Source organism: Ostrea edulis, chromosome 3 (assembly GCF_947568905.1).
Source record: "Ostrea edulis chromosome 3, xbOstEdul1.1, whole genome shotgun sequence".
In the NCBI taxonomy this organism is placed as follows: domain Eukaryota; kingdom Metazoa; phylum Mollusca; class Bivalvia; order Ostreida; family Ostreidae; genus Ostrea; species Ostrea edulis.
In genome coordinates this window covers 13,679,421-13,730,383 of record NC_079166.1, presented here as the reverse complement: position 1 = coordinate 13,730,383, position 50,963 = coordinate 13,679,421, and the positions used below count along the sequence as shown (strand labels likewise).

The window sequence follows — 50,963 nt, the reverse complement described above, 5'->3', positions numbered from 1 at the left end:
TAGGTCCTCAGTACCCCTTGCTTGTCGTAAGAGGCGACTAAATGGAGCGGTTCTTCGGATGAGACCGCAAAAACCGAGATCCCGTGTCACAGCAGGTGTGGCACGAAAAAGATCCCTCCCTGCTCAAAAGCCGTAAGTGCCGAGCATAAGTCTAAATTTTGCAGCCCTCCACCGGCAATGGTGACGTCTCCATGTGTGAATTTTTTTTTTCGAAAGGGATGTTAAACAATATACAATTAATCAATTAATTACATTGTGAAACAAATTTTGAAAATTCAAATTGCAAGATGCGCTGTATGGCAACATACAACTTTCAAATGAATTTGTATTTAACATGTTGAAAAGCACACTGTTGTACATGCAAACATATACCAGTATACAGTGAATAAAACCCTTCCAATTCTTGCCACTGCCGGTTGACTCGCTATCTTAATGCCTGTGAACTACCTGGCCCAGCCCGTGTTTATACGTTTATATAACACTTAATCGTAGCATCAGCTTCGTCAATCAACCTGGTGCTTCTGAGAGAGGAGGATACTGCAGGGAATACTCCGACACAATCCAGCGTGAAGAAGCCTCGCTCTTCTGTGGGGATACGAGAAGGTCAGTTTTCTATCTTGTTATGAAGGAAAATGGAAATAGTTTTGATCGTGTGTACTTGGTTCGAACATGCCATTCAGCCGTAATGAAAACCAAGAATTGTTGATGTAGTTTAATAAATCTCATTTTTGAAAAATATACGAAAGAATGAACGAGAACGCTTCACGTGTAGTTCGTGAAGCGTGAAGCACGTTCGGAAAGTATGCTGGATTGAAACGTCACAGTTCATACCCTTATGTATTGTCAAAACTGAAATTTATTTCTTAGCTCTACACTGTACTTTAGTTTTTGTCGAAATTCCCAGTCGTTGAAATAGACATATACTAATTCATCAAGATTCATACGCCCATTGTGCACGACTGCAGTGGTCATTACAATTTGTTCGTTATCAAAGACAAATCATTGGAAATGTTAATATGATATTATAAACTTTTTTTTGCTCAAATCAAGCAATCTGTTTAAAGTTGATGATACGTATGTACCACTCTTGATATGTCGGTAGAAATTGCATTCATGCGATCATTTCACATGGATAGTTGTTCTCCTCTTGTACTCGTATCTAGAAATCCATGTAAAGTACGTGATGAGAATTAATATCCCCAATAATTATCATTTGTTTTACGGAAAGTAAACCCTTTTAACCCTCTATATTGTAAATCTTGTTGGCATTTCATTCACCATGATTTTGATGTAAAAGAAAAAACTCCGTATACGTAAGCACACTCGTAGAACTAATAATCTGCATGTTTAAGAGAAAACTAATGATCAGGGGAAATAACTGGCGACTTTTATCATGTATCTGTCGTGTTTCGTCGGACTATACACGCTGCAGAATGCAATGCCCTGGGTTGTTGTCAGATCTTTTCACGTCTTGGACAAGAGCGAATCTCCACGAATACGCCCTGATAGATAAGAACAGACTGGGTGACTTTAGTCTTTAGAATATAAACATTTGATCATTGTTTTAATCATGAAGAGCATCAGACACCTTTTCTCTCCCCCCCCCCCCCCCCCTCGCTCTTTTCCCCCCTGGAATCCGAATTGTTTTAAATCTGATCACTTTCTTTTATTTCATTATTCCATCAACTACATTCCAGGTTTTTTTTTAGGAAGAGTAGAGATATTTATATTTGACAGCGAAATCGCACAAAATCTGCAAAAGTGTAGTTCTGGCAAATTAAGCATCATTATCATTCAGAGACTCGATTATCTTTTCGCGTGGACTGACCGCTGTGATTTTGGACGAGATTCTGGGATCTTGTTTTACGACTTGACATGTTCCCCTCAGAACGAGCAGGGTTCCGTGCCTAAACTACACAGACTGACACTGTTTGATATCTTTAGATGTTAGTGCTTTCACGAATTCTCTATTCAGAACAAAAACAAGCCACCGTACTATCGGAATAAAAACTGTAAAAACTGGTTGTCAATATTCACGCCAGTGTTTGTTGATCAGTTTATCGAATTTCAATAATGTACTTTAAAATTTTACCATATTTCTAATACTTTCGTGTCATATATATATATATATATATATATATAGAGAGAGAGAGAGAGAGAGAGAGAGAGAGAGAGAGAGAGAGAGATATGAAATAATAGATCTATAAACAAATTCGATATTCCATATCTAATGTAAGAAAAGCAAACATGAATGCCAAATTCTTAACATGCTTTTTAAGCCTACGCTTTCCTGTTTCCTTTTACCGATATCAAGACTATTTAATACATAGACATGAACGTTAAAAACCATTGCTAAGACATTTTAAGAACAAGGACTTGACAACGATTATTTTTCGCGTCATTGATGAATTCAGATAAAAATAACTTTGATATTTTATCTTCAAAGTTTGCAGATGTTTATCCCCTGTTTTAAAATAAACATCTGAGATATCATTGGTTCCCTGTAATCTGCATGAAATGTTTTGAAATATACATTTCCTAATGACGCAAGAGAAGAATTTTTATACGTGAAAGATGTATGCATGTTAAAAGTGTGGTACAATATTTAAATTAGTCATAATTAGAACCTTACAAAAGAAAAAGGACACTTTCTTTCGAAAATTTTATGGATTGTACATGCAGATGGCTTCTGAAAAAAACTTGCAAAGTATGGATATTGTGGGGTTTTCTCTGTAAATGGCCCTACTTCTTTCTGGGAGATTTAGGCAAACCAGAAAAAAATATAGAGCAATTGGCAGTCTGATCTGCACCATTTCATGTAAAAAATTGAAAATGAATCTTTGTTTTAAAAAATGTTTAAAAATTCAAAATCACTGATCACGTGACGATTCTATACTTGCATTTAGAATTTATTGCATTAGACTGATGTGCCTTGGATGCTATATGCATTCTTCTAGTAATGAAACAGACATTGTTTACTCTCAAAACACACACTGTTTACCTCAAATTTCTTGTTGTCAAAAGTCAATTTGTGTCTGTTCGCCGATCAAAACTTAAGTTAAAACAAGTCCAATCTGCACAGACAACAGCGATACTAGCAGAGGGGCACCTGTTTCTGAAACATGCGTTTTGATTAGTTTAATTTTTCACTGCATGTTCAAATGTGTGTGTTCTCATGTTAAAATAAAATAATGAGGCACCGTATCGTGATTACATCGCAGATATCAATGGATGAAATATCAGAGAAGAGGAAGTGGTATATTTCATGTAGAACAACACGGTGAACAGATGAATAAATATTGATATACCTCATCGGCTGGTCGTTATCAGATATATTTCATTGAAATGTTTGCAAATACATACACAAAGAAATTATAGACTTGTGTCTCCCTCTTATCGCTAGGTCTTGTCATGTTATGTACATTTCATACAGTGACTATATTTGACATGATAAAGGCTTCCTCTAATAAAAGTCATAAACATTTGCCAAACAAAATTCTTTTACATCTTTTAGTTTGATTAGTTTACCATGAATTTCCCAATTTTGTGAATGCCACTCGTTTTTCAAAGTGCCAAATGTGTACTTTAAAAGTGATGAATCTGAATATCATGTACTTTATTTTAGAAAAGAAAAAAAATTAACAGTATTTTTACTTATTAGATTTATTTCAATAGTAGTCAGTGTGAAGCGGAATCAGATTTAGATTTATTTTCAGAACTTGGCAACTTGTTTTTCCAATAGCAAATCTCTGCAATCATGCATTTTTCGTATCATGTTGAGCGTGCTCCGATAGCAAATTATTTCATAACTAAGGACGACTGTTTGTATACAATTTTGTTAACATTGAAAAAAAAGATGAAAAACTACAATTTCATTCATGTTCTAGCATAGCGAAGATGAATGATAAATTATACGATTTTTAAGATCCTTAAAGGCAATTTAATGTAAATATACTCTCAATAAAATTTTGACTCGCAGAAATAATCATTTTGTGATAATTTTCAAAATGTTTGAATTTATAAGTAGCTGCCCACGTAAGAATCATGTGCAGTATTGGAAATGAGTAAATTATCCTGAAATCGCCAATTACATATTTCAATGCATTGTTTGTGCATTATGATGTAATTTCGTTAATGTTTATTATATATTGACGAGGTACTAGTATGATGTCACTCTATTGCAAACCTGAGAAGTAATAACCAAGGTTAAAGTTACGGACAAAAGGACAGACAGACTAAAATAAACAATATTCCTCCCTGATCTTCGATCACGAGTCGTTCATCGGAATGATATTCGGAGTCTCTCTAATACCATCTTACCATCGCACTGTCGACCTCGTGCAGCGTTGCACCGGAGACTGTGATTCCGACAGATTGCCCGTTTCTTTTTGTAGGCGATACATGAGTAATGTTTACCAAGGTTCTCTATATATAACCTTGTGTCCTACCGTCAGTTAGTAACTCCCTCACCTTTCTGTTAATAAACACATTGAAGATAGCTCCCCCCGCCGTTCCCAGCTCGAGATTTAATTTAAGGTGGATTTATCATAATTCTGGCTTGTAATGAGTTGGATTTATCAGCTGATTCTCTCTTTGATATTGGGTGAGTAAGATTGTACAGTACAAGAACTGTGTTTGAAACAGCTGATCTGGCATGATAACTCGGGAGATATTGACTCCGAGGGTTTCATCTGACTGGCAGTCTCGATCACATAATCAGCGTGCAAAGTCTTTTTTCAATATTACGAAATGGAATTTTTTGTAAGTTTATGAAAATATTTGTCTATATTTTCCATCTGTCTTTGAGACCTATTGCCAACTATTTCGTTGGATTAGCGAAAGAAAACTTCACAAACACGTGTTAATAAAAGGTCACCGACATACTTTGGTAATCTATCTTTTTAACAGTAGAACTGATAACATAATTAATTTCCAAACCACCAAACCGATTCAATAGAAGGTTATGGGGAATCTGGAAGTTTTCTGGGACAGAAGATAAAAATCTTGAGATGCTCTTTTAATGCCTCATTGACATCTTACTGTGAGATAACGATTTGATTGGATTTCCTCTCTGTGGGTTGACGTTTTCTCCAATTTCTGAAAGCATCCGGTCACAAGATGTAACACAGCGGGCTTCTCCCTTTTTTTCTGGAGGGGATGTTTTTATAGAAAGTCAATATATGAAACAGTAGCAATTAAACTTTAAAGAATGTGTTCGAGCAAGTTCCTGCCCCACATTGCATGGTAGTGCAAGAACACAGTACTAAATCTATTTTGTAAAACGTTTTCCCATTGAGAAATATATTTGACAAAAAATGTGGATAGTTGCACGTGTAGGCGCCATTCATGATACGACAATATCTTTTTATTTATAAACAACATAAGAAACCGGAAGTCGTAAACTGGCTGGGTTCCATTCAGGTGTCTCTACGGTTTTGTCATCTAGCGAGTGACTCACCATCTGAAGGCATTCTTACCGTACGCCCTGTAATTGTAATTAGTACTGGCTTATTGGAAAGTTTTTGAGCTTCACAACATGATAGTCGTCCATACATCAGTCATCATGCTCCGTGACGACCCACACACTACCTTTGAAGACATGATGAATGAGAAATACAACCATACTGATATGATAATGATACAATAATGATATCATAATTATTGATAGTGAATAATCAATTAACTAATTGCTCGTACATTGTTCGTGAACCTTCGGTATTTATATAAATTGACAAATAACCTTTTTAGTATTTACCGTGTAATACTGATAAAATATGTATCCATATTGACGTCTTCTTCAATAATTATAATTTCTCTTGAGAAGAAAATCAAACAATACAGTTTTTTTATTCATCAGAGATAGGGATCAGCATCAAAGTATGTAATGGTATAATGTACTGATATGACGTAATTACCGTCATAGTTCAACCGGACTTGCGTAACATTCCAAGAAATGATTTTAAGTCGTAACGTTTTTATGATCAACTATAAAATAAAATAAATAGATAAATGTTTATTTGGTATATACGTACATACATAAGATACCAAGGATAACCCATTAAGCTCCAAATCTTATTTCCAATGGGGTACTTTCGATGCACGGATGTTTGCGCTAGGGGGTCATTTATGTGAGAGGAAACCGGAGTACCCGGAGGAAACCCACGTGACCGAGCGGGCGACCGCCATACCCTCTCACATACAACCACTGCCGATCACGGGGATCGAACTCAGGTCGCAGCGGTGAGAAGCGAGAGCGCTACTTCTGCGCTACCCGGACACCCTGTGCTACCTGGACACTACTTCAATGAATAGTAAACGAGTACTAATATATGGATTGACTAGTGGCAATCTCTTACATTTCTTCGATGGTTATTACATAAAGTATTATAAACATTTGTAGATAATAGTTTATTATCATTTGGTTAAATTTTGACTACGGATAACTCCGTTTACCTGATCAGGATAGAGGGCTCACGGCGGGTGTGACCGGTCGACAGGGGATGCTTACTCCTCTTCGGCACCTGATCCCACCTGTGGTGTGTCCAGGGGTCCGTGTTTTCCCAACTCTCTATTTTGTATTGTTTATAGGAGTTATGAGATTGATCACTGTTCGTTATCTTCACCTTTATAGGAGTTATGAGATTGATCACAGCTCGTTATCTTCACCTTTATAAGAGTTATGAGATTGATCACTGTTAGTTATCTTCACCTTTATAAGAGTTATGAGATTGATCACTGTTCGTTATCTTCACCTTTATAGGAGTTATGAGATTGATCACTGTTCGTTATCTTCACCTTTATAGGAGTTATGAGATTGATCAGTGTTCGTTATCTTCACCTTTATAGGAGTTATGAGATTGATCACTGTTCGTTATATTCACCTTTATAGGAGTAATGAGATTGATCACTGTTCGTTATCTTCACCTTTATAAGAGTTATGAGATTGATCACTGTTCGTTATCTTCACCTTTATAAGAGTTATGAGATTGATCACTGTTCGTTATCTTCACCTTTATAAGAGTTATGAGATTGATCACTGTTAGTTATTTTCACCTTTATAGGAGTTATGAGATTGATCACTGCTCGTTATCTTCACCTTTATAAGAGTTATGAGATTGATCACTGTTCGTTATCTTCACCTTTATAAGAGTTATGAGATTGATCACTGTTCGTTATCTTCACCTTTATAGGAGTTATGAGATTGATCACTGTTCGTTATCTTCACCTTTATAGGAGTTATGAGATTGATCACTGTTCGTTATCTTCACCTATCATGCTGCTACACAACACTTGACTTTTCTGGAACGACAGAATATTGCTAATGCTGATTATATGTACCAGTAGTTATGAAAATTCAATTTATTTCTCTTTTTCTCTCTATCTCTCTGAGAAAGAGATATATTAAATTTTATTAGAATGAATTTCCTAATGTCGCCTGTGTCACCAGCCTTAGTGACTTTGAATGATGAAAATCCATCTGGTCTTCTTGTTATCGTCGCTTTAGTCGTTCTCGTTATCGTCGCTTTAGTCGTTCTCGTTATCGTCGCTTTAGTCGTTCTCGTTATCGTCGTTATGATTGTCGTTACTTTGAACATTTCAATTTCTCCAGAAACACAATGCTGATTTCAACCAAACTCGACATAAAACAATTAACGTTTTATTCATATGAACGGTTATGTTCCTTTCCAGGGGATGTAACTTGGAAAAAGGGTGAGATGATTAAAACTAAATATCTCAAAACCCCTGAATGATATTCAGTGATTTTACATGGAGAACTCTTTGATAGTATCCCTGTGGGTATCTGGGTTAGAATAGATCCTCAGTACACCGTCCTTGTCGTAAGAGGTAATTAAATGAAGTGGTCTTTCGGATGACACCGTAAAAGCCGAGGTCCCGTTTCACACCAGGCGTGACACGATAAAGATCCATCCCTGCTCAAAGGCTGTTTAAGCGCCGAGCATAGGCCTAAATTTTGCAGCCCTTCACCAGCAATGGCGACGTCTCCATATGAGTGAAAAATTCTCGAGTGGGACATTAAGCAATATACAATCTACTAGCCTTTTATAGCATAGATTCAAGTTTGCTCAAAACCAAGACCCTCCATGCCCTGGACAGGGTCAAATTGGGCGGAGGGAACAAATTCAAAGACCATTGACAGAAGCACTACATGTATACCTCTTAACAGTTTTATGCTCTGATACCGCCTTGTACCTGCATTCTGTTTACCCTGTTATTCGTATAGATAAGCCATATGTTGATGAATACATTGCATCTCTCATCAAAACTTTCAGGTGAGGCTATAATGTGAGGATTTCCACGGCATAAACACTATCTCCGTGATCAATCTATCGACAGAGGGGAACACTTACCTCCTCTCTCAAACATGTGCTTGTCTTTCCCCTCCGAGACCTGGCACTCTCGCAATACCTGTGGTTACAGAAGGGGTTCTCATCAAAGTTACTGTAAATATACAAACAGCTCATAGACGATATTCTTTATATTGCTGTTTGTGTATTTTGTCACTGTCTGTTTTATCTGGTTACTGGAGGGTGGATCCAGAAATTTGAAATATACAGAAACTCTATAGGTAACAATATACATGGTTGTTAATGTGTTTGGTGTTCTCAGTAGGTACATACTGGGGTGGATCTAGAAGCTTTCAAATTAAGATGGAGACCAATACCAGTTCATACCAATTCGATTTTAGCGAGCTGAAAAACCGCTTCTTTCGCTAATATTGGGTGAAATTCATGAAATACAATGTATATGCATACTATTGATATTAAAAACATTTATCGAGCGAAATGAATCCGGGGGAAAAGAACACTATGCAGTTTCATGTGAATTTTTGAAAAGCTCAGAGCGGGCCTTCGATCCACCGCCTTTGGTTTAATTCATGTAGTTCTAAATGCAGTGCATTATATGTACACTGAGCGTATAACGTTATGCTGAAGTACATTATAGGATTGCCTACATTCATTTGAACTATTAGTAGATGTTGGATTTTTATATATACTTTTTGTCGTATCTCATTTTATATATTGTACCTCTAACTAGTTTTATTCATTAATGTTTATATGTTACTATTGTACCTCAAGTACTATTGAGTGGATTTTTTTTCTACTAGTAAACGAAAAGACAATATGAATAGTACTGAGAATACGAACCCGATGTAGAAAAGAAAATCAAGTAAAATGTATTATGATACTTTACTCTGTTCGTCTTGTTTAAAATTTGATAATCTACTGGGAATGACGAGTCTTTGTTTCTTGCCAAGATTAACGCAGAGTGATCGGAAAAAATACCTCGTCCATTTTATCAAACCATGCCATACGCCTGGGAGATTTCCTTTCCAGAAGTGTTCTCAAATTCTTTGTTACATGGCTAATTTACATCAAAAGTAAGCGGAGGGCGAGAGATCAAGTGATAGCTTAAGATGATTTGCAAGCACTGTTTTAACATAATGTGCTTTAAATATCTTGACACCCAAAATTTTATTGAGCAAGCATAAATCTTTGATGAGGGCAATTAACATCAGGTGCGTCTGTTAAGAGTGATGTAAGAAATTTGTTACGTTTATTAAAGCTTAACAATATTTTGCGGAGAACTGCAAGCTTTGATGAATGTGATTCCTTCTCTTATAATTCTGAAATACTTGTGGGTTGTGATGCTTTTTTCAATTGGTTATTAATTAAATATTTTGTTTGTGTTAGTCATGATTAAAACGGTTAATATAGATTTAATGTAAATTATAAGTTTTTGAACTTAATTATACTAAAGTTTAAAACGAACTCAACCTTTATTTTTCAGGTCACGGCAAACATGACAACTGGTGCCTCAGAGAATTCATCGTTCACTTAAAGCACAGAGGGCACACGTTATTGCAGGATTTGCCAAGTCATAAATTACAAAAAGCGCCCCCTACCGCAGCTACTGCACGACAACATCTGAATGCATTGCTACAAAGATACTGAGAACCTTTGATGCTGTCTTGATACGATGCACACCATTTAAAATCTGGAAATGACAAGGATCAAACTTTCAAAATAGCATCAATCACTATTTTTGAAAAAAAAAGAAGTTGTGCAGATAATATTTTCTGATAACAGTGAAACGAATGTAACAGAGCTGACGCATCGTTCATAGATTTCAAGCCTTATAGTGACCCTGCTGTTATGTTTATCAGAACTGCTTTGGGAACCCTTTTGACTTATTAATATGTTAGAGAGATGTAATGAGATAAAGGATCAACTCTGGTATCAATACTGTCAGAACCAAACCTGCACTCACCCCAAGAATCAGCTGGAGGCGGCACTCAAGTGACGTCAGTAAATGTAAAACTGCTATGTATAAACTCCAAAACGTTTTATCAGGATTCATAGTTATGTAAAGTTGACTGATACTGTCAAAGGAGCCAAACTGAAGTGTTTCCACAAGATGTGTAGATATTCTGTGAATATTCCACCTGTAACCCTGATTTGAGAGCAGAGATCGTTGCGCTTCGTAGTAAGTGAGAATATAGCAAGAAAACATGGCTACCAACAACAAATTGATGCAAGAAATCACTGACCAATTTTTGCACTGCAAAATATGTTTGGAACCTTACAAAAGTCCCAAAACGCTTACCTGCTTACATACATTCTGTTCCGAGTGTATTCAACAACATGTGGACTCCGAAAACACACGCTCTCGTTATTCTCTGTACAACCGTCATGTCACATGTCCACTTTGTCGCAAACGAACTGAAATACCGACAGGTGGAGTTAGACGTCTTCCAGACAATTTCTTATTGGCAAACTTGACAGAAGTGATTGACAGAAGACAACCGCTAAAAATTCCTCCATGTGAAATTTGTCACACAGTTAGACCAAGAAGCAATGACGCATGTTCAAAATGTCTCGACTGCTCAAAATTGCTGTGCAAAGTGTGCGTTGATTTACATTTAAGGACAAAAGTGACGCAAAATCATAGCCTTATTGATGTTGAAGGAGAAAAAGATATTGAATGTAAAGTTCATCCTGATGAACTCGTACGATTCTACTGTGAGCCCTGTGATGCCTGTATATGCGTTGTATGTACCTTCCAGGAACATCGAGACCATGAAATATGTTCGTTTAGCGAAGGATACTCAAAATACAAGTCCTCACTGGAGTCTCTGCTAAACAATTGCAAAAGTAGATATGAAGTCGTCCAGGACAGAATCAATGTTATGAATCAGTGCGAAACAACTCTGAAAGAGACACGAGAAAATATACGAGACCTAGCCATCAGTTATATCCAGCAGGTCCGATCCACAGAAAAAGAGCTGTTGAAAGAAGTCGATTCATATTTTGGTGAGAATATCATGAGCTTCTTAGAAAATAAAGACTGGCTGCAAGAAAATTTGGATGGACTTCAAAATGCATGCAACTTGACAGACATTATAATGAGGGACAAAGGTGTGGAAATGTTACTATTAAAGAAAGACATGCAGAACAAACTGATGTCCCTATTGGAGCCCACTCTTCCAGACCTCCCAGATGACGTAGCAGTTTTTACGACCAAGATCAAGTTCATTCCAGGTGGTGTAAAATTTGGCAAGCTTACCATCAACGACAATTCTGACGAGAACGAAAACTCCGAATTGTCAATGGACCTACAAAAGAATTCATTTGGTATCCAAACTGACAACACTTTAAACCAAGAATGGGCCAAACGTTCAAAAGAAAATAGCGTACCAACCTTCTCAGAATCTAGCTCCTTGACTTCTGATATGGAAATCAGTTATACGTCAGAAATTGCGAATTTCCATGGACACAGCATGGGCTCACAAGGTAGCCTGAGATCTATCACCCCGATACCGACTGTAGATGCGTGTATGCAGACCTACTCAGATGTTGGTTCAAAAGAATCTGGTATCTGCGTGAAGTGTTGTCAAAATCTACAATCTGAAGTCAATATTGCGTCATCAAACTATAATACTGCACCTTGTGTTCAGGATGTCATCGTACTCGACACCACGGATACAAATTCAAAGGAGTGGCGAAGGAGGAGACGGAGTTTGATTCGAAGTAGGCGAGTACAGACTGATGTTTCAATGTCAAATGAAAGTGTTGACCAGATGAGTCTCTCTGTTCCCAATTTGCGACATATTCCAGAAAGAAGCCTTTCATGTGGTGCTGTGACAGGGGTTAGTAAACCAGAAACCAGAACAATTGCACTCGACCCGATAATTCTAGAGGCTATTGAGGAAAGAAAACAAAAGAAATCTACGAGAGACACAACGACAATGACAACCTTAGAAATGAAACCTGTCGTACCGACCCGAAATGCAGTCACATGTACATATCCAACTCGCACTAGAGATTCGGAAATTCAGACCACAGTAGATTGCAAGACATCTGATACTCAAACACCCAAAATACTTCAAATCACAAAGAATGTGGGTACTGATTATGCAGGACAGACAGACAAAAGTATAGGCACGGTTAAAGTCACGTTTATGGACAGTGAAACAACCATGCCGACAATCCATCATTCTACTGTTGAAACTTGGACGGATCCACCATCAACCACGGACAGATCAACGTTTACCATCAGCTGTGAGACAGCAGATGCAGTGACAGAAATGACTCCAATTTCTGTAACAGATCAGGGTTTGCAGGTAAAACCCAATCAAAGAGACATGAACACTTTAACACTTCCAACTAATGTATCCAACTGTTGTATTCAAACTGATTACTTTGAAACAAGTCAAACACCAACAGGATCGTCAGAAAATAGGAAGTCTTGGCATGGTGGTTTGTTGAGGTTGTTTAAAGGAAAAGGATCAGTGGATAGTCGAGGCTCCAATGACAAACTCTCCAGCCAATCTAGTTTGACTGATATCCTTCCACCTCCGAGTCCTACCTTGGTAGACGCAAGTACGGAAACATGTTCAGTTGTGTTTTCTGATAAAGAAACCAGTACTACCAAGGTTAACAATACAGACCGATGGACTGAAACGTATAACCCTGTAATGATTAGTACAGGCATATCCCCACCTCGACCGGCGACAATAGACTCCAGCGTTGAAACAAACCCAGTAATTTTAATGGACCAAGCGACACATACGGAGACTGTAAAGCTTAAAGATTCTACAACAGAGACCACCATTGTTGTCCAAGATAACGAAACTTTAACAGAGAGATTAAAATTCCAGGATGCTCAAACATTTGTGGAGTTTATGACGGAATCAAAAGAAACTAACACTGATGTAAAACAGTTTTCTGATTGCAGTATAGGGACGTCTGATTCACTAATACAAAGTGGTTCTCTTACAGACATATACGTTGGAAAAAGCACATCTCTGGTGCACAAATCAACCAATGTCAGTTTGGAAGAATTTGTACAACGTGTGGACATGGCGACAAATCCCTCGCCACCTAACGTGCACGAACGCGGAACTATGGCAATGTCATTTGGTCAGTCCTCGCTACTGTTCACTGAAATTTCAACACAAACATCATCAATAAATCTCTTTGACAAATCCATCGGTACATCGCGAGAATTCGAACAAAGACCCATTGAATGTTGCGATATGGCCACCTCAACGGAATCACTCCCGTACATCGGTTTATTAAGCGAGCTAGAGGGGGACGAGCTTTTCCTTATACCCGAATCCGCCTTTGACATTGTATCATCGGAACCTTCTATAGACGAGTTTGGTGAGCCAGTTGAAATGGTGGATGATTACACATCAACGGATTTTGCTTCAGATGCTGAGACAACAACTCAAACGTTCGTGGTTCCTATTCCCCAGAAAAAAGAAGAAAATATCCATGAGCCTGAAGTATGGAAACACTCGAAAAGAAAAGACAAAGAAGGGAAAGAACTTGTGGATGTATGTACAAATACATTACCAAAACTGACATTTGAAAAGGAAACATCCACACCAATACGTCATCTTTTTTCAAAAGGAACAATGACATTTTACATCGCAAAATCAGACAAGTCAACTAGCACCTTTAGTAATTCTCGACAGATTGCAGAGAACGTTTTCGGGAACAAGGCTATACATGATACAGCCAATAAATTAACAATGACTCCCAAGATAGAGGTTACAGATGCTACTACCCTTACGGAATCGACCGCACCGCCGGAAGGAAAAATGGCCGCCTGTATTTCTAAATTACAAAAGGTGTCAGAGCGATTACAAAGTCCTACACAAAAGAATATGCCTGATGTACCTTGGAAAACCTCCTCAGACGATCAACTGTCAAGCAAAGATGATCTAACTGAACATGCCGATAACGCTGAACGAGAGCGGCAGAAAAATGTCCAACAGTTATTAGCAAAATCTAATAGTGTTGGAAAAACAAGGAAAGGTGACAGAAAACCACAACCTATAACAACGCTAAAGGGAAAGACATTGTCACCTCCAGAAGAATCCACGAAGAAAGCGAAAAGCCTTCCTCGAGATGGAGATGAAAATAATGTGATGTTACCACCTGGAAGTCCCAATACCGGTGATAAAATGCCAAGATATAATTCTGCTCCTGGAAAAATTGCGACCGTACCAAATCAGAAATATAAGAGCAAACATGCACAACAAAAGAAATCGCCAAGCCGAATACCTGTTCATACAGGCAGTAACTCTTCACTGGATAAAACACCTGTTGTTAGACCTAAATTCCCAAAAGGTAACCCCCCTTTGAGTTCTTCTAGACCTTCCTCTACGGAATCCGAATCTACAGCGTCATTTATTTCGTCACCGTCAGACAGTTCGTTTATTTCGAATGACGCCAAGATGGATTTCTCCTCATTGAAGATTGATCCGAATAAAACACCATCATCTCTTCCATTGGGAAAAGAGAAGGTAGATGATACTTCGGCAAAGAAATCTTCCTCTGATAAGAAGGTTGGCTCTAACGTCAGCTTTATGCAGAAACTATTTTCGAAGAAGAAGAAATATCCCGACCCTGTTAAAAACCTACCAAACACTAACGGTAAAGAACCAAAACAGTTTCCTAAAGAGGAACCTGTTCCAGCAAAGGAACCAACAGAACCGCAGAAGCCGAAACCTTTTGTTTATATTCGCCAAAGATACATGTCAATTCAACACGATAACGAGGAAAACCCTGAGGGCGAATCGTCAGAAGGAAATCCTGCTAAACCTGCAGCACCCACAAAGAAAGACCGTGATAAGAAGCAATCTGAAAAGTCTACTCCAAAACTGACCCCAAAACGGTCGCAATCAAGCAGGAAGTCGAGGCCAAAGTCTAAAGAAATAAAACAAAAGGAAGGGAACAATCAATCGGATTCACGTCCGTTGTCATCTTATGATAATCTGTGATATTCTTAAAACGCATCAGCAAAATGTTAATGTCGACGTGTTCACCATTCAAAATACTTAGGTAAATTAATTTACATGTACAGGTTAGATTAAACTCCCCACAGTTGACACATTCATGAATTTTGAGTTTAATGTGATATACATCTTCAGGTAGTCAACGTTATATATTATGTAGCTCATAGAATCCGTCCTGTCATATTACAAGTGTGTATCATCCATTGCAAGACAAAATTGTAGATGGACTTCTATTTATACTTTATAGAAATCTAATGACATACGATCCTTTCCCGAAGAGAAGACCCTCAATCGTGTTTTAAATGGAAGTCATATTTGAACTTTTTGAATAATTACGATTTATTTAATCATATGTGTTTAAACTGATGTTACATGATGCATACACTTGCTTTTGATATACTCCAATGAATTACAAACCATCACTTCCCTCTGTACTGTATTTCCTCATAGAGTTAACAATATACTCAACATATACTGTGGAATCATTTAAATTTGTGGGAACCAATTTTCGTGGATTGTGGAGAGTTAAATGTTTGATTGGATGTAATTTCATGTATATGGTTCTGAACATTGCAAAATTGCATTATTTTTGTATTTTGTTGTGGCTTGAAATTCGTGGAATACGGGTACCCACAAACTCCACGAAAATTGAAACCCTACATTTATTCTTTCCTCAGCAGTCATTTCATCGTTACACTATATTACTAGTATGTTTCGTTCACGTCTTTTTCACTGTAATCAAAATTTGTTTTGTTCAGGATTAGAGAGTTTTAAAAAAAAATCTACTGCGATGAATAAATCACTGAAAAAAAATATAAACTGATGTTTATTTTTATTTGAGGTTTGGTGACAAATAATGTCATTGGTTATAACGTAACTTGTTGTATATAATGTTTGTTATACATGTAATTGCTTCTCGGGAATAAATGTGATGCAGTTGATAAACGAAATATGTTCAAATTTATGTTATATCCTAGTAGCATCCTATGTAATCAAATTCCTTCTTTTTAATCTAATTCACAACTTGATTAATGCGTTTTAAATCATGCTTAGGAAACATGATTGATTGAATATATTGTTTAACGTCCCTCTCCAGAATATTTCACTCATATGGAGACGTCACCACTGCCGGTAAAGGTTGGAAAATTTAGGCCTATGCTCGGTGCTTATGGCCATCGAGCAGGCAAGGATCTTTATCGTGCTACACCTGTTGTGCCACAGGACCTCGGTTTTTTGCGGTCTCATCCGAAGGACCGCCTCATTTAGTCGTCTCTTACGACAAGCAAAGGGTACTGAGGACCTATTCTAGATTAGGAAACATTAAGAATTAATGACACTTCAATTCTTTACATAGCAAGGTGAAGATAACGAACAGTGATCAATCTCATAACTCCTATAAGCAATACAAATAGATAGTTGGGCAAACACGGACCCCTGGACACACCAGAGGTGGGATCAGGTGCCTAGGAGGAGTAAGCATCCCCTGTTGACCGGTCACTAAATAAACAGATGGTGTATAGGGTATTATGCACTCCTACTTGATAATACAGCGGATCAATATTCATCGTATTTAGTTTTTTTAAGGGGATAAGGGTCTTAATGAAAGATTCATAAATATAGGTTTTGGTAGACATTAAACTTTAGAGCTTACCTCTTATGAGAATACTGTTACATGTATATTTAATCTGTTTACTCACAATATGCTTATATGCATAGAAATCGCGGGTGAGATGAGAGCCCGAAATCTTCTCTAAAGGAATTAAGGAGTCAATAAAAGAAAATACCGATTGAAGATGCATAAATTACTAATAGAGGAGTCTGATATACCGTTAGTATGCATTGACTTTAGATGTGCAGATTTAATATCAGGTAGCTGTCCATGGACAATAAGATAGAGGTCACGTGATGCATCGAGTTGTTTGGACACGCCCAAAATAAAATCATATACTATGAATGTAAAACTTATACGGTACCAATTTTAAATGTAATGTAAAACACATACGCATAATTCATTTTCATTTTCTAATAATATGAAATACAAAGTTGATGATATTTCTTGAAAATAATCTTATAGACTATCAGAAAGGTCATAAAATTCTTGTCACTGGACTGAAATCTGTAATGATATATATTCATAATTATTTTCGAAGTTAAAAACACGGTACTTCAACTTAGGGGAACCACACTATTGGTAGTATGCAAGGTGAAGATAACGAACAGTGATGAATCTCATAACTCCTATAAGCAATGCAAAATAGATAGTTGGGAAAACACGGACCCCTGGACACACCAGAGGTGGGATCAGGTGCCTAGGGGGAGTAAGCATCCCCTGTTGACCGGTCACACCCGCCGTGAGCCCTATATCTTGATCAGGTAAACGGAGTTATCCGCAGTCAAAATCAGTATATCATGTCATCAATATTCATAGGAATTATCTGTTTTTCTTTGAGCAGACTTTTGATATGACATGATGAAACCGTCATTTATATATTTGCAACTTTAATTCAACGTCCAAGAAAGAAGTCCGATATTGATATTAATAAATTATGGATGGGAAACCTCCTATTGTGATATGAAATGGATCTGTTTGTTTTACATGTACGTCCCGAGGAGGAATTTTGATTCATGTTGATACTTAAGCAGCTGTGGATGAAGCGTCACAAGCTTTGATTTATATACATGTATGCATGACGCTCAAGTTCGTAACAGTGAGGGTTCTTTATCGTGACCCGGGACTTGGGATTTAAGGGGTTTTTACGAAAGACCCGCGACTTTCACTCGCGTTTAGCAAAACAAGAAACAGGTCGGCGATTGATCAGAAGGAGATTTTATGCAAAGGATAATAACTCCTGTAAATGTGGGTCAACCATAACAGAAGTTACACTTGATATATAGAGAATCACAAAACGCTACACAGCTAGTTTCATAGCAATATCTGAAAGTATAGCGAACGAATGTCACATAATGGCAGACGAACGAGCACAAAGTTGAGAGGATATAGATAGAGTACTAATAAGATAACTTATTTAACCATAATACAGAATTTGAACATGTTTGGCAATTAAATGTAATTCTATTGGTCTGCAAAACCCACTTCATGCACTGTGAGGAAAGGAAAACATAATGTCATAACCAGATTTAAAGGAAATTAACAAAAATAAAAGAACAGTTTCTCCACTTTCTGACCTCGCCCGTTCTGGGTAACAAATTAATGTTGACCATGTTACTACAGATTAGCGACAGCATATGATGCTTGAGATCCGTTTGACAAGCAGACGACTGTTCATGTGAGCACGAGGTTCGACAATTCAGGTTTTTCACAGTGAAGAGGTATTGTATGTAAGTTATGTTAATTCGTCATATATTGAAATTAATTGTGTAAAGATGTATCGACCCGAAGTCTAGATTTTAATTATCAAATTATCTACAATGGTCACTGATAACGTGTTCCGATAAAACATATTCCATGTACACGTATAATTTTGAATGATATAATGAAGAATTTAGATGGCATGGCTGTAAATATACAGATTTACGTTTTTACACATTCCTATATATAACAGGACTTTTTTTTGCTTTCGTTGATGTGGGTTTTATTTTAAAAAGTAAACTTAACTATATAGTTATGTGGTTTAATTGTGATTTCAGGAAAATGATGATATTAATGAAGGAAAGTATCGTTTTTCTCATTTTCTGTGGTAAGTACAACATTCGTGCATTTCTTCATCAATTTTCATTCAACTGTAATGAATGCATAAGTGGCAAAGATTTATACATTGTAATGAAAGCCTGTTGCAACGAGAATCAATATTTTTCTGGATAAACTCCGCGCCCAAATCATGTTAACATTGTATTAAATATTCTGTGTTAGCAATACTTGTCTGGAATTACGGGATTACTGTATATTTCAGTACATCTTAGTATCCATTGTAATCTTAGAAGATACATCAAATATCTTTTAAATTTCAATATATGAATGAATGGGTTTTGCTAACATTATCTATCTTTATGATTGTGTTGCATATACGTACACGAGTTATCGTTTCTAACTCTAGAATACTGCATCTACACACTTTCAGGCAAATTTTCTGTAAATGGAAGTTTTCAAATATATTTTTATTATCGTCCACTTCTGCTTCATACTTAGATATTTTATTGAAAGTAGACAAACTGACAACTCAACTGTATGACAAACGGGATGATTTCAGCTTCTCCATCTTCAACTTCCCATATTTATGTAGCAATATTCCATTATCACCTGCATATGGTGTTTATATCTCTCAACTGATTCGATACGCAATACCTCGTTCTGCGTATAGTCAGTTTTTTAAATCGAGGCAAGCTACTGACAAACAAGTTGATGGTACAGGGGTTTCTACAGTCTCGATTGAAGTCAGCATTTCGCAAATTATATGGTCGATATAACGAGCTAGTTCGTCAAAACGACCTATCATTGGGTCAAATGCTGTCTGACATGTTTCATACCGATTGTTAGGCCGCTCTTGGCACACTGATTTTGACTACGAATAACTCCGTTTACCTGATCAGGATATAGGGCTCACGACGGGTGTGACCGGTCGACAGGGGATGCTTACTCCTCCTAGGCACCTGATCCCACCTCTGGTGTGTCCAGGGGTCCGTGTTTTCCCAACTATCTATTTTGTATTGCTTATGGGATTTATGGGATCGATCACTGTTCGTTTTCTTCACCTTTCATGATAGATATCTAGATCCATGCTGCATGCTTTCTCACATCTAAGAGTTGTCACAATGTTTGATTCATTTTTACCATCAATTTTCCTCTTGTTTGAATTTATCTACCTACAAAGCTTTGTCGATGGCTCGGGACATCTTCACCTGTACTTTAACGTCCTGTCATAATGGCGGTTCGTGTCTAGAGGGAAGATGTGTATGTGCAGAGGGGTTTTACGGAACAAGTTGTGAAGGTAACCCTGCTTTTTGCATTCAGTAAATTTCTTTATTTCCGTTGAGGAAAAATGAGTGTGGTTTTTTTTTGGGGGGGGGGGCTGAATTGTTTCTTATCTTTGTTTGCCTTTTGTTTTTGTTTCACATCCTGTCGAGGATATTTCACTCATATCGAGACGTCACCAGCTGTAGGTGAAGCACCACAAATTTAGACCTATGCAAGACAGAGCAGTGAGGGTTCTTTAACGTGCAAACACCTGTAGCGATACGGGACTTCCCATTTTAAGGTCATATCCGAAAAACCAGTGACACACTTCTAAATGCCAAGTGTTTGACGAAAGAGCAATCAATGCCTATGTTTACATCTTATTGTGACGCGGTCATTACACATTACGAACTCACGACCTCTTGGTGACGAATCGAACGTTCTACTACTGCACTTCCGTGACCAGTATATTCCTTATTGTACCTGAGTAAAAAAAAAAAAAAAATTCGTGGAATATCTAATTTCATGGAAATTATCATCTCATGCCCCACACACAAATCAACATTAACAGTCGTCTATATTTGTACGTTATATAGAAAATATATTCTGTGACCGGTCGACAGGGGATGTTTACTCCTCCTAGACAAATGATCTCACCTCTGGTGTGTCCAGGGGTCCGTGTTTTCCCAACTATCTAATTTGTATTGCTTATGGGATTTATGAGATTAATCACTGTTTGTTATCTTCACCTTTCATACACATGTAACAGTACAACTATTCACTATTTTATCTATACACATATAACAGTACATGTATTATGAAATAGATCAATGTGACGGACCAGATTCCTGCACCAACCATGGCGCATGTCTAGGTATCCCCCGGAAGTGTGAATGTGATACGGGGTATTCTATGATAGGTTACTACGGAAAACACTGCGAAGGTAAAATTTTCCCCATTTTTGTTTTCCGTCCTTCATGGTATTTCATTTGGAGGGGTATCTCCTACACTGTATTTTGTGAAGGAAAATGTTACATCCAATGAACCCTGTGTTTCAGATTCCTGTGATCCGGTAGTGAATGGTTCCTGTCGATATGCGGGCACTTGTTCTGGTATTCCAAAAAGATGTAAATGTAAACCAGGATTCCATGGGGATTGGTGCGCTGGTAATCAAACATTAGCATGGTTGTTGTGTGTGTCATATTCTTTAATTGTCTCTAAATGAGCAGGGATTGCAGTATTGAAGGATATAACCTGTCAATATTTTCACTAATCTTTTACACAGCATGCACATCAGATATTCACTGTAAAAATGGCGGAGTATGTGGGAACGACGGAACATGCAAATGTAAGAAAATGGTTCCCGAAGTTAGAGGTGTCCATTGTGAGGGTAAGTGAGCTTTACAAACGATGTGCGCATGTTTCACTTAAGAAATCAATTTCGTTTTTTTTTTAAATTCATGAGGGTATGAACTTCGACGTTTCATGTGGGCATTACACGTGTATTTCATGGCGTCCATTGGCGCTTTATGAAAAGTATGCCGGCTTGAAGCGTTGCAGTTCATACCATCGTTTATTTTCAAAAGTGAAGTTTATTTCTTATATTTACATTCTACTTTCATTTCTGTCGGAATTCCCAGCCGTTAAAAATAGATATGCTATATTTATCTGTATTCATACGCGGGTTGTTTGCAACTGCAATATATTCATGACGAAACTAGTTTCACTAAAATTTGTAAAGATATCAAAGGCAAAACTTTTGGAAATGTAAATATTATGAAATATCTTTGCCGTGTACATAAGGAAATGTATTTTGCATTCATCGATTTTGAATGTTCTTAATTCATTCACTTGAAGAATTATTTGTGGTTATTTATAACAGAGGTTTGCACAAAAGATGTCGACTGTATGAATGATGGGAAATGTTTACCAAATAAAACATGTAAATGTACCAAAAACGATGATGGGTTTCGTTGTATGTCTTCTGGTAAAGTATGCTTCTTTGTGACGAAAAACTAATATTCGGTTAATAGAACCCCCCTCCACACACACACACACACACACACACACACACACACACACACACACACACTTTCAGTTTACACACAATTTTATTTTCTTTCCTCTTTTTACAGAAGCTACTTGACCTATTCTAAAGCATTGAACTAATCAGACGATTTGAACCTAAACTAAATTCGATACTATGTAATGATAGAAATTCTATATAGCTTTTCAAATGTATGTAAACTTTTGGAGACATTACATTTTCTTTTTTCAGCTGCTTCTAAACCCTTGTTAACAATGGTGGAGTTGACGTTTGTTCTGTATGTCGTTATAGCTCTGACATGAAATTTAACCAATACTAATAAATTATTTTAATCGCATTTTCATATGCATTTAAATTTGTTCGATTGTTGAAGTGAATAGATTGTTGCTTCCTTTTTGTTTTTGTTGTTTTTCTTTTAATTATGAATTTTTGGGCAAAACAGAGCTACCGAAATCTGGTCATATATATCATGATCATTGAGACCTACATCAAAATTGTGAAACATATGGTCCTTAGGTCAGAATTTCGGGTCCAGACCGGGACTATATGGATCATATGCTGAATATACATTATATCTTGAATATCTCATTTACTCATTAAAACTGGGTGTAAACTAATTTTAGACCACTAGTAAAATATACACATATTTGCGCCGGTATCACCTCTGTAATGGAGAGAAATTAGAAATTAATATTTGTAATAATGATTGTTTATGACTAGAATCTAGGTCGAGGTGATTTAATTAAGTTCAAGGTTGCTAGTGGAAAATGTTAAACCAGAGGCGTCATCCGTAGTCAACATTCATGTAACTCCGTGTTTTATCTCGTGATCAAGGTTGATAAGGATCGGAAAAACTGTAACAAGAATTACGTATATGAACATTCAAAACGTTCACAAGTAATGCGGCTCACTCGAGCTTTACAGTGATGTGGCACTTTAAACTCCGTTTACCTTATCAAGATATAGGTCTCACGGCGGGTGTGACCGGTCGACAGGGGATGCTTACTCTTCCTGGGCACCTGATCCCACCTCTATGAATAAATTAAATAATCTTGTGGGTTGTCAATTTCTTTGCATATCTTTTCGCGGTCCCTGTCAGCTCTCCGCTTTAATATTATGACTGTAGCCATGTTTATACAAACTTGGGATGATCTTAGGACAAGGGTTATGCTGTCGTAAAGTTAGGATGAACTTAGGACATATCCTGAATTTAGGAAAGCTTCGAGAACCTGACTTAAGACTAAGACGTCTTTGTCCTAAGATAGCTTCGTGAACATGCCTGCAGGTGTCTAGGAGGAGTAAGCATCCCCTGTCGACCGGTCACACCCGCCGTGAGTCCTTTACCTTTATCACCTCGCACATGAGAATGAAACTCGTAACCAGACAATTTTTCTCTCTCATTTACCGCGTCTTGAAATACATATACTTCTGAATCTAATCGTTGAAAGCAGTTCATGATACAGCTCCTTCCGAACCTTGAGAAAACCATTTTACCAAAGCTGATTTTCTTGTCCCTTACAGTCCATGAATTATAATGGAACTGGAGGACTCACACAGTTCTTTCAATTTCAGTAATTATTTCCGTCCGCCGACGGAGGTCGTCATTTGTAGAGACACGGTATATCGGTATGCTCTATGATCATTATCAGATGATAACTCAGAGGTAATAAAGACAAGGCGTGTTTTATTGAAAGATGAAAAAACGAAAATTTTAATTAAATCCCCGCATTTCTATTCACGTTTAGTGATAATTCTAAACATATCCGACATTATTATTTTTCTACCTGAGGGGATACCTTAATTGACTCGTTTTTATCATTTTTGACACCTGGCTTTAATTTCCACGAATACGAATGCGATGAGTGTAAAAGTATGATATGTTGACGGTGCTACAGTTAGGGAGAGCGCAGGCACTTTGATATGGGCGGATCTAAAAGTCTGTCCATTAGGAGTGGGTTCTGTGCCGTGCAATATTTTCTTGCCGGTCCAACTCATACTAGGGATTAACATTTCGGACTTCTACAACTGAAGTGCATATTTGTACGTCAATAAATTCATAATGAGAAATATTAGTCTTCTGGCTGATTGGCTTGAACCATTCACATCGTTATGAAAATACATAAATTGATATTGTACAATGTCATGAATATGCTCGAAAGGACAATAAAATATCGAAAGTTAATGGTATATATATATATATATATATATATATATATATATTTTAGATATGGACAATTTAGTAGAGAAATTGGAGCGAGATTTTAAAATATGTTTGCGCATGCGTGCATGCATTTGGTAAATAAGTCAAGACCATGTAGTAAACGTGTGAACAAATTATTTATCCATTCTCAAAGTTACTGAGAATGGAATACTTTGAAAACATTGATTCACATAAAATGCAGGTATATAAGAATTGGGAATAATGTTGGCATGCACGTTAAACTCAAAGACCGTAAGTGCTGAGCATAGGCCTAAATCTTGCAGCCCTTCACCGGCATTGGTGACGTCTCCATATGAGTGAAAACTTCTCGATAATAATCAATCAATCAAGGAGATGGATCGAGAACAAATGGCTGTTTTACCTAGGGCTACCGCGACGGACAGGAGATGTGAACTCTACGTCTAAAATATTCTCTTCATTCCATTTACTGAACAAATATTATGTTGTGTGGTCAACATGCATAAAGAGTCTAATATTGTTAAATGATCTCCTTTACTTGTTACGTGTACGTTTTGCACGATCAGCGCTGAATCGGCGGATGTAATGCGTCACTTCCAATCCTCCAAAGTCGATCAAAACAAAAAGTCATTCCAATCCGTAATGAGCTGCTTAGTCAAATGGGAAGGGGTTTATTTATTCTTATTTAATACTTCAGTTTAATTGTAAAACCACAATGCGCCTTGTAAATCCTGTCCTTAGAATTTCAAAGTTACACTCTACAAGAATTTTAAAACTGTATTATCGCGAGGTTAAACGTACAAATGACGATTGCTGATTAAAACGCGTTATCAATGAAAATCCATCTCATGTATATCGATTTTTAGATAAGTACTGATAGATACAAAACATTTTCCTACCTTTATGAAATTGATTGGACTATCAAAGCTACTTTTGTGAGGAAAGATATTCCAACACGGATTCCAGGACGACAAAGGTAAAAGAAGGCTAAACGTCATGGGATATAAACATTATATTGTACTTTGATGTATTATTGATAATTTTTAACTATATCATTTCCATATTTCACTTTATACATCAAAATTCTAAAGAATGTTTTCTCTCTCTCTCTCTCTCTCTCTCTCTCTCTCTCTCTCTCTCTCTCTCTCTCTCTCTCTCTCTATATATATATATATATATATATATATATATATATATATGATGCTAAGCCTCTAAGTTTTACAGTTTATTTCTAATGGACGTATCTATATCTATCCGTCACAGACTTTTCTCATCTTACTTCCTCTCCAAAAACACTGGAGCAATTTCAGTCAAACTTGCCGAATTGTATCCCTTGGTAAACGTCATTTAACTTTTCTTCTAATAAACGGCTTATCCATCTATCAAGGGGAAATAACTAGGAAAAGTAGAAATAACGTGGAAAATCTTATACAGCATGCTTATGAACTGTCTGTCCGATCATCAACATACTAGAGGACACTAAGTAGAGGTGTCTGTGATAGACCTGTATTATATACTGTACGTAGAGGTGTCTGTGATAGACCTGTATTATATACTGTACGTAGAGATGTCTGTGATAGACCTGTATTATATACTGTACGTAGAGATGTCTGTGATAGACCTGTATTATATACTGTACGTAGAGATGTCTGTGATAGACCTGTATTATATACTGTACGTAGAGGTGTCTGTGATAGACCTGTATTATATACTGTACGTAGAGATGTCTGTGATAGACCTGTATTATATACTGTACGTAGAGGTGTCTGTGATAGACCTGTATTATATACTGTACGTAGAGGTGTCTGTGATAGACCTGTATTATATACTGTACGTAGAGATGTCTGTGATAGACCTGTATTATATACTGTACGTAGAGATGTCTGTGATAGACATGTATTATATACTGTACGTAGAGGTGTCTGTGATAGACCTGTATTATATACTGTACGTAGAGGTGTCTGTGATAGACATGTATTATATACTGTACGTAGAGGTGTCTGTGATAGACCTGTATTATATACTGTATGTAGAGATGTCTGTGATAGACCTGTATTATATACTGTACGTAGAGATGTCTGTGATAGACCTGTATTATATACTGTACGTAGAGATGTCTGTGATAGACCTGTATTATATACTGTATGTAGAGGTGTCTGTGATAGACCTGTATTATATACTGTACGTAGAGAACACTAAGTAGAGGTGTCTGTGATAGACCTGTATTATATACTGTACGTAGAGATGTCTGTGATAGACCTGTATTATATACTGTAAGTAGAGGTGTCTGTGATAGACCTGTATTATATACTGTACGTAGAGATGTCTGTGATAGACCTGTATTATATACTGTAAGTAGAGGTGTCTGTGATAGACCTGTATTATATACTGTACGTAGAGGTGTCTGTGAGACTGTGATAGACCAGTATTATATACTGTACGTAGAGGTGACTGTCATAGACCTGTATTATATACTGTACGTAGAGGACACTAAGTAGAGGTGTCTGTGATAGACCTGTATTATATACTGTACGTAGAGATGTCTGTGATAGACCTGCATTATATACTGTACGTAGAGATGTCTGTGATAGACCTGTATTATATACTGTACGTAGAGATGTCTGTGAGACTATGATAGACCTGTATTATATACTGTACGTAGAGATGTCTGTGATAGACCTGTATTATATACTGTACGTATAGGTGTCTGTGATAGACCTGTATTATATACTGTACGTAGAGGTGTCTGTGATAGACCTGTATTATATACTGTAAGTAGAGATGTCTGTGATAGACCTGTATTATATACTGTACGTAGAGATGTCTGTGATAGACCTGTATTATATACTGTACGTAGAGGTGTCTGCGATAGACCTGTATTATATACTGTACGTAGAGGTGTCTGTGATAGACCTGTATTATATACTGTACGTAGAGGTGTCTGTGATAGACCTGTATTATATACTGTACGTAGAGGTGTCTGTGATAGACCTGTATTATATACTGTACGTAGAGGTGTCTGTGATAGACCTGTATTATATACTGTACGTAGAGGTGTCTGTGATAGACCTGTATTATATACTGTACGTAGAGGTGTCTGTGAGACTGTGATAGACCTGTATTATATACTGTACGTAGAGGACATTAAGTAGAGGTGTCTGTGATAGACCTGTATTATATACTGTACGTAGAGGAGACTGTGATAGACCTGTATTATATACTGTACGTAGAGGTGTCTGTGATAGACCTGTATTATATACTGTACGTAGAGGTGTCTGTGATAGACCTGTATTATATACTGTACATAGAGGTGTCTGTGATAGACCTGTATTATATACTGTACGTAGAGGTGTCTGTGATAGACCTGTATTATATACTGTACGTAGAGGTGTCTGTGATAGACCTGTATTATATACTGTATGTAGAGGTGTCTGTGATAGACCTGTATTATATACTGTACGTAGAGATGTCTGTGAGACTGTGATAAACCTGTATTATATACTGTACGTAGAGGTGTCTGTGATAGACCTGTATTATATACTGTACGTAGAGGTGTCTGTGATAGACCTGTATTATATACTGTACGTAGAGGTGTCTGTGATAGACCTGTATTATATACTGTACGTAGAGGTGTCTGTGATAGACCTGTATTATATACTGTACGTAGAGGTGTCTGTGATAGACCTGTATTATATACTGTAAGTAGAGATGTCTGTGATAGACCTGTATTATATACTGTACGTAGAGGTGTCTGTGAGACTGTGATAGACCTGTATTATATACTGTACGTAGAGGTGTCTGTGATAGACCTGTATTATATACTGTACGTAGAGGAGACTGTGATAGACCTGTATTATATACTGTACGTAGAGGTGTCTGTGATAGACCTGTATTATATACTGTACGTAGAGGTGTCTGTGATAGACCTGTATTATATACTGTACGTAGAGGTGTCTGTGAGACTGTGATAGACCTGTATTATATACTGTACGTAGAGGAGACTGTGATAGACCTGTATTATATACTGTACGTAGAGAACACTAAGTAGAGGTGTCTGTGATAGACCTGTATTATATACTGTACGTAGAGGACACAAAGTAGAGGTGTCTGTGGAAGACCTGTATTATATACTGTACGTAGAGGAGACTGTGATAGACCTGTATTATAAACTGTACGTAGAGGTGTCTGTGATAGACCTGTATTATATACTGTACGTAGAGGTGTCTGTGATAGACCTGTATTATATACTGTAAGTAGAGGTGTCTGTGATAGACCTGTATTATATACTGTACGTAGAGATGTCTGTGATAGACCTGTATTATATACTGTAAGTAGAGGTGCCTGTGATAGACCTGTATTATATACTGTACGTAGAGATGTCTGTGATAGACCTGTATTATATACTGTACGTAGAGGTGTCTGTGATAGACCTGTATTATATACTGTACGTAGAGGTGTCTGTGAGACTGTGATAGACCTGTATTATATACTGTACGTAGAGGTGTCTGTGATAGACCTGTATTATATACTGTACGTAGAGGAGACTGTGATAGACCTGTATTATATACTGTACGTAGAGATGTCTGTGATAGACCTGTATTATATACTGTACGTAGAGGTGTCTGTGAGACTGTGATAGACCTGTATTATATACTGTACGTAGAGGACACTAAGTAGAGGTGTCTGTGATAGACCTGTATTATATACTGTACGTAGAGGTGTCTGTGATAGACCTGTATTATATACTGTACGTAGAGGTGTCTTTGATAGACCTGTATTATATACTGTACGTAGAGGACACAAAGTAGAGATGTCTGTGATAGACCTGTATTATATACTGTACGTAGAGGTGTCTGTGAGACTGTGATAGACCTGTATTATATACTGTACGTAGAGGTGTCTGTGAGACTGTGATAGACCTGTATTATATACTGTACGTAGAGGTGTCTGTGATAGACCTGTATTATATACTGTACGTAGAGGTGTCTGTGATAGACCTGTATTATATACTGAACGTAGAGAACACTAAGTAGAGGTGTCTGTGATAGACCTGTATTATATACTGTACGTAGAGGACAAAAAGTAGAGGTGTCTGTGATAGACCTGTATTATATACTGTACGTAGAGGAGACTGTGATAGACCTGTATTATAAACTGTACGTAGAGGTGTCTGTGATAGACCTGTATTATATACTGTACGTAGAGGTGTCTGTGATAGACCTGTATTATATACTGTAAGTAGAGGTGTCTGTGATAGACCTGTATTATATACTGTACGTAGAGATGTCTGTGATAGACCTGTATTATATACTGTAAGTAGAGGTGCCTGTGATAGACCTGTATTATATACTGTACGTAGAGATGTCTGTGATAGACCTGTATTATATACTGTACGTAGAGGTGTCTGTGATAGACCTGTATTATATACTGTACGTAGAGGTGTCTGTGAGACTGTGATAGACCTGTATTATATACTGTACGTAGAGGTGTCTGTGATAGACCTGTATTATATACTGTACGTAGAGGAGACTGTGATAGACCTGTATTATATACTGTACGTAGAGATGTCTGTGATAGACCTGTATTATATACTGTACGTAGAGGTGTCTGTGAGACTGTGATAGACCTGTATTATATACTGTACGTAGAGGACACTAAGTAGAGGTGTCTGTGATAGACCTGTATTATATACTGTACGTAGAGGTGTCTGTGATAGACCTGTATTATATACTGTACGTAGAGGTGTCTTTGATAGACCTGTATTATATACTGTACGTAGAGGACACAAAGTAGAGATGTCTGTGATAGACCTGTATTATATACTGTACGTAGAGGTGTCTGTGAGACTGTGATAGACCTGTATTATATACTGTACGTAGAGGTGTCTGTGAGACTGTGATAGACCTGTATTATATACTGTACGTAGAGGTGTCTGTGATAGACCTGTATTATATACTGTACGTAGAGGTGTCTGTGATAGACCTGTATTATATACTGAACGTAGAGAACACTAAGTAGAGGTGTCTGTGATAGACCTGTATTATATACTGTACGTAGAGGTGTCTGTGATAGACCTGTATTATATACTGTACGTAGAGATGTCTGTGATAGACCTGTATTATATACTGTACGTAGAGGTGTCTGTGATAGACCTGTATTATATACTGTAAGTAGAGGTGTCTGTGATAGACCTGTATTATATACTGTACGTAGAGGTGTCTGTGATAGACCTGTATTATATACTGTACGTAGAGATGTCTGTGATAGACCTGTATTATATACTGTAAGTAGAGGTGTCTGTGAGACTGTGATAGACCTGTATTATATACTGTACGTAGAGGTGTCTGTGATAGACCTGTATTATATACTGTACGTAGAGATGTCTGTGATAGACCTGTATTATATACTGTACGTAGAGGTGTTTGTGATAGACCTGTATTATATACTGTACGTAGAGATGTCTGTGATAGACCTGTATTATATACTGTACGTAAAGAACACTAAGTAGAGGTGTCTGTGATAGACCTGTATTATATACTGTACGTAGAGGTGTCTGTGATAGACCTGTATTATACTGTACGTAGAGATGTCTGTGATAGACCTGTATTATATACTGTAAGTAGAGGTGTCTGTGATAGACCTGTATTATATACTGTACGTAGAGATGTCTGTGATAGACCTGTATTATATACTGTAAGTAGAGGTGTCTGTGAGACTGTGATAGACCTGTATTATATACTGTACGTAGAGGTGTCTGTGATAGACCTGTATTATATACTGTACGTAGAGGTGTCTGTGAGACTGTGATAGACCTGTATTATATACTGTACGTAGAGGTGTCTGTGATAGACCTGTATTATATACTGTACGTAGAGGTGTCTGTGAGACTGTGATAGACCTGTATTATATACTGTACGTAGAGGTGTCTGTGATAGACCTGTATTATATACTGAACGTAGAGGACACTAAGTAGAGGTGTCTGTGATAGACCTGTATTATATACTGTACGTAGAGATGTCTGTGATAGACCTGTATTATATACTGTACGTAGAGGTGTCTGTGATAGACCTGTATTATATACTGTACGTAGAGGTGTCTATGATAGACCTGTATTATATACTGTACGTAGAGGTGTCTGTGAGACTGTGATAGACCTGTATTATATACTGTACGTAGAGGTGTCTGTGATAGACCTGTATTATATACTGTACGTAGAGGTGTCTGTGATAGACCTGTATTATATACTGTACGTAGAGGAGACTGTGATAGACCTGTATTATATACTGTACGTAGAGGTGTCTGTGAGACTGTGATAGACCTGTATTATATACTGTAAGTAGAGATGTCTGTGATAGACCTGTATTATATACTGTACGTAGAGATGTATGTGATAGACCTGTATTATATACTGTACGTAGAGGTGTCTGTGAGACTGTGATAGACCTGTATTATATACTGTACGTAGAGGACACTAAGTAGAGGTGTCTGTGATAGACCTGTATTATATACTGTACGTAGAGGTGTCTGTGATAGACCTGTATTATATACTGTACGTAGAGGTGTCTTTGATAGACCTGTATTATATACTGTACGTAGAGGACACAAAGTAGAGATGTCTGTGATAGACCTGTATTATATACTGTACGTAGAGGTGTCTGTGAGACTGTGATAGACCTGTATTATATACTGTACGTAGAGGTGTCTGTGAGACTGTGATAGACCTGTATTATATACTGTACGTAGAGGTGTCTGTGATAGACCTGTATTATATACTGTACGTAGAGGTGTCTGTGATAGACCTGTATTATATACTGAACGTAGAGAACACTAAGTAGAGGTGTCTGTGATAGACCTGTATTATATACTGTACGTAGAGGTGTCTGTGATAGACCTGTATTATATACTGTACGTAGAGATGTCTGTGATAGACCTGTATTATATACTGTACGTAGAGGTGTCTGTGATAGACCTGTATTATATACTGTAAGTAGAGGTGTCTGTGATAGACCTGTATTATATACTGTACGTAGAGGTGTCTGTGATAGACCTGTATTATATACTGTACGTAGAGATGTCTGTGATAGACCTGTATTATATACTGTAAGTAGAGGTGTCTGTGAGACTGTGATAGACCTGTATTATATACTGTACGTAGAGGTGTCTGTGATAGACCTGTATTATATACTGTACGTAGAGATGTCTGTGATAGACCTGTATTATATACTGTACGTAGAGGTGTCTGTGATAGACCTGTATTATATACTGTACGTAGAGATGTCTGTGATAGACCTGTATTATATACTGTACGTAAAGAACACTAAGTAGAGGTGTCTGTGATAGACCTGTATTATATACTGTACGTAGAGGTGTCTGTGATAGACCTGTATTATACTGTACGTAGAGATGTCTGTGATAGACCTGTATTATATACTGTAAGTAGAGGTGTCTGTGATAGACCTGTATTATATACTGTACGTAGAGATGTCTGTGATAGACCTGTATTATATACTGTAAGTAGAGGTGTCTGTGAGACTGTGATAGACCTGTATTATATACTGTACGTAGAGGTGTCTGTGATAGACCTGTATTATATACTGTACGTAGAGGTGTCTGTGAGACTGTGATAGACCTGTATTATATACTGTACGTAGAGGTGTCTGTGATAGACCTGTATTATATACTGTACGTAGAGGTGTCTGTGAGACTGTGATAGACCTGTATTATATACTGTACGTAGAGGTGTCTGTGATAGACCTGTATTATATACTGAACGTAGAGGACACTAAGTAGAGGTGTCTGTGATAGACCTGTATTATATACTGTACGTAGAGATGTCTGTGATAGACCTGTATTATATACTGTACGTAGAGGTGTCTGTGATAGACCTGTATTATATACTGTACGTAGAGGTGTCTATGATAGACCTGTATTATATACTGTACGTAGAGGTGTCTGTGAGACTGTGATAGACCTGTATTATATACTGTACGTAGAGGTGTCTGTGATAGACCTGTATTATATACTGTACGTAGAGGTGTCTGTGATAGACCTGTATTATATACTGTACGTAGAGGAGACTCTGATAGACCTGTATTATATACTGTACGTAGAGGTGTCTGTGAGACTGTGATAGACCTGTATTATATACTGTAAGTAGAGATGTCTGTGATAGACCTGTATTATATACTGTACGTAGAGATGTCTGTGATAGACCTGTATTATATACTGTACGTAGAGGTGTCTGTGATAGACCTGTATTATATACTGTACGTAGAGGTGTCTGTGATAGACCTGTATTATATACTGTAAGTAGAGGTGTCTGTGATAGACCTGTATTATATACTGTACGTAGAGATGTCTGTGATAGACCTGTATTATATACTGTACGTAGAGAACACTAAGTAGAGGTGTCTGTGAGACTGTGATAGACCTGTATTATATACTGTACGTAGAGAACACTAAGTAGAGATGACTGTGATAGACCTGTATTATATACTGTACGTAGAGAACACTAAGTAGAGGTGTCTGTGATAGACCTGTATTATATACTGTACGTAGAGGTGTCTGTGATAGACCTGTATTATATACTGTACGTAGAGGTGTCTGTGATAGACCTGTATTATATACTGTACGTAGAGATGTCTGTGATAGACATGTATTATATACTGTAAGTAGAGGTGTCTGTGATAGACCTGTATTATATACTGTAAGTAGAGAACACTAAGTAGAGATGACTGTGATAGACCTGTATTATATACTGTACGTAGAGAACACTAAGTAGAGGTGTCTGTGATAGACCTGTATTATATACTGTACGTAGAGGAGACTGTGATAGACCTGTATTATATACTGTACGTAGAGATGTCTGTGATAGACCTGTATTATATACTGTACGTAGAGGTGTCTGTGAGACTGTGATAGACCTGTATTATATACTGTACGTAGAGGTGTCTGTGATAGACCTGTATTATATACTGTACGTAGAGGTGTCTGTGATAGACCTGTATTATATACTATACGTAGAGAACACTAAGTAGAGGTGTCTGTGATAGACCTGTATTATATACTGTACATAGAGGTGTCTGTGATAGACCTGTATTATATACTGTACGTAGAGGTGTCTGTGATAGACCTGTATTATATACTGTAAGTAGAGGTGTCTGTGATAGACCTGTATTATATACTGTACGTAGAGATGTCTGTGATAGACCTGTATTATATACTGTAAGTAGAGGACACTAAGTACACTGTGATAGACCTGTATTATATACTGTACGTAGAGGTGTCTGTGAGACTGTGATAGACCTGTATTATATACTGTACGTAGAGGTGTCTGTGAGACTGTGATAGACCTGTATTATATACTGTACGTAGAGAGCACTAAGTAGAGGTGTCTGTGATAGACCTGTATTATATACTGTACGTAGAGGTGTCTGTGATAGACCTGTATTATATACTGTACGTAGAGGTGTCTGTGAGACTGTGATAGACCTGTATTATATACTGTACGTAGAGGTGTCTGTGAGACTGTGATAGACCTGTATTATATACTGTACGTAGAGGTGTCTGTGATAGACCTGTATTATATACTGTACGTAGAGGTGTCTGTGATAGACCTGTATTATATACTGTACGTAGAGGTGTCTGTGATAGACCTGTATTATATACTGTACGTAGAGGTGTCTGTGATAGACCTGTATTATATACTGTACGTAGAGATGTCTGTGATAGACCTGTATTATATACTGTACGTAGAGGTGTCTGTGATAGACCTGTATTATATACTGTACGTAGAGGTGTCTGTGATAGACCTGTATTATATACTGTACGTAGAGGACACTAAGTAGAGGTGTCTGTGATAGACCTGTATTATATACTGTACGTAGAGGTGTCTGTGATAGACCTGTATTATATACTGTACGTAGAGGAGACTGTGATAGACCTGTATTATATACTGCAAGTAGAGGTGTCTGTGATAGACCTGTATTATATACTGTACGTAGAGGTGTCTGTGATAGACCTGTATTATATACTGTACGTAGAGATGTCTGTGATAGACCTGTATTATATACTGTAAGTAGAGGTGTCTGTGATAGACCTGTATTATAAACTGTACGTAGAGGAGACTGTGATAGACCTGTATTATATACTGTACGTAGAGGTGTCTGTGATAGACCTGTATTATATACTGTAAGTAGAGGTGTCTGTGATAGACCTGTATTATATACTGTACGTAGAGATGTCTGTGATAGACCTGTATTATATACTGTACGTAGAGGTGTCTGTGAGACTGTGATAGACCTGTATTATATACTGTACGTAGAGAACACTAAGTAGAGGTGTCTGTGATAGACCTGTATTATATACTGTACGTAGAGGACACTAAGTAGAGGTGTCTGTGATAGACCTGTATTATATACTGTACGTAGAGGAGACTGTGATAGACCTGTATTATATACTGTACGTAGAGGTGTCTGTGATAGACCTGTATTATATACTGTACGTAGAGGTGTCTGTGATAGACCTGTATTATATACTGTAAGTAGAGGTGTCTGTGATAGACCTGTATTATATACTGTACGTAGAGGTGTCTGTGATAGACCTGTATTATATACTGTACGTAGAGATGTCTGTGATAGACCTGTATTATATACTGTACGTAGAGGTGTCTGTGATAGACCTGTATTATATACTGTACGTAGAGAACACTAAGTAGAGGTGTCTGTGATAGACCTGTATTATATACTGTACGTAGAGGAGACTGTGATAGACCTGTATTATATACTGTACGTAGAGGTGTCTGTGAGACTGTGATAGACCAGTATTATATACTGTAAGTAGAGGTGTCTGTGATAGACCTGTATTATATACTGTACGTAGAGATGTCTGTGATAGACCTGTATTATATACTGTACGTAGAGGTGTCTGTGATAGACCTGTATTATATACTGTACGTAGAGATGTCTGTGATAGACCTGTATTATATACTGTACGTAGAGGTGTCTGTGATAGACCTGTATTATATACTGTACGTAGAGGTGTCTGTGATAGACCTGTATTATATACTGTACGTAGAGATGTCTGTGATAGACCTGTATTATATACTGTACGTAGAGGTGTCTGTGATAGACCTGTATTATATACTGTACGTAGAGATGTCTGTGATAGACCTGTATTATATACTGTACGTAGAGGTGTCTGTGATAGACCTGTATTATATACTGTACGTAGAGGTGTCTGTGATAGACCTGTATTATATACTGTACGTAGAGGTGTCTGTGAGACTGTGATAGACCTGTATTATATACTGTACGTAGAGGTGTCTGTGATAGACCTGTATTATATACTGTACGTAGAGGTGTCTGTGATAGACCTGTATTATATACTGTACGTAGAGGTGTCTGTGATAGACCTGTATTATATACTGTACGTAGAGATGTCTGTGATAGACCTGTATTATATACTGTACGTAGAGGTGTCTGTGATAGACCTGTATTATATACTGTACGTAGAGGTGTCTGTGATAGACCTGAATTATATACTGTACGTAGAGGTGTCTGTGATAGACCTGTATTATATACTGTACGTAGAGGTGTCTGTGATAGACCTGTATTATATACTGTACGTAGAGGTGTCTGTGATAGACCTGTATTATATACTGTACGTAGAGAACACTAAGTAGAGGTGTCTGTGATAGACCTGTATTATATACTGTACGTAGAGGTGTCTGTGAGACTGTGATAGACCTGTATTATATAGTGTACGTAGAGGTGTCTGTGATAGACCTGTATTATATACTGTACGTAGAGATGTCTGTGATAGACCTGTATTATATACTGTACGTAGAGGTGTCTGTGATAGACCTGTATTATATACTGTACGTAGAGGTGTCTGTGATAGACCTGTATTATATACTGTAAGTAGAGGTGTCTGTGATAGACCTGTATTATATACTGTACGTAGAGATGTCTGTGATAGACCTGTATTATATACTGTACGTAGAGAACACTAATTAGAGGTGTCTGTGAGACTGTGATAGACCTGTATTATATACTGTACGTAGAGAACACTAAGTAGAGATGACTGAGATAGACCTGTATTATATACTGTACTTAGAGAACACTAAGTAGAGGTGTCTGTGATAGACCTGTATTATATACTGTACGTAGAGATGTCTGTGATAGACCTGTATTATATACTGTACGTAGAGGTGTCTGTGAGACTGTGATAGACCTGTATTATATACTGTACGTAGAGGTGTCTGTGATAGACCTGTATTATATACTGTACGTAGAGGTGTCTGTGATAGACCTGTATTATATACTATACGTAGAGAACACTAAGTAGAGGTGTCTGTGATAGACCTGTATTATATACTGTACATAGAGGTGTCTGTGATAGACCTGTATTATATACTGTACGTAGAGGTGTCTGTGATAGACCTGTATTATATACTGTAAGTAGAGGTGTCTGTGATAGACCTGTATTATATACTGTACGTAGAGATGTCTGTGATAGACCTGTATTATATACTGTAAGTAGAGGACACTAAGTACACTGTGATAGACCTGTATTATATACTGTACGTAGAGGTGTCTGTGAGACTGTGATAGACCTGTATTATATACTGTACGTAGAGGTGTCTGTGATAGACCTGTATTATATACTGTAAGTAGAGGTGTCTGTGATAGACCTGTATTATATACTGTACGTAGAGGTGTCTGTGATAGACCTGTATTATATACTGTACGTAGAGATGTCTGTGATAGACCTGTATTATATACTGTACGTAGAGGTGTCTGTGATAGACCTGTATTATATACTGTACGTAGAGAACACTAAGTAGAGGTGTCTGTGATAGACCTGTATTATATACTGTACGTAGAGGAGACTGTGATAGACCTGTATTATATACTGTACGTAGAGGTGTCTGTGAGACTGTGATAGACCAGTATTATATACTGTAAGTAGAGGTGTCTGTGATAGACCTGTATTATATACTGTACGTAGAGATGTCTGTGATAGACCTGTATTATATACTGTACGTAGAGGTGTCTGTGATAGACCTGTATTATATACTGTACGTAGAGATGTCTGTGATAGACCTGTATTATATACTGTACGTAGAGGTGTCTGTGATAGACCTGTATTATATACTGTACGTAGAGGTGTCTGTGATAGACCTGTATTATATACTGTACGTAGAGATGTCTGTGATAGACCTGTATTATATACTGTACGTAGAGGTGTCTGTGATAGACCTGTATTATATACTGTACGTAGAGATGTCTGTGATAGACCTGTATTATATACTGTACGTAGAGGTGTCTGTGATAGACCTGTATTATATACTGTACGTAGAGGTGTCTGTGATAGACCTGTATTATATACTGTACGTAGAGGTGTCTGTGAGACTGTGATAGACCTGTATTATATACTGTACGTAGAGGTGTCTGTGATAGACCTGTATTATATACTGTACGTAGAGGTGTCTGTGATAGACCTGTATTATATACTGTACGTAGAGGTGTCTGTGATAGACCTGTATTATATACTGTACGTAGAGATGTCTGTGATAGACCTGTATTATATACTGTACGTAGAGGTGTCTGTGATAGACCTGTATTATATACTGTACGTAGAGGTGTCTGTGATAGACCTGAATTATATACTGTACGTAGAGGTGTCTGTGATAGACCTGTATTATATACTGTACGTAGAGGTGTCTGTGATAGACCTGTATTATATGCTGTACGTAGAGGTGTCTGTGATAGACCTGTATTATATACTGTACGTAGAGAACACTAAGTAGAGGTGTCTGTGATAGACCTGTATTATATACTGTACGTAGAGGTGTCTGTGAGACTGTGATAGACCTGTATTATATAGTGTACGTAGAGGTGTCTGTGATAGACCTGTATTATATACTGTACGTAGAGATGTCTGTGATAGACCTGTATTATATACTGTACGTAGAGGTGTCTGTGATAGACCTGTATTATATACTGTACGTAGAGGTGTCTGTGATAGACCTGTATTATATACTGTAAGTAGAGGTGTCTGTGATAGACCTGTATTATATACTGTACGTAGAGATGTCTGTGATAGACCTGTATTATATACTGTACGTAGAGAACACTAATTAGAGGTGTCTGTGAGACTGTGATAGACCTGTATTATATACTGTACGTAGAGAACACTAAGTAGAGATGACTGAGATAGACCTGTATTATATACTGTACTTAGAGAACACTAAGTAGAGGTGTCTGTGATAGACGTGTATTATATACTGTACGTAGAGATGTCTGTGATAGACCTGTATTATATACTGTACGTAGAGGTGTCTGTGAGACTGTGATAGACCTGTATTATATACTGTACGTAGAGGTGTCTGTGATAGACCTGTATTATATACTGTACGTAGAGGTGTCTGTGATAGACCTGTATTATATACAATACGTAGAGAACACTAAGTAGAGGTGTCTGTGATAGACCTGTATTATATACTGTACATAGAGGTGTCTGTGATAGACCTGTATTATATACTGTACGTAGAGGTGTCTGTGATAGACCTGTATTATATACTGTAAGTAGAGGTGTCTGTGATAGACCTGTATTATATACTGTACGTAGAGATGTCTGTGATAGACCTGTATTATATACTGTAAGTAGAGGACACTAAGTACACTGTGATAGACCTGTATTATATACTGTACGTAGAGGTGTCTGTGAGACTGTGATAGACCTGTATTATATACTGTACGTAGAGGTGTCTGTGAGACTGTGATAGACCTGTATTATATACTGTACGTAGAGAGCACTAAGTAGAGGTGTCTGTGATAGACCTGTATTATATACTGTACGTAGAGGTGTCTGTGATAGACCTGTATTATATACTGTACGTAGAGGTGTCTGTGAGACTGTGATAGACCTGTATTATATACTGTACGTAGAGGTGTCTGTGAGACTGTGATAGACCTGTATTATATACTGTACGTAGAGGTGTCTGTGATAGACCTGTATTATATACTGTACGTAGAGGTGTCTGTGATAGACCTGTATTATATACTGTACGTAGAGGTGTCTGTGATAGACCTGTATTATATACTGTACGTAGAGGTGTCTGTGATAGACCTGTATTATATACTGTACGTAGAGATGTCTGTGATAGACCTGTATTATATACTGTACGTAGAGGTGTCTGTGATAGACCTGTATTATATACTGTACGTAGAGGTGTCTGTGATAGACCTGTATTATATACTGTACGTAGAGGACACTAAGTAGAGGTGTCTGTGATAGACCTGTATTATATACTGTACGTAGAGGTGTCTGTGATAGACCTGTATTATATACTGTACGTAGAGGAGACTGTGATAGACCTGTATTATATACTGCAAGTAGAGGTGTCTGTGATAGACCTGTATTATATACTGTACGTAGAGGTGTCTGTGATAGACCTGTATTATATACTGTACGTAGAGATGTCTGTGATAGACCTGTATTATATACTGTAAGTAGAGGTGTCTGTGATAGACCTGTATTATAAACTGTACGTAGAGGAGACTGTGATAGACCTGTATTATATACTGTACGTAGAGGTGTCTGTGATAGACCTGTATTATATACTGTAAGTAGAGGTGTCTGTGATAGACCTGTATTATATACTGTACGTAGAGATGTCTGTGATAGACCTGTATTATATACTGTACGTAGAGGTGTCTGTGAGACTGTGATAGACCTGTATTATATACTGTACGTAGAGAACACTAAGTAGAGGTGTCTGTGATAGACCTGTATTATATACTGTACGTAGAGGACACTAAGTAGAGGTGTCTGTGATAGACCTGTATTATATACTGTACGTAGAGGAGACTGTGATAGACCTGTATTATATACTGTACGTAGAGGTGTCTGTGATAGACCTGTATTATATACTGTACGTAGAGGTGTCTGTGATAGACCTGTATTATATACTGTAAGTAGAGGTGTCTGTGATAGACCTGTATTATATACTGTACGTAGAGGTGTCTGTGATAGACCTGTATTATATACTGTACGTAGAGATGTCTGTGATAGACCTGTATTATATACTGTACGTAGAGGTGTCTGTGATAGACCTGTATTATATACTGTACGTAGAGAACACTAAGTAGAGGTGTCTGTGATAGACCTGTATTATATACTGTACGTAGAGGAGACTGTGATAGACCTGTATTATATACTGTACGTAGAGGTGTCTGTGAGACTGTGATAGACCAGTATTATATACTGTAAGTAGAGGTGTCTGTGATAGACCTGTATTATATACTGTACGTAGAGATGTCTGTGATAGACCTGTATTATATACTGTACGTAGAGGTGTCTGTGATAGACCTGTATTATATACTGTACGTAGAGATGTCTGTGATAGACCTGTATTATATACTGTACGTAGAGGTGTCTGTGATAGACCTGTATTATATACTGTACGTAGAGGTGTCTGTGATAGACCTGTATTATATACTGTACGTAGAGATGTCTGTGATAGACCTGTATTATATACTGTACGTAGAGGTGTCTGTGATAGACCTGTATTATATACTGTACGTAGAGATGTCTGTGATAGACCTGTATTATATACTGTACGTAGAGGTGTCTGTGATAGACCTGTATTATATACTGTACGTAGAGGTGTCTGTGATAGACCTGTATTATATACTGTACGTAGAGGTGTCTGTGAGACTGTGATAGACCTGTATTATATACTGTACGTAGAGGTGTCTGTGATAGACCTGTATTATATACTGTACGTAGAGGTGTCTGTGATAGACCTGTATTATATACCGTACGTAGAGGTGTCTGTGATAGACCTGTATTATATACTGTACGTAGAGATGTCTGTGATAGACCTGTATTATATACTGTACGTAGAGGTGTCTGTGATAGACCTGTATTATATACTGTACGTAGAGGTGTCTGTGATAGACCTGAATTATATACTGTACGTAGAGGTGTCTGTGATAGACCTGTATTATATACTGTAAGTAGAGGTGTCTGTGATAGACCTGTATTATATACTGTACGTAGAGGTGTCTGTGATAGACCTGTATTATATACTGTACGTAGAGAACACTAAGTAGAGGTGTCTGTGATAGACCTGTATTATATACTGTACGTAGAGGTGTCTGTGAGACTGTGATAGACCTGTATTATATAGTGTACGTAGAGGTGTCTGTGATAGACCTGTATTATATACTGTACGTAGAGATGTCTGTGATAGACCTGTATTATAAACTGTACGTAGAGGTGTCTGTGATAGACCTGTATTATATACTGTACGTAGAGGTGTCTGTGATAGACCTGTATTATATACTGTAAGTAGAGGTGTCTGTGATAGACCTGTATTATATACTGTACGTAGAGATGTCTGTGATAGACCTGTATTATATACTGTACGTAGAGAACACTAAGTAGAGGTGTCTGTGAGACTGTGATAGACCTGTATTATATACTGTACGTAGAGAACACTAAGTAGAGATGACTGTGATAGACCTGTATTATATACTGTACTTAGAGAACACTAAGTAGAGGTGTCTGTGATAGACCTGTATTATATACTGTACGTAGAGGTGTCTGTGATAGACCTGTATTATATACTGTACGTAGAGATGTCTGTGATAGACCTGTATTATATACTGTAAGTAGAGGTGTCTGTGATAGACCTGTATTATAAACTGTACGTAGAGGAGACTGTGATAGACCTGTATTATATACTGTACGTAGAGGTGTCTGTGATAGACCTGTATTATATACTGTAAGTAGAGGTGTCTGTGATAGACCTGTATTATATACTGTACGTAGAGATGTCTGTGATAGACCTGTATTATATACTGTACGTAGAGGTGTCTGTGAGACTGTGATAGACCTGTATTATATACTGTACGTAGAGAACACTAAGTAGAGGTGTCTGTGATAGACCTGTATTATATACTGTACGTAGAGGACACTAAGTAGAGGTGTCTGTGATAGACCTGTATTATATACTGTACGTAGAGGAGACTGTGATAGACCTGTATTATATACTGTACGTAGAGGTGTCTGTGATAGACCTGTATTATATACTGTACGTAGAGGTGTCTGTGATAGACCTGTATTATATACTGTAAGTAGAGGTGTCTGTGATAGACCTGTATTATATACTGTACGTAGAGGTGTCTGTGATAGACCTGTATTATATACTGTACGTAGAGATGTCTGTGATAGACCTGTATTATATACTGTACGTAGAGGTGTCTGTGATAGACCTGTATTATATACTGTACGTAGAGAACACTAAGTAGAGGTGTCTGTGATAGACCTGTATTATATACTGTACGTAGAGGAGACTGTGATAGACCTGTATTATATACTGTACGTAGAGGTGTCTGTGAGACTGTGATAGACCAGTATTATATACTGTAAGTAGAGGTGTCTGTGATAGACCTGTATTATATACTGTACGTAGAGATGTCTGTGATAGACCTGTATTATATACTGTACGTAGAGGTGTCTGTGATAGACCTGTATTATATACTGTACGTAGAGATGTCTGTGATAGACCTGTATTATATACTGTACGTAGAGGTGTCTGTGATAGACCTGTATTATATACTGTACGTAGAGGTGTCTGTGATAGACCTGTATTATATACTGTACGTAGAGATGTCTGTGATAGACCTGTATTATATACTGTACGTAGAGGTGTCTGTGATAGACCTGTATTATATACTGTACGTAGAGATGTCTGTGATAGACCTGTATTATATACTGTACGTAGAGGTGTCTGTGATAGACCTGTATTATATACTGTACGTAGAGGTGTCTGTGATAGACCTGTATTATATACTGTACGTAGAGGTGTCTGTGAGACTGTGATAGACCTGTATTATATACTGTACGTAGAGGTGTCTGTGATAGACCTGTATTATATACTGTACGTAGAGGTGTCTGTGATAGACCTGTATTATATACTGTACGTAGAGGTGTCTGTGATAGACCTGTATTATATACTGTACGTAGAGATGTCTGTGATAGACCTGTATTATATACTGTACGTAGAGGTGTCTGTGATAGACCTGTATTATATACTGTACGTAGAGGTGTCTGTGATAGACCTGAATTATATACTGTACGTAGAGGTGTCTGTGATAGACCTGTATTATATACTGTAAGTAGAGGTGTCTGTGATAGACCTGTATTATATACTGTACGTAGAGGTGTCTGTGATAGACCTGTATTATATACTGTACGTAGAGAACACTAAGTAGAGGTGTCTGTGATAGACCTGTATTATATACTGTACGTAGAGGTGTCTGTGAGACTGTGATAGACCTGTATTATATAGTGTACGTAGAGGTGTCTGTGATAGACCTGTATTATATACTGTACGTAGAGATGTCTGTGATAGACCTGTATTATATACTGTACGTAGAGGTGTCTGTGATAGACCTGTATTATATACTGTACGTAGCGGTGTCTGTGATAGACCTGTATTATATACTGTAAGTAGAGGTGTCTGTGATAGACCTGTATTATATACTGTACGTAGAGATGTCTGTGATAGACCTGTATTATATACTGTACGTAGAGAACACTAAGTAGAGGTGTCTGTGAGACTGTGATAGACCTGTATTATATACTGTACGTAGAGAACACTAAGTAGAGATGACTGTGATAGACCTGTATTATATACTGTACTTAGAGAACACTAAGTAGAGGTGTCTGTGATAGACCTGTATTATATACTGTACGTAGAGGTGTCTGTGATAGACCTGTATTATATACTGTACGTAGAGGTGTCTGTGATAGACCTGTATTATATACTGTACGTAGAGATGTCTGTGATAGACATGTATTATATACTGTAAGTAGAGGTGTCTGTGATAGACCTGTATTATATACTGTAAGTAGAGAACACTAAGTAGAGATGACTGTGATAGACCTGTATTATATACTGTACGTAGAGAACACTAAGTAGAGGTGTCTGTGATAGACCTGTATTATATACTGTACGTAGAGGAGACTCTGATAGACCTGTATTATATACTGTACGTAGAGATGTCTGTGATAGACCTGTATTATATACTGTACGTAGAGGTGTATGTGAGACTGTGATAGACCTGTATTATATACTGTACGTAGAGGTGTCTGTGATAGACCTGTATTATATACTGTACGTAGAGGTGTCTGTGATAGACCTGTATTATATACTGTACGTAGAGAACACTAAGTAGAGGTGTCTGTGATAGACCTGTATTATATACTGTACATAGAGGTGTCTGTGATAGACCTGTATTATATACTGTACGTAGAGGTGTCTGTGATAGACCTGTATTATATACTGTACGTAGAGGTGTCTGTGATAGACCTGTATTATATACTGTACGTAGAGATGTCTGTGATAGACCTGTATTATATACTGTAAGTAGAGGACACTAAGTACACTGTGATAGACCTGTATTATATACTGTACGTAGAGGTGTCTGTGAGACTGTGATAGACCTGTATTATATACTGTATGTAGAGGTGTCTGTGAGACTGTGATAGACCTGTATTATATACTGTACGTAGAGAACACTAAGTCGAGGTGTCTGTGATAGACCTGTATTATATACTGTACGTAGAGGTGTCTGTGATAGACCTGTATTATATACTGTACGTAGAGGTGTCTGTGAGACTGTGATAGACCTGTATTATATACTGTACGTAGAGGTGTCTGTGAGACTGTGATAGACCTGTATTATATACTGTACGTAGAGGTGTCTGTGATAGACCTGTATTATATACTGTACGTAGAGGTGTCTGTGATAGACCTGTATTATATACTGTACGTAGAGGTGTCTGTGATAGACCTGTATTATATACTGTACGTAGAGGTGTCTGTGATAGACCTGTATTATATACTGTACGTAGAGATGTCTGTGATAGACCTGTATTATATACTATACGTAGAGGTGTCTGTGATAGACCTGTATTATATACTGTACGTAGAGGTGTCTGTGATAGACCTGTATTATATACTGTACGTAGAGGACACTAAGTAGAGGTGTCTGTGATAGACCTGTATTATATACTGTACGTAGAGGTGTCTGTGATAGACCTGTATTATATACTGTACGTAGAGGAGATTGTGATAGACCTGTATTATATACTGCAAGTAGAGGTGTCTGTGATAGACCTGTATTATATACTGTACGTAGAGGTGTCTGTGATAGACCTGTATTATATACTGTACGTAGAGATGTCTGTGATAGACCTGTATTATATACTGTAAGTAGAGGTGTCTGTGATAGACCTGTATTATATACTGTACGTAGAGGAGACTGTGATAGACCTGTATTATATACTGTACGTAGAGGTGTCTGTGATAGACCTGTATTATATACTGTAAGTAGAGGTGTCTGTGATAGACCTGTATTATATACTGTACGTAGAGATGTCTGTGATAGACCTGTATTATATACTGTACGTAGAGGTGTCTGTGAGACTGTGATAGACCTGTATTATATACTGTACGTAGAGAACACTAAGTAGAGGTGTCTGTGATAGACCTGTATTATATACTGTACGTAGAGGTGTCTGTGATAGACCTGTATTATATACTGTACGTAGAGGTGTCTGTGATAGACCTGTATTATATACTGTACGTAGAGAACACTAAGTAGAGGTGTCTGTGATAGACCTGTATTATATACTGTACGTAGAGATGTCTGTGATAGACCTGTATTATATACTGTACGTAGAGGTGTCTGTGATAGACCTGTATTATATACTGTACGTAGAGAACACTAAGTAGAGGTGTCTGTGATAGACCTGTATTATATACTGTACGTAGAGGAGACTGTGATAGACCTGTATTATATACTGTACGTAGAGGTGTCTGTGAGACTGTGATAGACCAGTATTATATACTGTAAGTAGAGGTGTCTGTGATAGACCTGTATTATATACTGTACGTAGAGATGTCTGTGATAGACCTGTATTATATACTGTACGTAGAGGTGTCTGTGATAGACCTGTATTATATACTGTACGTAGAGATGTCTGTGATAGACCTGTATTATATACTGTACGTAGAGGTGTCTGTGATAGACCTGTATTATATACTGTACGTAGAGGTGTCTGTGATAGACCTGTATTATATACTGTACGTAGAGGTGTCTGTGATAGACCTGTATTATATACTGTACGTAGAGATGTCTGTGATAGACCTGTATTATATACTGTACGTAGAGGTGTCTGTGATAGACCTGTATTATATACTGTACGTAGAGGTGTCTGTGATAGACCTGTATTATATACTGTACGTAGAGGTGTCTGTGATAGACCTGTATTATATACTGTACGTAGAGGTGTCTGTGATAGACCTGTATTATATACTGTACGTAGAGGTGTCTGTGATAGACCTGTATTATATACTGTACGTAGAGGTGTCTGTGATAGACCTGTATTATATACTGTACGTAGAGATGTCTGTGATAGACCTGTATTATATACTGTACGTAGAGGTGTCTGTGATAGACCTGTATTATATACTGTACGTAGAGATGTCTGTGATAGACCTGTATTATATACTGTACGTAGAGGTGTCTGTGATAGACCTGTATTATATACTGTACGTAGAGGTGTCTGTGATAGACCTGAATTATATACTGTACGTAGAGGTGTCTGTGATAGACCTGTATTATATACTGTAAGTAGAGGTGTCTGTGATAGACCTGTATTATATACTGTACGTAGAGGTGTCTGTGATAGACCTGTATTATATACTGTACGTAGAGAACACTAAGTAGAGGTGTCTGTGATAGACCTGTATTATATACTGTACGTAGAGGTGTCTGTGAGACTGTGATAGACCTGTATTATATACTGTACGTAGAGGTGTCTGTGATAGACCTGTATTATATACTGTAAGTAGAGGTGTCTGTGATAGACCTGTATTATATACTGTACGTAGAGGTGTCTGTGATAGACCTGTATTATATACTGTACGTAGAGGACACTAAGTAGAGATGTCTGTGATAGACCTGTATTATATACAGTACGTTACGGTGTTGTTATGCACAAAGATAAAAATGTCAATGTTTAAAGGTTTTAGTCTTTAGAACGACGGGTTCATCTTCATAACGATATATTCCATAATCTTGGAATCTTTTTTTTTTTTATTTTTAACAAACTCCCAAACACTGTTTACTCATAAAGGGACATATATTAGTAGTGGTTTAAGTATCACAACTGAAGTAATACCGGTATAATATCTGGGGAGTACACCATATCTGTATCAACGGAATATCACAGCATATTGTGTTTACTTTTAACAAGATACAGGGCTCATGGCGGGTTATTCTCTTTCGAGAAGTCGAGAGTCATAGTTTTCATCGACTTCTCTTCGCAATCGTTCATGTTTTGATTCTGGAAAACGTGTAAATGCCGGAGTTGGTGACGGTTTGTGCTTCGTCCGACTTTTCGACTCAGATGTGCCTGGGTTTACGCAATAGAAAAGTTGTTTTCAAACATTTAACAGTAATACACAAAACTGTCATAAGGAAATCAACATTTACTTGCTTTAAATCCATTTTCAACATGTACCCTGTCCCGGGATTACGTTAATTGGTCCTGGAAGAAGTTTTCATAATAGGGGACCAGTTAAGAAATGGCTGACGTAATCAGAGTTGTGATTACTTGATTGTTTAAATATACGACTGCTTCTCTCTCTTTTAGATAAGTAACAGAAAGCCATGAAATCGTAAGTACCCAGCATATTTCCCCTGGATTTGTCTTATTTACGTGTGTCAGTGAAATGTAATTCTAATTGGTTGTCTTTTCTAGGTTTTTTAAAGAAAAAGAAATATTGAATACCTTGAATACGACATATTTGAACAACACTACCAGCAATGGAGAAAATTTCCAGGCGTGGAACGAGGAATTGAGAAATATTCTTCACTCACGAGTTCTAGACAATAAAACCATAGAAGAAGACTTCCGATACCTCAGAGAGCATAGACTACTAAATCCGGGCTTTTTAATAGACGTTTTGACTTACGTAGATCACAAAGCAGTCAGATATATTCAACAACAGCGGTGGCACAGGCGAAGTCAGCGTACGTTCAAATTATATACCCGTGTTACTTTATCAAAAATTTTATTTGAAATTCACAAAACTCAGCTAGATCATGAAACATTTCGTCTCTTGCGAATATTTGAGGGTTTTTTTTTTCTTAAGAGGTTGTCCATGACAAAATCAGGCTAGAGATCGGTTCGTCAAATTTCTGGGATTGACAATTTTTAGAATTAATTGATGATTATGTTCCCATACAGTTTTAAAATATTAAATTTGATTTTGAAACTTTATTAATATGTTGCTTGTTATATACCATGGAAGTTGTTATATAAACCATATAAGTCTTGTCACGTTACTGGTTTATGTACAACTATATAAGTAAACTTTGATCTGTATCACAGCTAAGGCATGCATGACACGAAAAATCATTATGTTTGCTGAAATACATGGTAATAGAGCAATCTTCGGGAACGAAGAAATTAGCGGAGCCTGACGTGTCATGCACCGCCTATAACATAGACCGTGTCTGGTTCTCCATAGACGGCCTCTTAAGTGTTAAACTACATTCTCTATATCAAGATAAAGAGAGTGATAAAAAGATAAATGTTTCCCTCAAGTATAATTCTTTCAAAGCAATTTTTCTTTGTCGTTCTCTCTTTCAACATGTTTATGTATATATGTATTTTTGTAGGTGAAAAAGAAAAATTAGAAGATTCCAGATAGCGATGTTTGTGGTTGTTTTCTATTGGTTAGGAAGGATAATTTACGTTAAGGCAGCCCAGACGCTGCGTGACTTGTGTGGAACAAACTAATTTTATGCTTTTATAGGAGTTATGAGATTGATCACTGTTCGTTATCTTCACCTTGCATGATGAATGCTTATGAATGCTTCGAATGGTTGATATTAAAAGTGAAATATTAGAACTGACGTTTGTTTTTCTAAATAGATATTGATGTTTAAAAAAAAGGAAAGAAAAGAAATTCTAATATAATTGAAATACATTGAGAAAATTCTATAATCTGACACACATTAGTAGGAACAAGTACTCACAATCGCGGAGGAAGCAAAAGTTTTCAATTCTAATGATATAAATATCATACTTTTTTAAATAAAAACTCCCACGAGTTTCGTGGTTTGTGGATCACGATTTCGAATTTTTACCACATTTTTAATCCTATAAACATATGCCGTTTTGTGTCATATCTTACGAATTAGGGTAGAGGTAATTGAAAAAAAGTCATTGTAATTGAGTGTAATTAATTACAGATTTTCATGCCATGGGAAGTAATGTGTAATTGAGATTTTTTTTCAGTTACAAGTAATTGTGATTTAATCAATTACATTGAAAAATGGCCTGTAATTCCAATTAAATATTAATTACTTTTCAATATACATAGTCTTATTTTACAATAAAC

At 37.2% G+C, this 50,963-nt stretch overlaps 1 protein-coding gene and 2 long non-coding RNA genes across 4 annotated transcripts; all 3 read left to right on the top strand.

Moving 5' to 3' along the window:
* Positions 1-491: 491 nt before the first annotated feature.
* Positions 492-22,678, top strand: LOC125675225 (uncharacterized). 2 transcript variants are annotated; one of them, XM_056160121.1, is made up of 8 exons: positions 492-603; positions 9,811-15,284; positions 16,006-16,044; positions 21,067-21,183; positions 21,299-21,406; positions 21,526-21,630; positions 22,123-22,227; positions 22,519-22,678. In XM_056160121.1, the coding sequence occupies exons 2-8, from the start codon at positions 10,532-10,534 to the stop codon at positions 22,587-22,589; spliced, it is 5,298 nt and encodes a 1,765-aa protein (XP_056016096.1). In that variant the 5' UTR covers positions 492-603; positions 9,811-10,531; the 3' UTR covers positions 22,590-22,678. The 2 variants fall into 2 exon arrangements, with proteins under 2 accessions (XP_056016096.1, XP_048768700.2); XM_048912743.2 differs by lacking the exons at positions 492-603; positions 21,067-21,183; positions 21,299-21,406; ... (1 more) ...; positions 22,123-22,227; positions 22,519-22,678 and adding an exon at positions 4,382-4,603 and having other exon boundaries at positions 9,811-16,147.
* Positions 18,517-20,326, top strand: LOC130053248 (uncharacterized). The gene is made up of 3 exons (XR_008801775.1): positions 18,517-18,667; positions 18,977-19,026; positions 20,158-20,326. It is a non-coding gene; the product is annotated as an uncharacterized LOC130053248 (long non-coding RNA).
* A 2,648-nt stretch (positions 22,679-25,326) lies between the features above and the next one.
* LOC125675466 (uncharacterized) lies at positions 25,327-50,468 on the top strand. The gene is made up of 4 exons (XR_007370515.2): positions 25,327-25,442; positions 49,208-49,232; positions 49,316-49,587; positions 50,239-50,468. It is a non-coding gene; the product is annotated as an uncharacterized LOC125675466 (long non-coding RNA).
* The last annotated feature ends 495 nt before the right edge of the window (positions 50,469-50,963 follow it).

Excerpts from the sequence above, each read along its gene's own strand:
- LOC125675225 (XM_056160121.1), top strand. The coding sequence starts at position 10,532 with ATGGCTACCAACAACAAATTGATGCAAGAAATCACTGACCAATTTTTG. Across the intron at positions 21,184-21,298 it reads CTACGGAAAACACTGCGAAG|ATTCCTGTGATCCGGTAGTG; the intron begins GTAAAATTTTCC and ends CCTGTGTTTCAG. Across the intron at positions 21,407-21,525 it reads CCATGGGGATTGGTGCGCTG|CATGCACATCAGATATTCAC; the intron begins GTAATCAAACAT and ends TCTTTTACACAG.